Below are 72,089 nucleotides of genomic sequence, written 5' to 3'. Positions count from 1 at the left end.
TTTAATATACGGAAAACCATCAACGTGATCCATCATATAAACAAACTGAAAGAACAGAACCACATGATCATTTCATTAGATGCTGAGAAAGCATTTGACAAAATTCAACACCCCTTCATGATAAAAGTCCTGGAAAGAATAGGAATTCAAGGCCCATACCTAAACATAGTAAAAGCCATATACAGCAAACCAGTTGCTAACATTAAACTAAATGGAGAGAAACTTGAAGCAATCCCACTAAAATCAGGGACTAGACAAGGCTGCCCACTCTCTCCCTACTTATTCAATATAGTTCTTGAAGTTCTAGCCAGAGCAATCAGACAACAAAAGGAGATCAAAGGGATACAGATCGGAAAAGAAGAGGTCAAAATATCACTATTTGCAGATGACATGATAGTATATTTAAGTGATCCCAAAAGTTCCACCAGAGAACTACTAAAGCTGATAAACAACTTCAGCAAAGTGGCTGGGTATAAAATTAACTCAAATAAATCAGTTGCCTTCCTCTATACAAAAGAGAAACAAGCCGAGAAAGAAATTAGGGAAACGACACCCTTCATAATAGACCCAAATAATATAAAGTACCTCGGTGTGACTTTAACCAAGCAAGTAAAAGATCTGTACAATAAGAACTTCAAGACACTGAGGAAAGAAATTGAAGAAGACCTCAGAAGATGGAAAGATCTCCCATGCTCATGGATTGGCAGGATTAATATAGTAAAAATGGCCATTTTACCAAAAGCAATCTACAGATTCAATGCAATCCCCATGAAAATACCAATCCAATTCTTCAAAGAGTTAGACAGAACAATTTGCAAATTCATCTGGAATAACAAAAAACCCAGGATAGCTAAAGCTATCCTCAACAATAAAAGGACTTCAGGGGGAATCACTATCCCTGAACTCAAGCAGTATTACAGAGCAATAGTGATAAAAACTGCATGGTATTGGTACAGAGACAGACAGATAGACCAATGGAATAGAATTGAAGACCCAGAAATGAACCCACACACCTATGGTCACTTGATTTTTGACAAAGGAGCCAAAACCATCCAATGGAAAAAAGATAGCATTTTCAGCAAATGGTGCTGGTTCAACTGGAGGGCAACATGTAGAAGAATGCAGATCGATCCATGCTTATCACCCTGTACAAAGCTTAAGTCCAAGTGGATCAAGGACCTCCACATCAAACCAGACACACTCAAACTAATAGAAGAAAAACTAGGGAAGCATCTGGAACACATGGGCACTGGAAAAAATTTCCTGAACAAAACACCAATGGCTTATGCTCTAAGATCAAGAATCGACAAATGGGATCTCATAAAACTGCAAAGCTTCTGTAAGGCAAAGGACACTGTGGTTAGGACAAAACGGCAACCAACAGATTGGGAAAAGATCTTTACCAATCCTACAACAGATAGAGGCCTTATATCCAAAATATACAAAGAACTCAAGAAGTTAGATCACAGGGAAACAAATAACCCTATTAAAAAATGGGGTTCAGAGCTAAACAAAGAATTCACAGCTGAGGAATGCCGAATGGCTGAGAAACACCTAAAGAAATGTTCAACATCTTTAGTCATAAGGGAAATGCAAATCAAAACAACCCTGAGATTTCACCTCACACCAGTGCGATTGGCTAAGATCAAAAACTCAGGTGACAGCAGATGCTGGCGAGGATGTGGAGAAAGAGGAACACTCCTCCATTGTTGGTGGGATTGCAGACTGGTAAAACCATTCTGGAAATCAGTCTGGAGGTTCCTCAGAAAATTGGACATTGAACTGCCTGAGGATCCAGCTATACCTCTCTTGGGCATATACCCAAAAGATGCCTCAACATATAAAAGAGACACGTGCTCCACTATGTTCATCACAGCCTTATTTATAATAGCCAGAAAATGGAAAGAACCCAGATGCCCTTCAACAGAGGAATGGATACAGAAAATGTGGTACATCTACACAATGGAATATTACTCAGCTGTCAAAAACAACGAGTTTATGAAATTCGTAGGCAAATGGTTGGAACTGGAAAATATCATCCTGAGTGAGCTAACCCAATCACAGAAAGACATACATGGTATGCACTCATTGATAAGTGGCTATTAGCCCAAATGCTTGAATTTCCCTAGATCCCTAGAACAAACGAAACTCAAGACGGATGATCAAAATGTGAATGCTTCACTCCTTCTTTAAATGAGGAAAAAGAATACCCTTGGCAGGGAAGGGAGAGGCAAAGATTAAAACAGAGACTGAAGGAACACCCATTCAGAGCCTGCCCCACATGTGGCCCATACATATACAGCCACCCAATTAGACAAGATGGATGAAGCAAAGGAGTGCAGACTGACAGGAGCCGGATGTAGATCGCTCCTGAGAGACACAGCCAGAATACAGCAAATATAGAGGCGAATGCCAGCAGCAAACCACTGAACTGACAATAGGTCCCCTATTGAAGGAATCAGAGAAAGAACTGGAAGAGCTTGAAGGGGCTCGAGACCGCAAAAGTACAACAATGCCAAGCAACCAGAGCTTCCAGGGACTAAGCCACTACCTAAAGACTATACATGGACTGACCCTGGACTCTGACCTCATAGGTAGCAATGAATATCCTAGTAAGAGCACCAGTGGAAGGGGAAGCCCTGGGTCCTGCTAAGACTGAACCCCCAGTGAACTAGTCTATGTGGGGAGGGCGGCAATGGGGGGAGGGTTGGGAGGGGAACACCCATAAGGAAGGGGAGGGGGGAGGGGGATGTTTGCCCGGAAACCGGGAAAGGGAATAACACTCGAAATGTATATAAGAAATACTCAAGTTAATAAAAAAAAAAAAAAGAAAAAAAAAAAAAACCATGAGTTTGAAAGAAACACTGTACCTAGACTGAAAGGAGGCTTGTATTGGGTACTTTTCCACCACTGTGACACAATAGTTGAGAAAAACTGCTTATGAAGAAGAAAGGTTTATTTTGCATCATGGTACTCAGTCCATGTTCTGTTGGTTCTTTTTTTAGCTAGGATGGGGGCATAGCAAGGCCCATTAACAGGAAAGGAACGTGTGGGGAGGAAATTGCTGGAGACAAAGAGAGAGCAGCACCAGAGTCTTCATCCCTCATTATAAGGAATACCCAGCAACTTAACTTCTTTCCTCTAGGTCACCACTTTCCAAGAGCAGCAATGGCTGCCCAGTCACTAAGCTTTTAACACATAGAATTCTGTTGGGATGGTTGATCCAAGCACAACAACACAACTAAATTATCAAGAGCACTCCATGTACGCTTACATCCAATCTGCTGACAGCCCAACTATACAATTTAGCTATGATTCATTGAAAGTATAAATTCACATGCTTCAGTCGTGGCTCAAGAATCAAGGATTTGAGGATGGAGACTTATTTAATTATGTAGTAAGTACTGCAGGTTAATTTATAATCTAGTAGTTCAGGGAGATATTGTCTCTACGATTCTCTAGTTTTGTTGAGATTGTCTGGAGGGCTTTTAAAAATCAAAAGTGGTTCTGACCCCCCTTGTGGTCACCGCAGCTGAGACAGCACAGATTCACTTCCTCAGGTTTGTCTTTGCATTTGGCTTCACTTTAGTTCATGTAACCCAGAGGTAAAAGGGGTTTAGGGACTACTTTTCTATGCTGTTGGCTGTGGAATTCAAGAAAATATCATGAGGGAAATGCCATCCAAATTTTACATTAATAGATATTGAAAATCTGCCATACCACAAGTTTTTAAGTTTATCAAACCAATTATTATTTATATTTTATAGATGTAAGTTTTGAAATATAAGAAAGACACTCAGGCTCATAGGACTTGAAATGTGTACAAAGACTAAAAGTATATTTGAGCCAAGTGTATTAGTACACTCCTGTAATCTCAGTATTGGGTGATGGTGCCAGGAGGTTCAGAAGTGCATGGTTATCTTCAGTTACACAGAAAATTGAAGCCGGCCTGGGCTACACAAGACTTTGTCTTGAAAAGAAAAACATAAACAAGCAAGCAAACCAAAGCCTAGATTGCTTGATTGTGAAATCTGAGCCTTTGTTATTTTGGTGACTCACTTTGGACCTGTAGTATACCGGCAGAGACTATATTGTCACACACAGTATCACCTAAATGTGCAAAGGGAGCCAGTGACTCCAGCAAAATATGTTTACCTTCTTTTTTTCCAGAATAGAATGGAAAACAGAAAGGCAAGAGATAAAATCTGGGCTGTGAGGTAGACAGCACGAGCACACATATAATAGAGAAGACTGATTAGGGAGGCTTTGGAGTCTCAGCTTCATCATTGCTGAGGTGAAAGGGTTGAGCACACCAGGCCTGTTTTAGAATGGAAAGCCTTACATACAAGAAAACTACCTTGGACTGAAGAACCGGAGCTTAAATATTTACCTTCGCTTTGGAGGTTAAACTTTTTCCATTTTTCATTTTGCTAGTTTCTGTTAATATGTTACTCTAAATTATATAGGGCGTACTGAGGACAATGCCATAATTCCCAACGAGTCCTGAAACTGCTGAACAGTCATTGTGCTGGGACTTTAAAAGTACAGGGTAATGTTTGTTTTTCCCAGCAAGTGGAATTTCAGAGTTTCTAGCCTAGACAAACAGTGCAAACATTGATCCTCAGAGAGAATTCTTCAACAGACATTGTATCTAGAATCTTCATTCAGCAACACAAATTTAGCACTTTTTTGAACAACCAGAGAATATAGTTGGGTGATAGATGCCTAAAAATAGCTGATCTCTCTTATCATGTGAAGGAGTTATACTTATTATCATAGGTACTTCTAAAAGGAGTAACCATTAGAAAATAGAGAATAATTGAAAATAGAAAGAAGGGTGTAAGGAAAACTTTGAGTCTCAAAACATTGGTTGAGGTGAATTTCCTGAACACAAGTCTTAATATATAATTGCCACTTAGATCATGTTTTTATATAGCATATATTTTATCTTATCCACTATCACTAAACTGGGTCAAACACAAAGGAAGCTCTATAGAATTACTTTTGCAAAAGAGTGAATGAGGTACCCATAATAAAATCTCAATGTCTGTCAATATATTGTGAAGTTAAGAATTTCTTTGTCCTTTCAATTATTGTTTGAGCACCAAATGTGTCCAGTGTTTATAATGTTGCAGAAAGTGTATTGTGTGCTGATGATCCAGAACAATCAAGATAAATATTCCCTACACTCAACTGAATAACCCCACAAGCATGTAAATAATATGTGTTAACTGATATCTATTCCATTATATGATAAATACACCAGACCGTCCTCAGTCTTGAGGAGAAATATTTTAATCAAACAAATTTTTTTTTTTGGAGCTGGGGACCGAACCCAGGGTCTTGCGCTTGCTAGGCGAGCTCTCTACCACTGAGCTAAACCCCCAACTCCTCAAACAAATTTTTGTAGACTCAAAATGAAGACAAATAATTAAGAAAGTCTACTTAAATTCAAATCTATGTGAATCTATGTGGAGAAGTTCATTTGGAATAGTAGAATTGTAACCTAGCAAGAAAATAAATGCCAGCTTATATGGTAAATATGGTAGATATGAATGTCTATTAGAGTTTTGTAAAGTATTTGAAAACTATTGATGAACACACTCACATACACACTCACAAACATATATATTCTTGATTAGAATTTTACTGCTGTGAAGAGGCACCATGACCAAGAAACACTTTTTTTTTGTATTGGATATTTTATGTATTTACATTTCAAATGTTATCTACTTCCTCCCTCCTATCCCCCTACCCATTGTCTATGAAAATACTCCCACTCCCACTCACCCACTCCCACCTCATAGCCCTGGCATTCTCCAACACTGGGGAAACAAGCCTTCACAGGAACAAGGGCATCTCCTCCTATGGGTACCAGAAAATATCATTCTCTGCTACATACATGACTGGAGCCATAGGTCCCACCATGTATACTCTTTGTTTGGTGGTTTAGCCTCTGGGAGCTCTGGTGTGGTCTGGTTGGTTGATATTTCAGTTTTTCCTATGGGGTTGCAAATCCCTTCTGCTCCTTCAGTCCTTTCTCTAACTCCCCCATTAGGGTTCCTGTGCTCAGTTGGATGCTTACCTGCAAGCATCCTCATCTGTATCAATACAGTTCTGAAAGAGCCTTTCTGGAGGCATCCATGTCAGGCTCCTATCAGCAAGAACTTCTAGGCATTGGCAATAGTGATTGGGTTAGGTGGTTGCATGTGAGATGGATCCCTAGATAGGGCAGTCTCTGGATGGCCTTCCCTTCAGTCTCTGCTCCACTCTTTGTCCCTGTATTTCTGCCTGTGAGTATTTTGTTCCCCCTTCTAAGAAGGAATGAAGGATCCACGTTTAGGTCTTCTTCCTGAGCTTCATATGGTCTGTGATTTTATCTTGAGTATACTGAGCTTTGGGGCTAATATCCACTTATCAGTGAGTGCATACCATGTGTGTTCTTTTGGGACTGGGTTAACTCACTCAGGATATTTTCTAGATCCATCCATTTGCCTAAGAATTTCATAAAGTAATTCTTTTTAATAGCTGAGTAGTAATCCATTATGTAAATGTAACATATCTTCTATATCCATTCGTCTGTTGAAGGACATCTGGGTTCTCTCTAGGTTCTATTATAAATAAGGCTGCTATGAACATAGCAGAGCATGTGTCCTTGTTATATGTTTGAGCATCTTTTGGGTATATGTCCAGGAGAGGTATAGCTGGGTCCTCAGATAGTACTATGTCCAATTTTCTGAAGAATTGCCAGAGTGATTTCCACAGTGATTGTACCAGCTTGCATTTCCACCAACAATGGAGGAGTGTTTCTCTTTCTCCACATCCTTGCCAGCACCTGTTATCACCTGAGTTTTTGATCTTAGCCATTCTGACTGTGTGAGATAGAATCTCAGGGTTGTTTTGATTTACATTTCCCTGATGACTAAGGATGTTGAGCATTCCTTTAGGTGTTTCTCAACCATTCAATATTCTTTATTTGAGAATTCTTTGTTTAGCTCTGTACCCCATTTTTAATAGGGTTATTTGACTCTATGGAGTCTAACTTCTTGAGTTCTTTGTATATATTGGATATTAGCCCTTTATCAGATCTAGGATTGGTAAAGATCTTTTCCTAATCTGTTGGTTGCTGTTTTGTGCTAACGACAGTGTCCTTTGCCTTATAGAAGCTTTGCAATTTTATGAAGTCCCATTTGTTGATTATTGATCTTAGAGCATAAGCCATTGGTATTTTGTTCAGGAAAATTTCCGCTGTGCCCATGTGTTCGAGGTTCTTCCCCACCTTTTCTTCTATTAGTTTCAGTATATCTGGTTTGATGTGGAGGTCCTTAATCCACTTGGATTTGACCTTTGTACAGGGTGATAAGAATGGATTTTTTTGGATTCTTCTACATCCTGACTTCAGTTGAACCAGCACCATTTGTTGAAAATGCTATCTTTTTTCCGCTGGATGGATTTAGCTCCTTTGTCAAAGATCAAGTGACCATAGGTGTGTGGGTTTATTTCTTTGTCTTCAATTCTATTCCATTGGTCTACCTGCCTGTCTCTGTACCAATACCATATAGTTTCTATCACAATTGCTGTTACACAGCAAGGTCCGGAATGATGATTCCTCCAGAAGTACTTTTATTGTTGAGAATAGTTTTCGATATCCTGTATTTTTTGTAATTCCAAATGAATTTGCAAATTGCTCTTTCTAACTCTATGAAGAATTGAGTTAGAATTTAGATGGGGATTGCATTGAATCTGTAGATTGCTTTTGGCAAGATGGCCATTTTTAGTATGTTAATGTTGCCAATCCATGAGCATAGGAGATCTCTCTATCTTCTGAGATCTTCCTCTATTTCTTTCTTCAGAGACTTGACGTTCTTGTAATATAGGTCTTTCACTTGCTTGGCTAGAGTCACACCCACTAAGGTATTTTATATTATTTGGGTCTATTGTGAAGGGTATCATTTCCATCATTTCTTTCTCAAACTATCCTTTGAGTAGAGAAAGGCTACTGATTTGTTTGCGTTAATTTTATATCCAGCCACTTTGTTGAAATTGTTTATCAGGTTTAGAAATTCTCTGGTGAAGTTTTTGGGGTCAGTTAAGTATATCATATCACTTGCTAATAGTGATATTTTGACTTCTTCCTTTTCGATTTGTATGTCCTTGAGCTCCTTTTGTCTCATTACTCTGGCTAGGACTTTGAGTACTATATTGAATAGGTGGGGAGAAGGTATGCAGCCTTGTCTAGTCCCTGATATTAGTGTGATTGCTTCAATTTTCTCTCCATTTAGTTTGATGTTGGCTACTGGTTTGCTGTATATTGTTTTTACTATGTTTAGGTATGGGCCTTGAACTCCTGATCTTTCCAAGACTTTATCATGATAAATGTTGTATTTTGTCAAGTACTTAGTCCCAGAAACTCTTTTTTTTAACACACTAAAGATTTTATTTAAATATATTTAAGAAAAATAGCAATCGCTTGTGTGTCGATAGTAAAACTGAAAAATAAGTTATGGCAAATCTACTCTAATGATTACTATAAGAATTCACATTTTCAAATACTTAAACAGTAAATGTACAGAAATTATATGATTTGTTTCAAAACTAACATATACAAAGCTCAAAAATTACTGCTTAAATATAGATGATTTACATATTATAGTTTAGCATCAATTTTCAGAGATATAAATGTTAAAACATTTTTTGTATATTTTTTATTGGATTTTTTTTATTTACATTTCAAATGTTATTCCCTTTTCTGGTTTCCGGGACATAAGTCCCCTATCCCATGTCCCTCCCCTTCTTCTATAAGGGTGTTCCCCTCCCCATCCATTCCCCCTTCCCACCCCCTGACATTCCCTTACTCTGGGGGTCCATCCTTGGCAGGACGGAGGGCTTCTTCCATTGGTGCCCAACAGGGCCATCCTCTGCTACATATGCAGTTGGTGTCATGGGGCCCCAAGAAACTTTTCTTGGGGGGGGATACAGCGAGCTTTATTGATGGTATTCAAGAGAGAAGGGAGGGCTCCTTGGGCCCCTCCTGTTTTTATGGGGTTTGGGATGGAATCGTGAGGGTGATGCTCAGTGTTGGGGGCTGAGTTGGGATGGGGACTCCTCAGCAACTGAGGGCCTCTCTTTTGCTCTCAGTATCCTTGCAGGGCTGGGTGGTCCAGGGTTTCTTACTCCTTGGAGGCCATGTAGGCCATGAGGTCCACCACCCTGTTGCTGTAGCCGTATTCATTGTCATACCAGGAAATGAGCTTTACATAGTTGTCATTGAGAGCAATGCCAGCCCCAGCATCAAAGGTGGAAGAGTGGGAGTTGCTGTTGAAGTCGCAGGAGACAACCTGGTCCTCAGTGTAGCCCAGGATGCCCTTCGTGGGCCCTCGGTCACCTGCTTCACTAACTTCTTGATGTCATCATACTTGGCACGTTTCTCCAGGCGGCATGTCAGATCCACAATGGATACATTGGGGGTAGGAACATGGAAGGCCATGTCAGTGAGTTTTCCGTTCAGCTCTGGGATGACCTTGCCCACAGCCTCGGCAGCACCAGTGGATGCAGGAATGATGTTTTGGTTTGCCCCACGGCCATCATGCCACAGCTTTCCAGAGGAGCCATCCACAGTCTTCTGAGTGACAGCGATGGCATGGACTGTGGTCATGAGCCCTTCCACGATGCCAAAGTTGTCATGGATGACCTTGACCAGGGGGGCTAAGCAGTTGGTGGTACAGGATGCATTGTTGACAATCTTGAGGGAGTTGTCATATTTCTCGTAGTTCACACCCATCACAAACATGGGGACATCAGCTGAAGGGGCAGAGACGATGACCCTTTTGGCCCCACCCTTTAGGTGAGCCCCAGCCTTCTCCATGGTGGTGAAGACGCCAGTAGACTCCACGACATACTCAGCACCAGCGTCACCCATTTGATGTTAGTGGAATCTCGCTCCTGGAAGATGGTGATGGGCTTCCCGTTGACGACAAGCTTCCCATTCTCAGCCTTGACTGTGCCGTTGAACTTGCCATGAGTAGAGTCATACTGGAACATGTAGACCATGTAGTTGAGGTCAATGAAGGGGTCGTTGATGGCAACAATCTCCACTTTGCCAGATGCAGAGCAGAAGGCAACCCTGGTAATCAGGCACCCAATTTGGCCAAATCCATTCACATTGACCTTCACCATCTTGTCTATAAGGAGGCTGGCATTGTGCAAAAAGATGAGGGTGTCTCTGGAACAGGGAGGAGCAGAGAACCCAAGAAACTCTTATAACAGAAAACATTTACACCAGCATAGGTTTGGAGGCATCAATGTTCACTTCCAGACAACAGTGACCCATTTATAGTATCAAGGCTAGGGTTGGTCTGAATTAGACTCACAGGCCACACACATAAAGGACACAAGCCAGAATTGGGAAAGCATAGGATTCAAATTGCATAATTTGTCAAGCACACATTGAGAACCCATTCATTTTTGAGTAGACGATACTAACAGTAGTCTCTCTTGTATGTAAACAGAGGTAATAGAGAGACTGACTGGAAAGGTGTGAGTGAACCATCCTGGTGGTGTGTATGACCATCAGGTTAGGGTCTCTGGTGAGAAATCTGGAAGAAACTGAGAACAGAAAGGACCTGCATGTCTAAACCACAAATGGCAAAGTGATAGCAATAGAAAATGAGGAATAAGAGGGAATCATACACATGGGTTCCTGTCTAAGGGACCAAGGGAAGGTTTCTCATCAATTTTCAGAAGTCTGGAAGTTAAACATGGAGCTGCAATGTGAACAAACTATTACAGCTATCAGAAAGGAGGCAGAGGTGTAACTCTATGTTTACTCTGTTTAACATCTGAAGTATAAATGATCTGCATTTGGAAATTGAATATAAAATATTAGCACATTTAAGATTTGTGTGTGGAGTAAGACACACAAATACCTGGTTATTCTTTTATCTCAGTGTCTGGCAAAGGTTCAGTAGCTCAACAGAGAGCACAATAGAAATAATGATTCATCAACACTTCTGCCAATTTCTCCATTAAACTGTCAATTCAGTTGCCTAATAGAGAGACATATGCACAAAATTTATGACATTTTACAATGTTAAATATATACATTTGATAAATGACAGTGAGTTGGTTAATACTGAATACACTTGTTATTTTCAAATTGGAAATAGTTTATTCTAAGGACATATGCAGAATCATTTTTTTAAATGTCAATTAAAAATAAATGTATCTCTTTAACCTAATAAGTAAAAATAGTTGGTGTAATTATAATTGAAGACCTCCTTGGATAATACAGTATTTGTTTGCTATTCAGAGCCTGAGTAAATTCAACCTAGTGACCCACAGAACTACATTTATTTACTTAAGTTTCTACAAAGTTTTAGTAGAAAACTTTTTTTTTTCTGATCAGGATTTACTGTGGATTGCAAGGGAGTTTCCGCAAAACACTCTCCCACACAGATCTGTCAGGCAGGTCACTTAATGTCAAGTATCACATACTCAATAACTGAATCTTTATCCAGCGTGGAGATGAAACTGTGTCTTATCTAGTATTACCTCAGCAAAAGCAAGTCACAGGCCAGTAGGAGCAGTTAAATCAGATCGGCTACAGCAAGCCAATGTGTCTCTGTGTGTTTATGTTCACACAGAGCTTTATGACTCTGAAATCCAGTCGAAATCCCAGCAAGCTCTTATGAATAGCCTCCAGCTGAAGTTAATGGGCAGTGATATTGCTGCTTCAAGCGAGTTCTAGTATAATGTGATAGCGTAGTGCTTTGATATGATGTAATATAACAGTATATTTTCAAGTATTTTGTATGTCAAAAAGAACACTGAATTATTGAGTTGATCAAAATAGTTAAGCTGTAAAACAGTGGTTCTCTGGACTTAGGCTGTTGTGATATGTACATGAGGGTATCATCATTCTGTCTACCTGTTTTAAGATCATTTAACTCTAATGGATCTGTTATGAATTTTCCCATGATAAAATTCCTGTAACCTAATTAAGTACAAAAGCAAAAGGGATAGAATTTTGTTGACTTTTCATAGCAGGAGTTAGAAATGTTCCTTAGCATTCAGATCTGCAGGCAGGATTTATTCTCAAAAAATCTCACTACTACAGCTAGGTGTGGTGATGCAACCTTGTAATCCCTGCACTAGGGAGGCTGAATCAGGGAGACCCTGAGTTCTAGGCTAACTGGTTACTCAGTGAGTTCAAGGGCAGCCACTCTCTCCCTACTTATTCAATATAGTTCTCGAAGTTCTAGCCAGAACAATCAGACAACAAAAGGGGATCAAGGGGATCAAGATTGGAAAAGAAGAAGTCAAAATATCACTATTTGCTGATGATACAATAGTATATTTAAGCGATCCCAAAAGTTTCACCAGAGAACTACTAAACTTGATAAACACCTTCAGCAAAGTGGGTGGGTATAAAATTAACTCAAATAAATCACTAGCCTTCCTCTACACAAAAGAGAAACAAGCCGAGAAAGAAATTAGGGAAACAACACCCTTCATAATAGTCCCAAATAATATGAAATACCTCGGTGTGACTTTAACCAAGCAAGTAAAAGATCTGTATGATATGAACTTCAAGTCTCTGAAGAAAGAAATTGAAGAAGACCTCAGAAGATGGAAAGATTTCCCATGCGCATGGATTGGCAGGATTAACATAGTAAACATGGCCATTTTACCAAAAGTGATCTACAAATTCAATACAACCCTCATCCAAATACCAATCCAATTCTTCAGAGAGTTAGAAAGAACAATTTGCAAATTCATCTGGAGTAACAAAAAACCCAGGATAGCTAAAACTATCCTCAACAATAAAAGGACTTCTGGGGGAATCACTATCCCTGAACTCAAGCAGTATTACAGAGCAATAGTGATAAAAACTGCATGGTATTGGTACAGAGACAGACAAATAGACAAGTGAAATAGAAATGAAAACCCAGAAATGAACCCACACACCTATGGTCACTTGATTTTTGACAAAGGAGCCAAAACCATCCAATGGAAAAAAAGATAGCATTTTCAGCAAATGGTGCTGGTTCAACTGGAGGTCAGCATCTAGAAGAATGCAGATCGATCCATGTTTATCACCCTGTACAAAGCTTAAGTCCAAGTGGATCAAGGACCTCCACATCAAACCAGATACACTCAAACTAATAGAAGAAAAAGTGGGGAAGCATCTGGAACACATGGGCACTGGAAAAAATTTCCTGAGCAAAACACCAATGGTTTATGCTCTAAGATGAAGAATTGACAAATGGGATCTCAATACTGCAAAGCTTCTGTAAAGCAAAGGACACTGTGGTTAAGACAAAACGGCAACCAACAGATTGGGAAAAGATCTTTACCAATCCTACAACAGATAGAGGCCTTATATCCAAAATATATGAAGAACTTAAGAAGTTAGAGTGCAGGGAGACAAATAACCCTATTAAAAATGGGGTTCAGAGCTAAACAAAGAATTCACAGCTGAGGAATGCCGAATGGCTGAGAAACACCTAAAGAAATGTTCAACATCTTTAATAATAAGGGAAATGCAAATCAAAACAACCCTGAGATTTCACCTCACACCAGTCAGAATGGCTAAGACCAAAACCTCAGGTGACAGCAAATGCTGGCGAGGATGAGGAGAAAGAGGAACATTCCTCCATTGTTGGTGGGATTTCAGACTGGTACAACCATTCTGGAAATCAGTCTGGAGGTTCCTCAGAAAATTGGACATTGAACTACCTGAGGACCCAGCTATACCTCTCTTGGGCATATACCCAAAAGATGCCCCAACATATAACAAAGACATATGCTCCACTATGTTCATAGCAGCCTTATTTATAATAGCCAGAAGCTAGAAAGGACCCAGATGCCCTTCAACAGAGGAATGGATACAGAAAATATGGTACTTCTATACAATGGAATATTACTCAGCTATCAAAAACAATGACTTTATGAAATTCATAGACAAATGGTTGGAACTGGAAAATATCATCCTGAATGAGGTAACCGAATCACAGAAAAACACACATGGTATGCACTCATTGATAAGTGGCTATTAGCCCAAATGCTTGAATTACCCTAGATGCATAGAACACATGAATCTCAAGACGGATGATCAAAATGTGAATGCTTCACTCCTTCTTTAAAAGGGGAACAAGAATACCCTTGGCAGGGAATAGGGAGGCAAAGTTTAGGACAGAGGCAGAAGGAACACCCATTCAGAGCCTGCCCCACATGTGGCCCATACATATACAGCCACCCAATTAGACAAGATGGATGAAGCAAAGAAGTGCAGGCCGACAGGAGCCAGATGTAGATCTCTCCTGAGTGACACAGCCAGAATACTGCAAATACAGAGGCGAATGCCAGCAGCAAACCACTGAACTGAGAATAGGACCCCCGTTGAAGGAATCAGAGAAAGAACTGGAAGAGCTTGAAGGGGCTCGAGACCCCAAAAGTACAACAATGTCAAGCAACCAGAGCTTCCAGGGACTAAGCCACTACCTAAAGACTATACATGGACTGACCCTGGACTCTGACCTCATAGGTAGCAATGAATAGCCTAGTAAGAGCACCAGTGGAAGGGGAAGCCCTGGGTCCTGCCAAGACTGAACCCCCAGTGAATGTGATTGTTGGGGGGAGGGTGGTAATGGGGGGAGGATGGGGAGTGGAAGCCCATATATAAGGGGGCAGGGAGGAGTTAGGAGGATGTTGGCCCGGAAACTGGGAAGAGGAATCGCAATCGAAATGTAAATAAGAAATACTCAAGTTAATAAAGAAAAACAAAAACAAAAACAAAAAGACAAACTCCAAAAAAACCCCAAACTAACAAAAAACAAACAAACAAACAAGAACAACAACAACCACAACCACAACCACAACAACAACAACAACAACAACAACAACAAAACACTCAGTGAAACCTCCTGCCAGAAAACTGTCAACGTTCAAAGAAAACCAAAATCTCAGAGCCAGACTGTAGGAGCTGAGAGTGGACTTGAGTGGAAAGCAGACAGTTGAATAATCCAGGTGCTCAGAAGCTCTGAGGGACCTAGATTTTCTGGTGGTGTTGCTTGCATTTCAGAGAAGCCAAGCATCCTGCTAGTGGTCCTGACCTGATCATATTCCTATTTCCATAGTAATGCGCCTCAGCTGTTCCTTAGCTTGCCATTCATAGTTTTAAAAAGTTGCTAGGAGAGACTCTGAGGCCTGTGAAACCTCAGGAAACCCTACTAGGATTCAAAGTCCGTGTGTGAAATGAGTCAAAACTCTAGCGTTTTGCCTTGTCCTCACCTTGGGAAGCCTATGCTACAAATGAGTTTCCATTCTGGAACCCCAGGCTGTGGCAGCTGTGCTGGAAGTGTTAGCAACTGTGTTTCCCTCTCCTAGCAGTTAATTAGCAACATAGACACATTTTACTACTCATATCGTGCTTAGCGTACAGACACATAAATCACTGACATGCTTGTTCGGCTTTTCAACGTGAGATAGACAAAGCTTTCTCCATGGCTTTCCTGGATATCATTTCTATTCTGAGAATGAACTAGCCAGGAACCAGAATGAAATTTAAAAGCAAGCAGGGATGCAGAACAAGAGAATTTTATAGCGATGTACCTCCTAGACTAGGGATATTTTATTTGGTTGTGTATTTTATCTTACTTTTGTTTTGATTTATTGTGTGTGCTAGATGTTTTATTTGATTGTGTGTTTGCTGGGTCTCTTACCATTTGAGGATGTACAGTGAAGAGCAGGAGCCCAATCCCATCAGACCTAGTTTGACTGGTCCCCAACAGATGCCTGCTACTTTTAACCCCACCACTCTGCTTTCTTTGGTAAAAGTTGTATATAATTTTAAAAAGTGTGTGTGTGTGTGTGTGTGTGTGTGTGTGTGTGTGTGTGTGTTATAGGGGTGTTATGAAAGGCCTAGGTATGCCTATTGTAAAATGTTGCCAAGTAATAAATTAAGACCCTGCTAAATGTATTTGTATGAAAGTTCAAGATTATTTCAAGGCTACAAGCTCTAGGTTGGACTGTATTCACAAAATTTGATAATTTTTTTTACTTCTATTACTAATAGTCATGAACAAATTTACCCATCTATTTCATTCCCACACATCTCCTGATTGCTAACAGTTGACTACATTTTGGCAAAAGTCATATGCCTTGTGTAGAAATATATATGCATGTCCAGTTAATTCACAAGCACACAGTAAGTGCCCACCCGGAGCTATATATAAAGGGTCAGAGAAAGGGAAAGAAAACACACAGGAGTTCCTGCTGGACAGGCCCATTGTACAGATGGCACTGTAGCAGTATGCAGAAGGTTACCAACTTAGGCTGATGTGGAGAATGACGCACATTCTGGAGCAGAGGCCTGGAGGTCGGAGGAAAGCAAGTGCTGCTCGCTGTCACTGCTTGGTTAGCTGTAGTTGCTTGGCTGAATCAAAGTTTCAGGCTAGTGGATGCTTTTGAGGTGGTGACTATGAATGTAGCAGAAAGAAGAGAGTGTTGGGCAGCCTACTCCTCTCACTGGTTGGCACTCTGCTGTATGAATTTTTCAGGGTGGGGTGTGTGGGGCACTGCCAACTCAAGACATTTTCTAGTTATCTGTAAGGCTGTAGGCTCAGCTACTTCAGACACTGATTTGGGGTCATGATTAAAGACTACACATTTTAACAGTCATGTAAAAAACAAGAAAAGAAAAGGAGAGGACTAGGAGATAGATAAGAAATAGTGAATTATTGTCCTCTTACTCTTGATATTCTCTGAAGCAGGGAATTTGTTCACGTTTCTCTTTATTAGTCTTGGGAAGCAATGTTTCCGAGATAGATTGAGTCTCAGTACATAATTAATGTAGTCCTAGCCTAGTTAAAACACTAATATTGTGTAATACCCTTGCAAGCCACACTGAATTATGAATCCTACTGAGGTATCTTGTGTCCTGTAGCACTTCACCATCTCTTAAAACACACCCTTCCTTCACATGTTGCCTCACTCACAAAGCAGAGGAAAGAGTCAAACAGCATCTTGTATTTCTCATTGAAATCCAGAAAGGGTTGCTTTCTGATGAATTTTCATCATGTGAATCCAGGCCCATCTGGACCAGAAGAGAAAGCTTTCCTTGAATCATATAAAGGACATGCATGGGTTCCAGCCCAGAAACATTACTAAAAAGGCTTCTAACGATTTGTTGATGTTCAGTGTCATCCAAAAGGTGTCACTACCCTCTGCCTCCTGAGGGAATTCACTTACAACCTGAGAACTTCAATGAGCTGGTGTTAAATTAGCACCTTTGTTTGCTTTTCTTCTTAGACTTGTCAAAAGGAAGATTAATGTGCAGGCTTTCTGCACTCAATTATAGCTTTTCTTAGAGGAATGTAGTGTCTACATCAAAAATCCCATTTAGATGCAGAAAAACTCACGGGCGAGCAAAGATGATCCTTTCACCTTTCCACTAGTTTCTCAGTCTTATTTTTTCCTAGCAAGCAAACATTTACTCCTGTTTAGGTCTCCTTCAGCCACCTTCCCAACCCTCTGATGTCATGTATTATTGTCTGAGTCTTACTGCGTAAGGTGGGAAAAATGAGAGTTCAGCAAAGGTGGAAACAATGAGAGAAACACCTGTGGGGTCATTGTACAAATGGAATCGCTAAATAGCAGTTCTTCTCGATAGGTAATAGCATAAAACCTTTAAATCACAGAGATTGGAGACAGGAGACCTGGCAGGTCACCTTATCCACCTCCTATGGCGGCTTTATGCATCCCTGTGAAATGACATGAGTACTGGAGCATTTCCAACAGCCCTGGGGGACTTGCTCCTAGGTAATACAGCTCCCTGTTAAGAAAATTTCCACAGGAACTGGCATGCTTTTCTTTTATTTAATATCACATTGTTCTGCATCTTTTCAGCCCTTGAAAATGCAGCCATATTATTCTGGTTCCTCCATCTTTAATGCAAACAATCTTGTGACATTATGGCATTATTCTTGACTCCTTGTCTAATTATTTGAGCCAATTGATAGCAATTTGTGACCTATAATACTGCCCTTACGAATTAGAACCTATTGCTGAACCTAAAGTCATGCCAAAGAATTATCCACTGTATTTCCATTCATTCTGAACAGGAGATGTGGCCCCATTCTTCATTTGTCTGCATATTCATTTCTATGAAAATGAAGGTGGTATTAAAGCAAGTGGCTGGACACCACGATCTCCATAATATGAAGATCATTCCTGAAGCTATGATTTATTTTTCTAGTGACACAATCCACTGAGACACCCTTAGGTTCACTCTCTCATGGACCTAAATGCTTGCTGGCGTGCCTGACTATGTGAGGTAGCACTGACTGAGTGTTTCAAAGCCTGTGCAGAGGCTGGCAATGTGGCTGTCCCTTATGAATATGTTGTTTTATTTTTAGCTATTCCAAGTGCCACAAATTACAGCATCTTCAGAATATAAGCCCCACATTTTGGAATTAAACACACATTTCCTCTGGATTAGAGATGAATGTGGAAGGGGTTGGGGATTTAGCTCAGTGGTACAGCGCTTGCCTAGGAAGTGCAAGGCCCTGGGTTTGGTCCCCAGCTCCGAAAAAAAAAAAAAAAGAAAAAAAGAAAAAAAAAAGAAATGAATGTGGAATCTACACTTAGGGCAAAAGTCAGATAATATGCTCTGACTTGTTGGATGGAAATACTTTTGCAATCAGCACCATCATATGGCCTCTGGTGATACCCTCTTCACTACTTAACTTAGTGGGAATCACTAAGCATTGGTGCAAAGTTTTCCCCATAATACATCAGGGCTAAGTTACAACATTTAGAAAATAGTGTAATGAAGGCTTTGGGGCGACCAAAAGGCCATGTAATGTATACAGAGAGATTATCATGTAAATTTTAGTTTGAATTCTTAGAATTCTAAAACTCACCCAAAAAATTTTGGTATGTGTGTGTGTGTGTGTGTGTGTGTGTGTGTGTGTGTGTGTGTGTGTGTGTCTATGTGTATGTTTTTATGTGTGCAGTTGAATGAGTATATGGAGGTGTACATGTTGAGGCTGGAGGACAGCCTTGAGTGTTACCCTAAAGTGCTATCTACCAGTATTGAGAGTAGATCCTGAATCTTCCACTCATTGGGAGCACATGAATTACCTTAAACTGACTAGCCAATGAGAGCCAGGGATACATCTGTCTCTGTTCCCCAGCTTCGGGATTTCAAAAGCAAAACACCACAGTGGGCTTCTTATGTTTATGCTGGGTCCTCAGGTCCTAAGGGTTGCAAAACTATTAGTTTATAGCCAAGCTAAACTACATGTCCACCCCTATTAAATTGTCCCATCTCTTCACTCATCCAATAGCCCAAAATATAGGCATTATGGTGTCCCAGAGTAAAAACTCTTCCAGCTCTATGAAAATGCCGAGGGCAAACAGTCATTTGTCCTAACTTCTGAAGAGTTTACTGAAGATAGGAGATACTCATGATCCTGTTAACTAAACAATGCAAGAAATTTTAATGATACTTTTATAAAATCAGAATACTTTGGGGTAAAACCAAATATTCCCTCATCCAACGAAAACGATCTTGTCTCAAGCTTTACTGCTATAGAAAGAAGACTAGGGAGGCAGTTAAAGGAGTTCCTGTCAGAGACAGAAACTGGGGGGAAGTAGATGGTAGTGGACAGAGAGGCACTCACCAGGTTTCACACATATTATCTCATCTACTTATCACCTAAACGATCCCGCAGCTCACAGGCTTCCATCCACGAGCACTGCTCTATTTTCTAAAGACATGTGGATTAATGAGTCAATAATGTTGGTAAAGTGTTCTAATTTCCTCTGAGAAAACAAGCTATAAAACTTTATTGTTATTGTTGCTCCTTTTATCTAAGCTCAATGGATGCTGCAGTGGTGCTGCTGATGTAACTAATATTACTCCCATTCATTTCATTTAGGGAAATAAAGTCTAAAAATACAAAGGAGCAGATTTATTAGGTTTTGGATTTAGCAACTTTGCACATGGGGATCTCGACATGGAACTTTGCAACTAAGATCTTGAGGCCAATAGTAAGACCCTTAAACATGTATGTGCTTTTTAATGTTTGGCGATCTGAGGGGTGAGCAACGAGAAAAGACTTGGTACCTCAGTCTTCTCCAGTCTCTCATAGAATGTAGCAACCATTCTCTCATTTCTTGTTGAAATAATAGTAGATAAAATACAAAATATTTATTTCTCTGCGAGAACAGGAACTTTCCCCCTGCATGTGTCAAAGGCAGGAAAAACTACAAAAAGAACATAGAGTCAGGAATAAACCCGTACACAAACAAGAACCCTGGCACTAAGGGTTCCGGTTCTATCATTTGGAGAGCTATATGTATGCTCATCTAATAACTCTTAAATGATGGAAGAGCAGAAGAATACAACCTAGAATTTTATGTGGCAATTGCATGCTTAATTATCACTTGATTGAGCTTGGGTTTTGTTGTGTTTTGATTCCTTTCACTATGTTCTAACTTGTTTGCAATGGGAAGAGTTATGCACTTTGTTCAGTCAGGATCTATGTTTGAAGAAGAGAGGAACATCTATATGACATTGTTAGGAAAACCTTTGATGCCTATGAAAATGCACGTTTTATGTTGAGCCAATAGTTTGTTGCACTTGGCGCTTGGTCTAAGACAGAGTGCGCTAAAACATTATTCCATGCTATTTACTGCAAGTTTTCATAGATAAATATTTCTGACAATTGATTTTTACCTTGAATTTCTCCACCTTTTGTTGGAAAAAAGCAATCCATAATTCTTTCAGGATGGGCGAAGTAAAAACACCATGAGACTTTGGGGATTTATTTTTTTAATTATTCCCATGAATGTGGTGCTAGTGTGTGATATTAAAACTAAGTAAGGAGCACAAATGTCTGGGACAAAATTTTCATTGACCAATATGAAATAGGCTAGAATAAATTATTCTTTCACCAGAGTCTGGAAAGCATTCCCCAACCCAAAATACAAAGCAGTTTTCCCCACCACAGCCCTGCTTTCCTGATGCCTGCACATCACCCAGAGTTCACCAGAAAGCAGAAGTAAACACAGACAGTGACCAGGAAGCAGGGCACGCAGACAAGTACTTCTGGAAACTGAATATTTCAGCTTAGAAATAGCTTCTCAGCCTCATATCCTCCGCTTCGAACTCTTCCAGGTTTCCTGTTGAACAGCCTCATCATCGTCTCTTGTGCACACTCTGAGTCAGCTCTCCAGGCCTCTTGTTTGCTTTAACCAAACTATTTTCATAATTAAAAGAAGAGGAAAATATACTTTTGTAATGCAGCATCCTATGTTTATTTTAAACAGGTGAACGTTTATTTCTGTGAAAGTCTAGCTCAATACTTAACAGATATTACGTGTTGAGTGTATTGGTAAAGTGGATTCATTGAATTAAACAGGCTTAACATCCTTTCCTGGGTAGCTGTAGGTAGTTAGTGTTTGAGGGAGCAGAAAACAGGCCCTGTAACAAAATAACTCACAGTAGTGTAGCGGAAGGGAAAATGGGTTAATGCCACAGCAGTACATGCCAACAATGTTATTTAGAGACAGAACAGCACTGTGGAATCATTAATCGGGAAGAAGCAAATCACAAGGGAAGGGCGAGAAAAACTTACAGCACTGTCGTGAGAGCTGGCTCTTGAAGGATAAATGAAACCATTCCATGTTTGTCAAAGATAGTTGACAAAGATAGTTTTCATGTTCATGTGAAGACAGTGGTTAGGGGAACCCAGCAGAGAGGCTGGACATTTCAAGTCTAGTTTGTCAAAACTGAAAAGGAATCGCATAAATTGGGTCTTGAATCTGGAAACTCTAATGTATAATCTTAGGATAGTGGACAAGGTGCTATTCTCTGAGTATCAGGAAACCAATGGGGTTTGTCCTTGAAACTTTTTTTGTTTGCTTTTTGTTAAAGGAAAGAAACTATAATCTTATCACAGACACTAGTGTCTATTATCCCAAGGTAGGTATCATGTTGGGCCTGCTAACTGGTGAACCATAGACTGAATGGCTTATGAGAAACAAAAGAGTGTTTTTCACACATTGGCAGACTGAAAACCTGGAATTGGGGAGCTGTAAGGTAGGATGTCATGGAGGCTCCCCAGGTTACATGTCTTCTGCTCATGGGCTGGGCAGAACAAAGTAGCTCTTTGACCTGGAATCACAGGAGGCCTAAGCTAGTGGCCCACAGCAGCCTCACCCTCATCACCTGCTCTCACCTAGCATCCACACCTTAACCTTGAGCATAGAATTTCACAGGAATTTGGGGATCTTGGTTTCTATGCCACTGCAGACATAAGGAGGCTTCTCAGTGGCAGTGAGGACAAGGAGCAAAGATTCTTAAAATAGACACAATTTTAATTTCTGTTGGGGTGGAGGGGGTTGACATAGAATTGAGACTCTTAAAATGTTTTATCGTTAAAATTAAAATGAAAGCACAGGAGTCAGGAAAGACTTTCAGTTGTCTAAAACACCTTTCCTCAAGTGTCAAGAATTCACTTAATATATCAAGAATTATAGGGTGTATGAGGGGTGGAAGTCTTACAGACGACTGGAATTCGTTTCCCTGCACTACCATGTTGACACTGCAACTCCAGTAACAAAGGACCCAATACTTCCTTCTGGCTTTGGGTCATCAAGCACACAGGTTGTACACACACACACACATGCACACACACACACACACACACACACACACACGCACACACACACACACACACTGTAAACAAGTACATCTTGAAATCAACATGTGCAGCTCTGCGGGATACAATAATTGATAAATATATCTACCTTTATATTGGCGCTATGCAATGGCACAGTATATTTTCCTAATGGACGATAAAATCTTTTTTGACTTAAGGCTGAGAACTGAAGGGGAGATATAAACATGGATGAAGTCAGCATATAATTAAGAGTGTATGCATATTAGAACAAGATTGTTTGATCCAAAATGATTAGGCTGTTCTAACTCCAGCCCTGACCTATGAAGGACCTGCAGGGAAAGAGTGGGCATAGCCACAGGCATCCAGACAATAGAGCATGGGACACAAACTATGAGGTGAGGGTAGAGCATCTGGAAAGAGGGAAACATGGGGGAGCATGGCATGTGCTCTATACGATTCAGATAGGACTAAAATAAATGATTATATTCAGCACTGCAAGACTACTGCTGGTTTTGATGAGAAAAAAGTATTTACTGATGTGTTGAGACTAGTTCTGTCATATCCACCCTCAGCCACTGCTACCTCCCCACCAAAGAGAACGAAAATAAACATAAAATAAACAATAACCAATGTAAACAACCAACCAAATAGAAAAAAGACAACTCCTCACACCCCAAAAAAATCTTGCCAGGGAAACCATAATGTGTCGCACAGTGTACCCTTATCCCAAACAGCTTTACTTGCAAATGTTCATTGAAGTGAGTCTTTGTCTGATTCAAGGCCTCTGGTTTCTGCTGCACTGTATGACTGAGTATTGCTTCATGTTTTATATTGTTAATCTAGATAGTGTAACAAGTAGCCAATTTTTTTTTCATGCAGTAAAAAATTCTTTGCTTGGCTCATGTGATGTAACTACCTTTGAAACAAATTTACTGCCTTCTAATGAGAAATGGCATAGGTTGTAATGAAATGGCTCTATATACATTCTACAGTAATCATTTTTAGGGCAGTCACTTGAAAAAAACTTGGAAAATGTTATGAGTTGCAAATAGAATGAGTGGGAATTAGGAGGGGACTGGAGAAGAAGAAAGAGAAAGGGGAGAACAGGAAAGAGTGGAGGAAGGACAGAGTAAGACCCCTTTGTTACAGCTGACCTCAGGGTCACATGTTTGCATAAATAAGGCATAATTTGGCTATTCTACTATGACTTATAGCATATGAAGTGTTAGTCAGCTACAGAGTAAAATCCAAGACACCAAACATGATGGACTTTTCTTTCCTAGTGACATTTTTTTTGTTCCTTACAGACAGCGTAAATAGCTCACTGGTTGCTTTAGGACAGTCAAAACAAAACTTCAGAAAATTCTTACCAAACTGCAGGCATATATATGGTTGTATACTAAGAGGTTTCACTGATAAACATGGCAAAGAAGGAAAAACATCTTGTTTTATTTACTTTTGAATATAGATGAACTTGGACCTTGTCAAGCACATCCCTGAGCTGTATTTGCAGATGGAAAGGATGACGTAAATGTTATATGGAAACCACCGGAGTCTTCTTGTGGAGTCTGACCTGTATCCACCCGACCTGGAGCAGGCAGGACTAACCCTGACCTTAACCCACAAGCTGGCCTGATGGGCTTACTGGTGACTAAGGTGGGCCCCCTGATAGCCAGTTTATACTGCACAAATGATGTAGAAGGGAACAAAAGTGCCTACTGATGCCCCTAAAGAGGGCTTTCTGTCAGGCGCAAGAGGAAGACCTTGCATGAACCTAGAAATTACTTTCTTGAAGTAGAGGACTGTAAGCAGCAGAGTTGTTGGAAGTTGGCAGGCAGCCAGGGTTAGACACTCCGAGCCTTAGAGAGGTAAAGTCTTCAGAGCTCTCAACCAAAAACATTTAGAGCCGAGAAATCCATGAGAGCTAGCGAGCAGACTAAAAGCCTGCTGGCTCTTAGAACATTCTCTGCCCACAACTGCTCTGTGCCACCTCAATTTTCTCATTCTGATAGGGTCAGAAAGGAGGGCAAGCAGAAGGAAAGAGAGAAGCAACACCTCCCACCTAGCTTAGGAGGAAAAATGATTTGAATTAGCAGAAAATTGAGTTTTTCTGCTGGACTTTGATGGTTACATGTCTTATTGCACAGCCAGTGTTAACAAGAAAAGACAAATTTAATGACTATTATAAGATATAAGTCAGTAGTCACTTATCTCAGTAGGTTGTTTTAAAAAGTGGTACAATGGGAACATCTATCAAACATTCGCAAGGTATAGAAAAACTGAGCTATGAACATTGGATCTTTTGTAGTTCTCAGAATTTTCTCAACTTCAAACACTTACGTTTTCTAATGAACTACATTTCTTCATTGTATTTAGTTTCTACATGCAACTATTAACTATTTCTTTTAGTTCTCTTTCTCCCCTTTAAAAATGTGTATGGGTGTGTACAGGCGTGTGTGTGTGTGTGTGTGTGTGTGTGTGTGTCTGTGTGTGCGTGCGCATGTGGAGACTGACACATTAGGTATCTTTTTCAATTACCATCCATATCATTATTGAGACATGGTTTCTCATTGAATCTGGAGCTCATAACTCAGCTGGACTTGTAGGTCAACAGGCTGTATCATCCTACCTGTCTTCCACTGCTATAATTACAAAGTAACAATACATCCAGAATTTAGATCAGTCCTGTAGTAATGAACCCAGGTTCGGGTGCTTGTATTCCAAGTACCTTATAAATTGCACCATTTTCTTGCCCCAAGTTCTTAATTTTTAACTATAGAAAGTTCCCCATTAACCAGAGACTTTCCCAATGAGGACAATAGGATCTATTATATATCTTTCTGTCAATCTATTATCTATATGGTACTATCTCTATTAAAGCATAATAACATTTAAATCACTCTCATCTGTCTATTCATCCCTACCCACCTTTCTCTTTCTCCATCTCTGACATCTCTGCTTTCTCTATCCTTTCTCTTTCTGTCATTGAAGACTCTTAAGCACTTCAGTATACAATATCACTCCCACAAACAAAAACAAGACACCATTTTGAAAGGCGCCATTTTGGGGGATGTGCTTTCCTCCACCTGTTCTTTGTCTACTCCTCTCACTGAATTTTTTCCTTTTATCTTTCAATGATTTGTAACATGCCTTCCTACTCTTCTCTCAGTGTTACTTCCCTTACTACCCACGTTATTTTGTAATCCTTGTGTCCATTCTCTAGACTGTCACTGAAATTTCTATACTGCATATCCAATCCTATCACTCCTGACATAAAACCTTCAAGTTATTCTACAGTGTAGAGAAAAATCATTTCCAGCTTTGAACACAGAGTGGCTGTGAATAAGGTGGCTATGTTTTGCCTTTCCCACTACATCCTCCATTTTCCATATTCTGTTCAGAATGTTTGGTTCTGTTTACTTTGTTCTCAATAAAAAGTTGTATAGCTTTAAATCTCTACCTTGAACTGAACTGTTCCTTCTGCTTCAGTGGCCATTTCCTTTCTTCCCATATTCCTCTCCTTATCTCTTTCTCAGCTATCAAATACCAAATCCCATCGCTATACAGCTTTCTATTGAACAATGAACAAAATTAAGTATGCACATTTCACATTCATCTACTTCCTTTATTCTATTTTTTTCTTTGCATTACAATTTCTGAACTTCCTCAGTAATAACTGACCTTCTTCATTCTGCTGTTCATGTGTGTATAAAATGAACTCTATGCATTAGTTACTAAAATAGCTAGTGGACTTTTAGGAGTAAACTAATTCAGTGCTTGCATATACCCCACATTTATATATCCTTACCTAACTTAACCCCAACAACATTAAAGTGAGAGTTATGTTTCAGAAGAAAGACTCAATTTGATCATTATAGTTTCCTATGACTAAGCCAGAGACCTGGAAAAATGGAAGAAGTCTGGGTTGCAGAATGGAATGAATTAATGAATGGCAAATATTTCATGAAAAGTGACCTATCATAATTGCCATAGGAAAAAAAGATGGCAAAGAAGTAGTGACTTGATTATTATACATAAAACACATAATAGTTGAAATAAAATGAGCTAACATATTACTCAGTTCCTTCTACATTTTTTTTCTTCCATCTTTATTAACTTGGTTATTTCTTATTTACATTTCAATTGTTATGCACTTTCCCGGTTTCCAGGCCAACATCCCACTAACCCCTCCCCCTCCCCTTCTATATGGGTGTTCCGCTTCCCATTCTCGCCACATTACCGCCCTCCCCCCAACAATCTCTTTCACTGGGGGTTCGGTCTTGGCAGGACCAAGGTCTCACCTTTCCACTGGTGCTCTTACTACGCCATTCATTACTACCTATGCAGTTGGAGCCCAGGGTCAGTCCATGTATAGTCTTTGGGTAGTGGCTTAGTCCCTGGAAGCTCTGGTTGCTTGGCATTGTTGTTCATATGAGGTCTCGAGCCCCTTCAAGCTCTTTCAGTTCTTTCTCTGATTCCTTCAACGGGGGTCACATTCTCAGTTCGTTGGATTGCTGCTGGCATTCGCCTCTGTATTTGCAGTATTCTGGCTGTGTCTCTCAGGAGAGATCTACCTCCGGATCCTGTCAGCCTGCACTTCTTTGCTTCATCATCTTATCTAGTTTGATGGCTGTATATGTATGGGCCACATGTGGAGCAGGCTCTGAATGGGTGTTCCTTCTGCCTCTGTTCTAAACTTTGTCTCTCTATTCCCTCCCAAAGGTTTTCTTGTTCCCCTTTTAAAGAAGAAGTGAAGCATTTTGGTCATCCTTCTTAAGTTCCATGTGTTCTGTGCATCTAGGGTAATTCAAGCATTTGGGCTAATATCCACTTATCAATGAGTGCATACCATGTGTGTTTTTCTGTGATTGGCTTACCTCACTCAGGATGATATTTTCCAGTTCCATCCATTTGCGTATGAATTCCTTAAAGTCATTGTTTTTGATAGTTGTAGAGTATTCCATTGTGTAGATGTACTACATTTTCTGAATCCATTCCTCTGTTGAAGGGGATCTGGTTTTTTTCCACTATGTGGCTATTATAAATAAGGCTGCTATGAACATAGTGGAGCATGTGTTTTTGTTATATGTTGGGGCATCTTTTGGGTATATTCCCAAGAGAGGTATAGCTGGGTCCTCAGGTAGTTCAATGTCCAATTTTCTGAGGAACCTCCAGACTGATTTCCAGAATGGTTTTACCAGTCTGCAATCCCACCAACAATGGAGGAGTGTTCCTCTTTCTCCACATCTTCCCTAGCATTTGCTGTCATCTGAGTTTTTGATCTTAGCCATTCTGACTGGTGTGAGGTGAAATCTCAGGGTTGTTTTGATTTGCATTTCCCTTATGACTAAAGATGTTGAACATTTCTTTAGGTGTTTCTCAGCCATTTGGCATTCCTCAGCTGTGAATTCTTTGTTTAGCTCTGAACCCCACTTTTTAACAGGGTTATTTGCCTCCCTGGAGTCTAAATTTGTGAGTTCTTTGTAAATTTTGGACATAGGTCCTCTATCAGTTGTAGGATTGGTAAAGGTCTTTTTCCACTCTGTTCATGGCCATTTGGCCTAACAACAGTGTACTTTGCCTTACAGAAGCTTTGCAGGTTTATGAGATCCCATTTGTTGATTCTTGATCTTAGAGCATAAATCACTGGTTCAGGAAATTTTTTCCAGTGCCCATGTGTTCGAAATGCTGCCCTAGTTTTTCTTCTATTAGTTTGAGTGTATCTGATTTGATGTGGAGGTTCTTGATCCACTTGGACTTAAGCTTTGTACAGGGTGATAAGCATGGATCGATTTGCATTCTTCTACATGCTGACCTTCAGTTGAACCAGCACCATTTGCTGGAAATGCTCTCTTTTTTTCCATTGGATGGTTTGGCTCCTTTGTCAAAAATCAAGTGCCCATAGGTGTGTGGGTTCATTTCTGGGTCTTCAATTCTATTCCATTGGTTTATCTGTCTTTCTACCAATACCATGCAGTTTTTATCACTATTGCTTTGTAATACTGCTTGAGTTCAGGGATAGTGATTCCCTCTGAAGTCCTTTTATTGTTGAGGATAGTTTTAACTATCCTGGGTTTTTTGTTATTCCAGATGAATTTGCAAATTTTTCTGTCTAACTCTATGAAGAATTGGGTTGGAATTTTGATGGGGATTGCATTGCATTTGTAGATTGCTTTTGGTAAAATGGCCATTTTTACTATATTATTCCTGCCAATCCATGAGCATGGGAGATCTTTCCATCTTCTGAGATCCTCTTCAATTTCTTCTTCAGAGGCTTGAAATTCTTATCATACAGATCTTTCACTTGCTTGGTTAATGTCACTCCAAGGTATTTTATATTATTTTGGAATATTATAAAGTGTGTCGTTTTCCTAATTTCTTTCTCGGCTTGTTTCTTTTTTGTTTAGAGGAAGGGTACTGATTTATTTGAGTTAATTTTATACCCAGCCACTTTGCTGAAGGTATTTATCAGGTTCAGTAGTTTGCTGGTGGAACTTTTGGGATCACTTAAGTATACAATCGTATCGTCTGCAAATAGTGATATTTTGACTTCTTCCTTTCCAATCTGTATCCCCTTGATTTCCTTTTGTTGTCTGATTGCTCTGCCTATGACTTTGAGAGCTATATTGAATAAGTAGGGAGAGAGTGGGCAGCCTTGTCTAGTCCCTGATTTTAGTGTGATTGCTTAAAGTTTCTCTCCATTTAGTTTAATACTAGCTACTGGTTTGCTGTTTATGGTTTTACTACACTTAGGTATGGGCCTTGAATTCCTGTTCTTTCCAGGACTTTTATCATGAAGGGGTATTGAATTTTGTCAAATGCTTTCTCAGCATGTATTGAAATGATCATTTGGGTTTTATCTCTCAGTTTGTTTGTATAGTGGATTACGTTGATCATTTTCCGTATATTAATCCATCCCTGCAACCCTGGAATGAAGCCTACCTGATCCTGATGGATGATTGTTTTGATGTGCTCTTGGATTCGGTTTGCAAGAATTTTATTGAGTATTTTTGCTTCGATATTCATAAGGGAAATTGGTCTGAAGTTCTCTTTCTTTGTTGGGTCTTCGTGTGGTTTAGGTGTAAGAGTAATTGTGGCTTCATAGAAGGAATTCGGTAGTGATCCATCTGTTTCAATTTTGTGGAAAAGTTTGTATAGTATTGGTATGAGGTCTTCTATGAAGGTCTGATAGAATTCTGCAAAGAACCCGTCTGGACCTGGGCTCTTTTTGGTTGGGAGACCTTTAATGACTGCTTCTATTTCCTTAGGAGTTATGGGGTTGTTTAACTGGTTTATCTGTTCCTGATTTAACTTCGGTACCTGGTATCTTTCTAGGAAATTGTCCATTTCCTGCAGATTTTCCTGTTTTGTTGAATATAGGCTTTTGTAGTAGGATCTGATGATTTTTTTGAATTTCCTCTGATTCTGTAGTTATGTTTCCCTTTTCATTTCTGATTTTGTTAATTTGGACACACACTCTGTGTCCTCTGGCTATTCTGGGTAAGGGTTTATCTATTTTGTTGATTTTCCCAAAGAACCAGCTTTTGGTTCTGTTTATTCTTTGTATAGTCCTTTTTGATTCTAATTAGTTGATTTCAGCTCTGAGTTTGATTATTTCCTGTCTTCTACTCCTCCTGGGTTTATTTGCTTCTTTTTGTTCTAGAGCTTTTAGGTGAGCTGTCAAGCTGCTGATATATGCTCTCTCCTGTTTCTTTCTGCAGGTACTCAGAACTATGAGTTTTCCTATTAGCACAGCTTTCATTGTGTCCCATAAGTTTGGGTATGTTGTACCTTAATTTTCATTAAATTCTAAGAAGTCTTAGAATTTCTTTATTTCTTCCTTGACCAGGTTATCATTGAGCAGAGTGTTAGTCGACTTCCATGTATATTTGGGCATTTTTCCTTACTGTTACTGAAGACCAGCTTTAGCCTGTGGTGGTCTAATTGGACGCATGGGATTATTTCTATCTTTCTGTATCTTTTGAGGCCTGTTTTATGACTGATTATATGGTCAATTTTGGAGAAAGTACCTTGAACTGGTGAGAAGAAGGTATATCCTTTTGTTTTAGGATAGAATGTTCTATAAATTAAATTCATTTGGTTCATGACTTCTCTTAGTCTGTCTACATCTCTTTCATTTCTGTTTCCATGATCTGTCCATTGATGAGAGTGGGGTGTTGAAATCTTCTACTATTATTGTGTGAGGTGCAATGTGTTCTTTGAGCTTTAGTAAGGTTTCTTTTATGTATGTAGGTGCCCTTGTATTTGGAGCTTAGATATTTAGGATTGAGTTCATCTTGGTGGATTTTTCCTTTGATGAATATGAAGTGTCCTTCCTTATCTTTTTTGATGACTTTTAGTTGAAAATCGATTTTATTCGATATTAGAGTGGCTACTCCAGCTTGCTTCTTCTGACCATTTGCTTGGAAATATGTTTTCTAGCCTTTTACTCTAAGATAATGTCTGTCATTGTCTCTGGGGTGTGTTTTCTGTAGGCAGCAAAATGCTGGATCCTCATTACATATCCAGTTTGCTAATCTGTTTCTTTTTATTGGGGAACTGAGTCCATTGATGTTGAGAGATATTAGGGTATAGTGATTGTTGCTTCATGTTATATTCATGTTTGGATGTGAGATTATGTTTGTGCTTGTCTTCTCTTTGTTTTGTTGCAAAACGATTAGTTTTTGCTTTTTTGGGGTGTATCTTGCCTCCTTGTGTTGGGCTTTATCTTTTATTATCCTTTGTAGTGCTGGATTTGTAGTAAGATATTGTGTAAATTTGGTTTTTTCATGGAATATCTTGGTTTCTCCATCTATGTTAATTGAGAGTTTTGCTGCATAGAATAACCTGGGCTGGCATTTGTGTTCTCTTAGGGTCTGTATGACATCAGTCCAGGATTTTCTGGCTCTCATAGTCTCTGGTGAGAATTCTGGTGTAATTCTGATAGGTCTGCCTCTATAGGTTACTTGACCTTTTCCCCTTCCTGCTTTTAATATTCTTTATTTGTTTTGTGCATTTGGTGTTTTGACTATTATGTGACAGCAGGAGTTTCTTTTCTGGTCCAATCTCTTTGTAGTTCTGTAGGCTTCTTGAATATTTATGGGCATCTCTTTCTTTAGGTAAGGGAAGTTTTCTTCTATGATTTTGTTGAAGATATTTACTTTCCTTTGAGTTGGGAGTCTTCACTCTCTTCTATGCCTATTATCCTTAGTTTTCATCTTCTCATTGTGTCCTGGATTTCCTGCATGTTTTGGGCCAGTAGCTTTTTCCATTTTACATTAACTTTGACAGTTGTGTTGGTGATTTCTATGGAATCTTCTGTTCCTGAGATTCTCCCTTCTATCTCTTGCATTCTGCTGGTGATGCTTGTATCTACAGTTCCTTGGCTCTTCCTTTGTTTTTCTATATCCAGGGTCGTCTCACTTTGTGCTTTCCTCCTTGCTTCTATTTCCATTTTTAATTCCTTCACCTATTTGATTGTGTTTTCCTGTAATTCTTTCAGGGATTTTGCATTTCCCCTCTATAGGCTTCTTCTTGTTTATTTATGTTTTCCTATATTTCTCTAAGCGAGTTCTTTATGTCTTTTTTGAAGTCCTTCATCCTCATGATCAAATGTGATTTTCAATCTAGATCTTGCTTTTCTGGTGTGTTTGGATATTCAGTGTTTGCTTTGGTGGGAAAATTGGGCTGTGATGATGCCATGTAGTCTTAGTTTCTGTTGCTTGTGTTCCTGTGCTTGCCTCTTGCCATCAGGTTGACTCTGGTGTTACCTTGTTCTGGTATTACAGACAGTGGTTAGACCATCCTATAGGCCTGTTTGTCAGGAGTGCTGTAGACCTGTTTTCCTGTCCTCTTTCAGCCAGTTATGTGAACAGAGTGTTCTGATTTCACGCGTGTAGTCTTTCCTGTCTACTGGTCTTCAAGGTGTTCTTGTGGGCATGTGTCCTGAGTGTACCCGGCAGGTCACTTGGAGCAGAAAAGTTGGTCTTACCTCTGGTCTCAAGCCTGGAGTTGCTTCTCAGAGCTGGGTGTCAGCCCTCCTAGAGGGCAGCAACCAGAAGGGCCAGCCCCACCTTTGCTCGGGTCCCTGTGCACAGGGGGCCCCTCCTTCTACATTTTAATGAGATACTGCTCCATCCAGTAAGGCTTGGAAATGACTGTCATTGTGGAAACAGTCTTCAAGATCTGGCAGCCAAGGAACGAGTCTCTACAAAAAACACAACAGGCAAACATCCATGAGAACAATAAGTAAAACATCCAGCAAGAACTTTGTGGTTGAAAATAAAATGTATGTGCTCTAAGGAATTTCAAATGCATTTAATTAATACACCTATATATGATGATGTCATACAGGTAAAGGCAGGTACAAGATAGAGTGAGGCCTGTCATTGGACGAGAAGGAAGGATGGGCAGCAGAAAAGTTTGAGAGAGGAGGAGACTGGAATGGGAGAGGGAGAGAAGGAGCATGGCAGAGAACATGGAGGCTGATGTTAAGATTCCTCTGTGCACATTTACAGGTTGTTATGAATATTCTTGTTTTTTATTAACTTGAGTATTTCTTATATACATTTCGAGTGTTATTCCCTTTCCCGGTTTCCGGGCAAACATCCCCCTCCCCCCTCCCCTTCCTTATGGGTGTTCCCCTCCCAACCCTCCCCCCATTGCCGCCCTCCCCCCACCAGTCTAGTTCACTGGGGGTTCAGTCTTAGCAGGACCCAGGGCTTCCCCTTCCACTGGTGCTCTTACTAGGATATTCATTGCTACCTATGAGGTCAGAGTCCAGGGTCAGTCCATGTATAGTCTTTAGGTAGTGGCTTAGTCCCTGGAAGCTCTGGTTGCTTGACATTGTTGTACATGTGGGGTCTCGAGCCCCTTCAAGCTCTTCCAGTTCTTTCTCTGATTCCTTCAACGGGAGTTCTATTCTCAGTTCAGTGGTTTGCTGCTGGCATTCGCCTCTGTATTTGCTGTATTCTGGCTGTGTCTCTCAGGAGCGATCTACATCCGGCTCCTGTCGGTCTGCACTTCTTTGCTTCATCCATCTTGTCTAATTGGGTGGCTGTATATGTATGGGCCACATGTGGGGCAGGCTCTGAATGGGTGTTCCTTCAGTCTCTGTTTTAATCTTTGCCTCTCCCTTCCCTGCCAAGGGTATTCTTTTTCCTCATTTAAAGAAGGAGTGAAGCATTCACATTTTGATCATCCGCCTTGAGTTTCGTTTGTTCTAGGGATCTAGGGTAATTCAAGCATTTGGGCTAATAGCCACTTATCAATGAGTGCATACCATGTATGTCTTTCTGTGATTGGGTTAGCTCACTCAGGATGATATTTTCCAGTTCCAACCATTTGCCTACGAATTTCATAAACTCGTTGTTTTTGATAGCTGAGTAATATTCCATTGTGTAGATGTTCCACATGAATATTCTTAAAGGATGGATGTGTACAGCGCTTTGGATGTCTAGTTGGGAAATTATATATTATCCATTGGATCAGAGTTTATTCTGTTGTGTGTTCTTTCATGTGGCGATTTAAGTTTAAGAGAGCAGTAGTGGCTAGAGACACTAGGCTGCCATGGAATTGGGATGTATATTTCTGGCATGGTGGCAGCCTGACTTGGGAACTAGATGGGTAGAGAGATTGTTGTCAGGCTTAGAGAGAATTCATTGGCAGTGTGATATGGGATAGAAAAAAGGAGGTGAGAGGCTTTGCTGACTGAAATGAAGGTATCTACCAGATATCTTGGGTCATTACAATTCTGGACCTATAGTGGAGTAAAGACATCATTTTTTATAATTTTATAACAACACCCCTAGAGAGTAAATTTTAGGCACTAAAGAAATAGCTGAGCATTGAAAAGCAATGGCTCCTTTTCCAGAGGATTTGGGTTTATTACCCAGCACCCACATGGTAGCCCACAACCATCTGTAACTCCAGTTTAAGGGGACCTGATGCCCTCTTTTGGCCTCCACAAATATGCAAAGGACGGGCAGACTAAATGTAGAGAAAACACCCATACACATAGAATGAAATACATGAAAATTCATTTAATAAAAAGAAAATGAAATTTTCAACAGTGAGTGCAATTTCACAGAGGATGGTACTCAGAATTCTGAGCACTTGACAGTCTTTGTCTGGTGAGGGCTGGACTGCATCATGGAAGCAATTATCATTCTCTTCCTATGACTTTAAATATTTTACTGTGTTATATTTGTCACAGAATATGATGGCCACAGACAGAAAAACTGACTAAAAGGTTATATATTTTATATAAAAGTAAAAAGTAGAATCTCTAATGATTATTAGGGAACTTTAAAGTCTCACAGCAGAAGGCTATTATATTTACTTTATGTTTATAAAGAAAAATGCTATTAAAATTTAGGTTGGTTGTCAGGGAACTACTCTCTGTATAAAGTTCTAGAAAATTATCCTTAGGTATTGGACCTGTTGAATATTTTGAGAAGGACCCATTTTCTTGGTCTCTAACTCTTCTACAGTCTTGATGCAGTAGAAGCATGATGAAATACACAGCTCCATGAAGTTGGTCAGGGAGGCCCTAGAGATTCCTAAAGCATCACAGCCTATTTCCACTGCCTTACTGTGACCAGCACAATATGGGAAGGAAGACCTACTTCTGTAGGCCCCACATATTTGGAGTCATGAATCTGAAAAAAAACAAGCTGACATTTCTTCTTTCATTCATAGTACCAGAAGATGCTATGAAGATTGCTAGTGGGAGGCAAAGTCATTACTGATCTTACCCAGTTAGAAACCCTGTGTAAACACTACAGACCTATCTGTCAAGATACACCTATTGGAACAGTAATGTCCAGACTGTTTGGGGGCTAACAATTGCCTTCAAATGTGCCTCAGGACTGCTCTATCATATACACAATACTGATACTGTGCTTAAGAGTGTATTGCTGGGGATGTCACAGACCCTAGGAGGACGTAGCACTAATGCTGAGCTAAGTGCGCATGAACTCATATTTTGAAATTTAGTATTTATTCTCATAGACTGGTGCTGCTCCTGGTCTGGATAAGAGAGACTGCGTTTTGTAGTGGGCATCAGTGAATGCAGAGATACCTAGTGCTGAAAAGAGTGACTGATGAGTGCTCAGCCCCCAAAGAAACATCTATATCACTCCATCTGGGGCCCAGAGAATGCTGCAAAGGAGAAATAGAAAGAACATAAGAAACAAGGATGAGGAAAAGCCTGGGGAATGCTGTTTTTTTGCTTATGACATGGCCTCTGTCCTCAGGACCACATAGCTCTGTAAGTAATTATATGTGCAAGACCTGCACATACACACACAGACACACACATACACACACACATACACACACACAACACACACACACACACACACACACAAAATCAATGAAGCAGGAAGAAGATTAGTAGGGAACAAAGGGTAAGAAAGAATGGAAAGTGGTTAAGATAGGAATTGATGGTAACCGTGATCACACTGCATTGGACATGTGCATAAAATTGTCAAAAATAACAGTAACAGGACAGCCCCAGGCGAATATTGTTTTGGTTCACACTTTGGCTTTGCTGCTTAATAGCTGTGTCTCACATGAGCAGCTGAATGCCCCATGTCTCAGTTTGCTCAGTTGTGTAGCAATATGAATAGGATCTCATGATGCTGTGATGAAGTAATATGTCTGATTGCAAAGGCCTGTCACAAGAAATCAGTTAATAAGGTTAGTTTTTACTGTTTGTAAAGCCTGTGGAGTCAAGCCAGCATAAAACATAAATGGGACTTTTGAGGCTGTCCAAATTTTAATGTCTGGTTTCACTGATCGAGAATTGTTTAAATATTAATAAGTGAGATAATTGTACAAGCGAAGTAAGATGGGAAGCAAGGACCATGCAGAAATGAACAAAGAATTGTCGTGTTCTTCAAGCGACAAGCTATATAGACAAGCCACACCTGTGATACATGAGCGCTCACAGCAACTGGATTTGCAATTGTTCATAAAAGCCACATGAAATTCTATCTGCTGACATGAAAATAGCAGTCCATTAATTCTGATAAATGTGAAATGTGCTCTCCCATGCAGAGCAGACAGCTGGAGGGAGAAAAAAAAACGCTCTTACCTCTGCTACAAGCATCACTCCTTATTTAATTCCCAGTGATAGCAAGAAGGGCACTTGTCCAACACTCTGGATAACAACTTTGAAAGTGCTTATGAAATGGACTTACACCAAAATGAGAACTATTCTCATGTCAGCAATCTTCCAGCAAACCAGGGAGGTGAGCACCATGCATGTTCTTCCCAGTGCTCACCAGAAAGCCCAGCGTGTGCCACTGGGAAGTTCTGCAGTCAGCTGTTCAGTGTGAGAAAATTCCAGTCTGGTAGACACACCACTCCTATGACTGCCACCCTACAAAACGAGACTAGCTTTCTGAAGTGGCATTGTCTGTCCAAGGATGAGCACAGTTTACTTGACAACAGAGAATGAGAATTTGCATTTTTAGGTGCAGACTACATGGTGTGTCTGTGATTGGCTAAGTAGAGAGGTTTGGTTTGATCATGGTCTGAACTTGATCAGATCTTATGTTGCCCCATGATTGTCTTTAAAAATTACGCTGTCTACATGTTTCACATAATTAAGGTCTGGGTGTTTGGAAGTGTACTTGACTAGATGTTTGTTTCAGCTCACTCATTCACTAGCCTGACAACTGTTCCTGAATTTAGTGAGTGGTGTATAGTACCAGAGCTAGGTAGCTTGGCTCTTTGCTTAGTAGGAAGCATTGATGCTAAATATACTAAGAAGATCTAACTTTTTCTTCAGAATCAAAATGAATATAATCATCATTTCTCCATGACCCTTCATTCAGCTGAAAGGACAAAGTCTCATATTTCACATTTAGCCACCACTGAGAAAACACTAAAAGCTTTTTCTCAGACAGCTATTCCCACAAATGTCAGGCTTGCAGACATGACATGCTCCAGAAACTCACTTTAATTTGGGTAACAACTAAGTACTTGTCACATGCCAAGTCACCGGAACTATTTACAGCTCAATTCTGCCATAAGGAAACCTCTTTAATTTGCTTCTTAACCTCCCCCACAGGAGGACACACCATTTCCTGTCACAAAGAACTCTTAGTATGTTTTAGGTTTCCTCTGCTGTGCTATGCATCTCTTTATTCAAGGTGTGAGAGGCTTTTGTTGCTGTCATGTTCAGCTTCTTATTAAAAATATAATTCTGTGCCTCTCTGCTAAGAACGTATGAAATTATTGTATTAAGATTTGTTCTGCAAAGAAAATAAGATATCAAGACGCCATGCTGAGCATCATGTGTGGATCATGTGCAGCAGTTCATGTGAGTGTCCCAAACTTCTGGAATCGTCTCTGATTTCTTATGAAGAAACTTGGGGAGATATTCTGAAGAGCAGGTGTTTGTGTTTCTTCTTTGTCTTTGAGATGAGAACTAAATTTTAAAAAAGTGCCTTGAATTTGTGTGGTTGAAAATTGAGTACGGTCAGTGTTATAACACATCTATGCCAGAGATGTATGTATTCAATATTTGTGGTTTGATTAGGAGCTTGTGTCTAGAAATATATCTTGGCTCTAAATCTCCACTATGGCTAAAATACCTCAACTATAGTCCATGAATGACTGGCCAAGGAGCTTCTGCTACTCCAGTCAATACTGGATCTTTGGGAAATGCAAGTAACATAGATGGGCATAGATTGATAACAGTGCACATTCAGAAAGGAAATTGAGTAAGGTTCTGGACTTGGGAAACTGGATATTCTAACCTAGCAACATGAATCTGGAATGGATGAAGTAAAGAATATGAAGAGGAAAGACATCATTCCATGAAGACTGGGAGTGTCCACAGAATCTTGGTTCAATGGCAGCAGTGCCCATAGATTCTTCAAGGTGTACTGCCTAGTTTGTGCTGAGAGAGGCAGCACTGGTCACATTAGTAGTAATCCATATTGGGGTAGCGTTTAGCATCTTAAGTGTGCTTTACTTCTTCAGTGGAAATTTCATCCATCCCTTGAATTCTGACAGCCAGTGTATGCTTGTAACCCATTCAACTTCTGTTAAGGCAATATTATACCATATTCAAGCACATATCTGCAGACCAAGGTAGTTCTTAAACTCTAAGTCTCTTTAGGCTATATTCTGACCAAAATGGTCAGAATAAAGATAAAATAAAATAAAATAAAATAAAGAACAAAATAAGAACAAATTAAAACATATACAAAATGTAAATTCTATTTTATTCTTAGATTAATTGATTAACTTTTAATTGAAAACAGATTCTTCTCTCACATAATCCATGCTGGCCAGGAAGTTGTCCTTGGCAATGATCCTTGTTATCAGTGTCTAGAAAACTGACCTTCTGTCCTTGCAACAGCCTGGAATTCCCTAGGCCAAAAATTCAATCAAATGCAACCTAGTTCCAGAACTGAAGACTTTTCTTCCTACAAAAGATGGCCAGTTCAGACTCCATTATGAGGGGTCTTCTCTGGGGTCGCTTTCACAAATTCCAAGGAGTTTTCACTGCACTAGGTTTCCACACCACTCTCTAAATGCTCCCGACTCTAGCTGTCTCTCCCCACACTTTCTTCCTTCATTCTTCCCCTCAATCTGATTCCTCCAGATCTGGTCCCTATATTTCCTGAAGTCTTCTTGCAAAATCTTTTCTATTTCCCCTTCCTGAGGAGATCCATGCCTCCACTCTGGAGCTCTTCTCTTTACCTAACCATTCTGGGCCTGTAGGTTGTAGCTTGATCACCATTCACTTAACAGCTAATACTTACAAATGAATGCACACCATATTTGTCTTTTTGGTCCTGGGTTCCTCAGTTGGGGTGAGATTTTCCTACTTGCATCTTTTTGCCTGTAAATTTCATGATGTTCCTTTGCTCCACATCCATGCCAGCATGAGCAGTCACTTTTATTACTGATTTTAGTCATTCTGACAGATGAACCTGAAAATAGTTTTATTTACATTTTCCTAATAGCTAAGGATTTTGAGCATTTATTTAAGTGTTTCTCAGCCATTTGAGAATCTTCTATTGAGGATTCTGTGTTAGATCTGTACCTCACTTTTAATTTAATTTAATTTTTTATATCACATTTGTTGGGTTCTTTATATATTTTAGAAATTCGTCCTCCATTAGGTATGGAGCTGGTAAAATATTTTCTCACCCGGTTGGCTGCTGCCTTATTTGATTGGTGGTACCCTTTACCTTGCAGAAGCTTTTCAGGTTCATGAGATTATATTTATTAATTGTTGATCTTAGAGACTATGCTATTATAGTTTTGTTCAGAAAATTGTCCCCTTTGTCAAGGCATTTAAGGATGTTCTGCACTTTCTCTTTTATTAGATTCAATTCAGTTTTATGTTGACGTCTTGAATCCACTTGCACTTGAGTTTTGTGCAAGGTGATAAATATTGATCTATTTGCATTCTTCTACAAAAAGACATCTTGTTTGACTGGCACCATTTGTTGAAGATACTTTCTTTTTTCCAGTGTGTGTTTCTGGCTTCTTTATAAAATATCCGATGTCCACAGTGTTTTATTTCTGGGTTTTCAGTTTGATTCCACTGATGCACCTTTCTATTTTGACACCAATACCATGAGTTTCTTATTTCTTTATTTCTTTAATTTACTACTCTGTAGTACTGCTTCAGATCAGGGATGATGGTACCTCTGGGTGTTTATTTATTGTATATGATCCTTTTAGCTATCCTTGGCTTTTTGTTTTCCCATATGAAATTGAGAAGTTAATTTTAAAATGTATACCCTGTGGTAACATTCAGCATCTATAATGAAGTCTATATGCTTGCATTTATGCAGTGTTGTGAGGTGGACTGACTGTGACTGTGTGCTGGTTTGTCTCTCTCTGCTGCTCTGAGATTCTGGCAAGCAAAATATCACTAAAGTCATGTGAGGACCTCTGCAATTAACTGAACCATCTCTCTGTGATTTTAAATATTGGCATCCAACTGCCTTTGTTTTTGTTTTGTTCATCAGAGATGTAGGTCAAGAGGAGAAGAACAAACTGACCAAGGAAGTAAATGTGAAACTCAAATGTGAAGGTAACGTACTGGCAGTGCACAACACTGAAACTGAGACTTGGTGAAAATTATAGTATTGCATCTTTCTCCATACCTTACTACTACAGCAAGCCTCATCATGATTGTACCTGGATTAAAACTGAATGGGCTGTAAGATGCTCTCTGCAAGCACAATGACGTGGAATCCTACAGTTAAGAGGCATGGTTTCTAAGGTACATGGTCAGTTTACTTGAAAAAACAAAGTCAATCAAAGGTATTCTTATAAGAACAAAACAAACTAGCATAACCCATGACATACATGTAAAAGTCTGAAATAAAATATCTTCTGATTAAAGTTGTTGGTAAATGAAAATTTACTGGCTCTTTTAAAGTGAGAGTTATCTCAGGTATTCAAAGGTGTTTGGAAACTAAAGTGTATAGTCCACAACTATGCAACATCGGAAATGTTTCAGGGTATGAGAGCATAGCTTAGGGATATATAGCTACCGGAGCATACATAAGGCCCCGTGGATTATTTCCAGCAACAGACCCTCTACATACACACACACACACACATGTAACACACACACACACAAACACACACCACAAACACACATGCACGCAACGACACAGCAGAGTGGGAAGGGACTACACCTATGTCATGTCATCCTTAACAAAGAATAACTGGATATTTTGGATATTTTCTCTTAAAATGAGGAACAATATAACAATATTTTCTATCACCAGTCCTCTTTAGTGGTACACCTAAAATGTTAGCCAAAATATACAGCAAGAATTAGTGAGTGGACTACAACCATATTAGAAAGGCAGTGATAAAGTTATTTCTGTTCATTGATGGATTTCAAAAATAAAGTTCTAACACAAGACATAGCAATATTGCAGCATATAAAGCAAACATACAAAGGTCAATTATTATGTTCAACAACAAACAACTAGAATTGAAATTAGTATGAATATTTACAATGGTGCCAAAAATTGAAGCCAACCCTCTCAGAAACATGTCTTTCTTTAACAGATTGAAATGAACATAGAAACCCATAACTGTTCAAGGTTCAGAGAATAAGGGACTGCTTGATGTTTGGCCATAAACAGGACATCTGTATCACAGACATGTCCCCCTCACTCAAGGCACAGGGATCATGCAGAAGGGATCAGGAAGACGGTAAGACTCACAGGTGGTCACTAACTGCAAGGAAGCGTGTTTTCAGATCCAGCAGAGCAGCTGCACAAAAGAATTCTTGTAAACAAAAGTTGGGACAGCATGCATAGGACAAGAACAGACCCTCACCAATACAAAATATCTAGTCTGGAAAGGGGAAATATACTCAGAGTTCTGTCCCTAGATAAGGAGCTATTGGCGGTTGATGAGTACTGGGAGAGGGAGAGAGTCAGGGTTGTGCTGGTTTTTTGTCTGAGCGCTGGTGGTCAAACCACCTTCTAGTGAAGGCAACACATCCAAGCATATGTGAGTGTATGGGCAGCAAAATGTGTACTTGATCTATTTAAAACAAAGGGAAGACAAAAAGATAAGTGAGTGGGGATGCAGGGAGAGAGTCTTGAATGATGGAGGTGCATGATCAAATGTATCATATGAAGTTTTAAAGAGCTACAAACATGAAGTAGAAAAAGAATCAAAAGAAAGCAACCTTGACTCAGATTTACACATTACAAAACTTAATTCACAGTTGAAGGGCATCAACTTAAATGAAAATTTAAATTGTGAAAAATTCAGATCAGTGATTCTCAACCTGTTAACCATGACCCCTTTGGGGGTTGCATTTCAGATATCCTGCATATCAGATATTTCTATTATGATTCATAACAGGAAAATTACAGTTCCAAAGTACCATTGAACATGCTTTTATGGTTGGGGGTATCACAACATGAGGAACTGTATTAGAGGGGTGCAACATTAAGAAAGTTGAGATCCACTGACTTAGAAGAAATATATAATGTGGTGATTGGTAATGAGTTTTTAGATACAACAAAATCACAAATGATGAATGACAGTGAGATAAGATAGATTCCAAAATTGAAATGGAGACTCATTCTTAAGATGTGAAAAAATATGCTGGAGACAGAGAATATATTTTTGAGACACATTCTTTAGAAAGGTATTCAATACAGAAAAACACCCAGACTCCATCAAGAAGAGAAAGCCTAATTTTTAAAAATAGGTTCAAAGAGCTTAACAGACATCTCATCAGTTGTTTAAAAAGCTCATGCCACACACACACACACACACACACACACACACACACACACACACACATATATATCTACATATATATATATATATATATATATATATGTACAGCCACCAAACTCAGACTGTATTGTTGATGCCAAGAAGTGCATACTGACAGGAGCCTCATATAACTGTCTCCTGAGAGGCTCAGCTAGAGTGTGACAAACACAGAGGCGATTGGAGGAGTTAGAGAAAGGATTGAAGAAGGTGAAGGGGTTTGCAACCCCATAAGAACAACAATACCAACCAACCAGAGTTCCCAGGGACTAAACCATCATCCAAAGAGTAAACATGGACAGACCCATGGCTCCAGCTGCACATGTAGCAGAGGATGGCCTTGTTAGGCACCAATGGGAAGAGAAGCCCTTGGTTCTGTCAAGTCTCAATGCCCCAGTGTAGGGAAATGTCAGGACAGGGAGGTGGGAAGGGGTGGGTGGTTGGGTAGGAGAACACCCTCACAGAAGAAGGGGGAAGGTGGATGGGCTAAAGGGGTTTATGGATGGGAAACCGAGAAAGGGGATAACATTTGAAATGTAAATAAAAATTACAATAAAAAAGGAAGGCAAAAATAAAAAAGCTTGTGCAAAGATGCTGATGCCAAATAAAATTAGAGAACCAGAATGTGAAATCATAACAAAATGCCCCTGTATTTCTACCAGGAAAACTAAAACCCAAAAGTAGCTGACACCACAAGTTGCTGGCAGGGGTAAGAAGAATTGGGAACTGGCCTTTTGACAGCAAAATGATTCAAACAATATAAAAGACATATTGGTAGTCTTGTTCTTCATGAATGATTAGCTATCATGACCACATTCTTAAGTATATATCAAGTGATTGGAAAATTTGTAGCCATCCAGAACTATGCCTAACCATGTCTATAGAAGCTTTATTCAAAATGACCCCATACTGGATTTAATGGCATGTCTTATACTATAAAAATGGTTAAACTACATGTTATGTGTGTAAAACTCAATGTTACTCATTTATAAAAAAAATGAACTGCAAACCATGCCTAAAAAACAGATTAGTATTAAATGAATAATATCTTAAAGAAGTCCATCTGATAAGACTACGCAAAGGTATAATTTTATTTATACTAACTTATAGAGTACCCAAAAGAACAGACCTAAATAAAATTCAGCATAAGATCATACTTTATAAATCTGTAATGTAAGTTACATATCCCTGTATGTTTTCTGAAAACCACAGGTCATTACAGCAAAGGGTAACACTCATGAATGAAAACTAAAAACATTTCAAGAGATGGAGGCTCCTAGGATATCATCAGTGACTTCCACTACAGGATGAACTCACTGTACATTGTCAGTGAATTGTTAAAATGTTTCAACTGAAAAGAAACTGGATAAACTCAAAGGGGAAAAGAAACTACAGTGAGCATCGGGAAAGGCCACTTTCAAAGACAGCACAACAGAACGGTCCTGAAAATATGTCCTTTATACTGAATGTCAACACTTTTAAGTGGATGGTGAATAGTTGGGTATATCTCTGAAGGAAAAAAATTACAGACAGCAGGAGGGAAAGTGAGACAGCCCAAGAGGGAATGGATTATAACCACAGAAACAGTAGGGACTCAATTATATGAAAATAGACAGAGGCTGTTAGTGTCTTAGTTTATCTATAAACTGCATAGTGGAGAAATATATTGCTTACAATTCTGCAGACTAGGAAATAAAAACACAAGGCGGGGTTGGGGATTTAGCTCAGTGGTAGAGCGCTTGCCTAGGAAGCGCAAGGCCCTGGGTTCGGTCCCCAGCTCCGAAAAAAAGAACCAAGAAAAAAAAAAACACATGGCACTGGCAGTTGTGGTTTCTGGTGATGCCCATTTTCTGGTGTCTTGTTGAATTCTCAGGTGGCAGATGGAATGGTGGAATCTCCTGGGTCCCTTTAAACAAGGTCACTAATCCTATCTAACTGGCCTCTGACCATGTCGTATAGTCAACTTCCAAGTTTCTATCTCCTGGTATTAGCACACTGGTTCTAACTTACAACACATCAGAATATGCACCTCTACACATTCTAGAATCATATACAGAAGTATTCATAGATACCTGTAAGCAATGAATAACTGAATGTGTACATCTAATGCATATAATCCCTATTCTTCAACTTGTGTGGGTCTGGAGAAATAACTCTGATACATTGAACATCCCTGGGGTCTGCCTGCGGTTTTACATTGCCCTTCAACAAAAAAGTACCGTGGCACATTACAGATGTGACTAATCTTCAGAAAGGGTGGGACCTGTGAGGGCTGAGTCAATTAGCACAATCTCAATAACCACAGTTGAAAGTGTTGTAATATAATATAAGTAACATTAGAATACTACCTATAATAAAAATAAAATTTTATTATACCATAGATAATTGAAGAAATTAGTAAGTGGGACAGAATAGGCAAAGCTCCCTGCAGAACGACTCCAGATAATTTATGGAGAGCTTCGACCTCCTTTGGGTGGAATATCCTTTCCTTCTCTATAGGTGGGAATGGCGCCAGTGGTTGTGTTCTTTGTGTAATGTGGAGAGGCATGCACAGGTGTACAATGCCATGACAAGCATGATTCCAGACATGGGAGCAAGGCGGCCGCAACAGAGATTTACAGTGTAAAGGATGAGCTCACAGCCTAAGGTATGTTGGCAGCAGATTACATGATATGCGCATGTGCATGTGTGCCTGTGTGTGTGTGTGTGTGTGTGTGTGTGTGTGTGTGTGTGTGTACACATGCATGCGTATTATGCTCTCACACGTCTCTGTGTGATTTCTGGCATGTATGTGTCTGTCATGCCATGTATGTGGAAGTCAGAGGACACCCTTGGACATATGACTTTGCCTTTCATATCATCTGAGACAAGTTTGGATTTTGGAGATCCAAACTTAGGCCCTCTTATTCTCTTGGCAAATATTTTTGCACTCAGCCATGTCCCAGTGCCCTATATTTTGATATAGTTTCACTCTGTAGCCCAGGATGACCCTGCACTCATAATTTTCCATCTTCTGTACATAGATACTGGAACTTTATCCTCCTTTACTGTGCCGCCATTTATGTATTTTAATTTAGAGATTATCATCCGCTCAACATGTTTTTATTCCAAATTCATATATACATATGAACATAGCATGTCAAACCTTCTTCATCATGACTTAACCTGTGAAAATCATCATTTCCAGTATTAGATTGCTTTCATGATATTCTTACTGCAAGTCTTTCTGGCATGTAACAGTCGAAAAAGCAGGTTTTCAAGCATTCACACTTGGCCATACACTCGTAGAAGTTTCCTTGGCACAAGTAGCAGACATTAGAAAACACTGAAAAGAGAAAGGGAGAGCCGGTTTAGGATATTTCCCATTTATTTATTTAGAAAGTACTACCTTTCTAAATTGCAAAATAAGTGGAATCCTGGAGCCCAGTTGTCTTCAAATATTTCATTAAGTAATTGTGGATTGTTAGATTCTGCAGTTTTATGAGAATTTCATGAAAGAAAATTTATGTATCCAAAATATATAAAGAACTCAAGAAGCTTACCACCAAAAAACCAAACAACCCAATCAAAAAATGGGGTATAGAAGTAAGCTGAGAAATCATAAGAGAAGAATATCGAATGACTGAGAAGCACCTAAAGCAATGTTCAAAATCCTTAGTGATCATTGAAATGCAAATCAAAACGACCCTGAGATTCCACCTCACACCAGTCAGAATGGCTAAGATCAAAACCTCAGGTAACAACACATGTTGGCAAGGATGTGGAGACAAAGGAACACTCCTCTATTGCTGGTGGGATTGCAAACTGGTACAACCACTCTGGAAATCAATCTGGAGGTTCCTTAGAAAACTGGAAATAGACCTACCTAAAAGACCCAGAAATACCACTCTTGGGAATGTATGCCAAAGATGCCCCATGATGCCACAGGGGCACATGTTCCACTATGTTCATAGCTGCCTTACTTGTGATAACCAGAAGCTGGAAACAACCCAGATGTCCGACTCCAGAAGAATGGATACAGAAAATGTGGTTCATTTACACAATGGAAATACTACTCAGCTATTAAGAACGAGGACATTCTGAGTTTTGCAGGCAAATGGATGGAACTAGAAAATGTCACCCTGAGTGAGGTAAATCAGACCCAAAAGGACATGCACAGCATGTTCTCACTAATAAGTGGATATTAGTCAAAAAATGTTCAGAATACTCAAGATAGAGTCCACAGAACTCAAAAAGGTCAACAAGCAGAATAGCCCAAGTGAGGACAATCAGTTCCACTTGGGAGGGAGAAGAAAGCAACTAAAATGGGGAGAGAGGGAGGGAGGAAGGGAGGGAGGGAGGGAGGGAGGGACAGGGGAGGGTGGGAGGGAGAGGGGAACATGATCTGGTATTGTGTTGGGGGGAAAAGGACTGAAGCCCTGAGGACCAGCTGAAAGAATGGAAATAGGTGACCTTTGGAGGAAGGAGGTTGTGAAGACCCTCCAGAATGTATCAGAGACCTGAGAAGTGAAAGACTGTCAGGACTCAAAGTGGGGAGGACCCGATGAAAGGCCCTACCGTGGGGAGAGGGAACTTATTGAATCCACCTCCAGTGGAAAGACTGGGCATCAAGTAAGGGGTGGATTTGCTATCCCACAGCCAAAGCTCTGACCCATAATTCTTCCTGTCTGAAAAAACTGCAGGGATAAAAATGGAGAAGAGCCTGAGGAAAAGGAGGTCCAGTGACAGGTCCAAAGTGGGATCAAGCTCAAGGGGAGACCCTAAGCCCCGCACTATTACTGAGGCTATGGAGCACTCACAAAAACGGACCTATCATGACTGCCCTCCGAAAGACCCAACAAGCAGCTGAAAGAGTCAGATGGCAGATATGTGCAAACAAGGAACAGAAGCTGCTGATCCCTCTCTCGTTGAATTAGGGAAAAGTTGGAGGAAGCTAAGGAGGAGGGCAACCTTGTAGGAGGACGAACAGTCTTAATTAACCTGGACCCCTGAGATCTCTCAGACATTGCATCACCATCCAGGCAGCATACACCAGCTGAGATGAGGCCTCCAACACATATACAGCAGACGAACCCCGGGTCTGGGTTCAGTCAGATGCACCTAATCCTTAAGAGACTGAAGGCTCCAGGAATTTTAGAGGTCTGGTGGTGTGGGTGGGGTGGGGACATCCTTGTGGAGATGGGGGGTGGGGAGTGCAGTGGGTCGGGGAGCATGTATGGGATGTGGAATCCTCGGGGGTTGGACGGGGTTGGGTGGGGGAGGAATAAAGTCTGGAGTGTAAAATCAACCAACCAAACACATTTAAAAATAGAAAACTTACATATCAGATAACCAGGATATGGCTAACTATAAATAGCCTATTTATAAGGATTAACAGTTATATTTCTTGTTATTCTATGAATCAAACATTTTTCCTGTACATAGTCAGAACTGCAGGAGATTATAACTATTTGGTTATAATTGAAAGAATTATACTATAACAAATTAAGAGTGGTGGTCTTTTGTTTGTTTTTTGTTTTGTTTTGTTTTCTGAGATGACTCATGTCCCCCATGTATGTGTTATGTAGTCACGAGAGATATTGTCTTGCAATTAAAGCATTTAACTGCTCAGGGTATTGATCGGGCACGTGTCACATTACATTTGATTTTACTGAATTGAACTAAAGGATGTCCTGGCTCTCTGGCTTAAACTGTCCTATGTCACAAGCAGACAGCATACATTGACCTGTGACCTATTATGAATGTCCCTAGCATCATGGTTTATTTTTAAAATGATGTAATTGTTCACTTACAACTTTACTCCCCACCCTCCCCACCAGACTCACAGTGCACTAAAAGGGGAATGTATTCTTTTCTCAAGCATTACCTAGGTTTAGGGTTGGTGCAAGTGACACTGACTTTATTTTCATTTAGAGAAGGTAACAGCCAGGACATCTGCACTGTGTTCACTTGGAACAACCCACCTCAGACGCTTCCTTCTTCCTGTTTATAAGCCCTAGCGTTCACAGTGCCTTGGGCTCTGGTTCCCTTTCCAGGACTGGCCTGCTGAGGGCACATATTTTCCACATGTTTTAACTGAGATTGACTGTCCTGTCCCTGTCATTCTTCCTGCCTCACAAACAAAATTCCATTGTGATTTCTTTCTTCATTTGTGTTCTTTTCATTCCGTTATTTCCATTGGACTTTTGCTGCCTTCCTCTTGTCAGTACGTACCTGATGTCCAGGATACTTTAATTCGAGAACAAGGCAGTACTGCTTCTGAAAGCAGCCCTTGCTGGTTTCTTTATTATCTTCAAAGGTATATGTTGGCAGTGACCTTTTATAAGAGGGCTTAAGGAGAGAATATACATTTGCCTTTTGTAAGCCTCTATTCCCCATGCCCTTGAAAACTGTAAAACATAAACCTGGAATGGCTAAGGGCCACAGTGACAGTGAACTGGTGAAAATAGATTGTATGGACCTGTGTGAAACAGGCACAGTAGCTTGTAGCTAGCGCCATCTTGGGTAACTGGATATGGGAGCAGGGGAATGGGTAAGCAGATGATTTAATGTCATCTCAGTGACTTCAGGTCTCAGATTATTCTATGTGCCTTTCCGACCACCTTTCTGGACAACTGAGAGCCTGGGACTCTGCCCAGAAGGCCAAAGATTAAAGAGTAAGTGAACAAAGGAGACAAGCACACCACAGGAGGACCTGAGGCACAGAGGGGTGAAGTCAGGAGGGATGGTGCTGAGGAGAGCAGAAGAAATCCACAGATGTTTGCACTTCCATTCCTAACACCTCACTCTGCTATTCCTCCTGAAATCACCTCTCCTGAAGGAATCCTTCTCACACTCAAAACAGCTTCAGTTGACAACACAAAGAAAAGACCCATTTCTTGTAGATTATTTCTTTCAAAGGGTGAAACTAATTTACTCATTTCTAAACAGAAAGAATTATTTACTTTTCTCCTTTTTTCTTTTTTCTTTTTAAAGGCAAGATCCTGCTACCTAGCCTGGCTGGCCTAGAACTCAGTGTAGACTAAACTGGCTTGAAAGTTCTGAGTGGTTTTCCTGCTCCAGCCTCTCAGGTGCTAGGACTGCAGCATGTGAATTCATGCTCTCCTGGCATGACAAATTTCAGCAGGTTGATACTGTACCAATAAGTAAACTTGTGTTTAGACTTCAACACTGAATTCTCATCCTCTCATGTTGGCTACATTTAGGGCTCCTTGAATGACTGAGTGAAGCTTCCATTTAGGTACAAAGATTTGGGCTCTTTCTGTCCTTCTCAGCTTATTTCTCTCCTGCAGACAAGATCACATGTGAGGAAGGAGTTGGGAAAGGTGTGATGGCTCATGCCTTTAATCTCATCTCTTGAGAGGCTGGGGCAGGAAGATTGCTTTTAGTTCATAGCCAGCTTGGCTGGCATAACCATTTTATGCAAACTTAAACTCCAATGTGAATCTCAAAAAATCAACCAGCCAAAGGAACAAACATGGTGAAAGAAATATTATCCCTGATGCATGATTAATTTAAAAAAATGTCTGGTTGTCTAGATTCATGTTAAGGTATAATAATAGTCATTAGTCTTTAATTTTCCAACAAATTCCTATAATATATTAATTAGTTTTTGTTTTCAAAAACATCTCCTGTCAAAGTTCTAGACTTAAAAAGCTACACTTTGGACTACATGACTAACTAGAGAGGATGATTTAAAATTCTGATGTGTGAGCACAATCCCAAACAGTCAACATGGCGGCGGCTGAAAGGTACCTCTGTAGAGTCTTGATACATCACAAAGGCATAGTCTCTGCAAGATGGCTCACCAGACAGCTCTTTACCGTTGTTCTGTAAACAGTCTCTTGGCCAACAGATATTTTGCTGCTGCTGCAGCAAAGTTTGCAAGAAAAACTAAAAAAGGTGCCATGGAAAGACATCAGATGAAAAGCCAGTCGATGATTTAGAGAAAATAAACCCGAATACCTACATGGAAAGTGAGCCTGAAGAGGATGTTTACTTAAAACAATTATACCCACGGCGGATCTATGAAGTAGAGAAAGCTGTTTACAGGGAATCCTTCAGAAATTAAACTAGCAGAAGAAAATGGAGCTGCGTTTGTAGGAGGAACAGATCTAGTTAAGAAGATCTTGGATGAAGAGGTTGTTGTGGACTTTTACGTAGCTATTCCAGAAATAATGGGTGAACTTAACCCTTTAAGGAAGAAACTGGAAAAAAGATTTCCAAAGGCTACTAGAAATTCTATTGGCTATGACATCCCCAAAATGCTTGAATTATTTAAAACTGCACATGAAATTATGGTAGATGAAGAAAGGCAGAACTTCCTCAGCACCAAAATAGCAACATTGGATATGCCAAGTAACCAGTTAGCTGCCAATCTTCAAGCTGTTATAAATGAGGTCTGTAGGCACAGACCATGGTCCATTTGTGGTCCATGCCTTCCTTCGTAGTTCAACCAGTGAAGGTTTGCTACTGAAGATTGACTCACTGTTACCCAAAGAGGCTAAAACTTCAGAAGCTGAAACCACAGAAGCTGCCTAGAAGTGTTATATTGTGAAATTATTGGCGGTGTGTGTATATGTGTCAAGAAACAACAAAGACGTCTATAAAACTCTATAATTTCTAAAAAAAATTCTGATGTGTTACTATAAAGGAAAATTGGCTTAGTGGCAAGAGAAGTTGAAGCCAGAAAGTTAGGAGCATGGTGATGGTTCAGCAGGTAGCAAGTACTACAAGACACACATCTTAGCCGTTGGGTTATTTTTCTTCATGTCAGATCCAAGAAGGTCATATTTCCTTTGGGATAGAAGTTCCAGGGGGCTCTTAAAAGGTTCTCCAGTTTGTCATGAGCACTGATTTGTACTATGCAAAACTGTAGGGGAATTTCTTAGAGGCTCTGAACTTTAAAGTAGGATTCAAAATGGCACGTAAAAGAGACAGACAGACAGACAGATAGGTAGACATGGGGGAAGGCTTTTCAGGAGACTGTGGAAGGCAACAGTCTCACCCACTCTGCTGCCACCTATTGTTCCACCAAAACAAGGACTCACAGGTCAAATCCTCATTGTGACTCACCTGTAAAAAGCATCATTTCTGTATTAGAGTGATTTCATATTATTTATATTATATTATATTTATTATATGTATTATTATTATTATTATTATTATTATTATTTAATCTTATTTTTACAGTCCAGTTTTATCCCCCTTCTGGTCTGCCCTCCAACAGTTCCTCATCCCATTCCTCCTCCCCATCTCCAGGAGGATGTCCCCACCCTTCACCCCTACTCTACCACACTTCTCTCCCCACTCCCTGGAGCCTCGAGTCTCTTGAGGGTTCTGTGCATCTTCTCTCACTGAGGCCAGACCAGACAGCCCTCTGTTGTATATATGTCAGGGGCCTCATATCAGCTAGTCTATGCTTCATTGTTGGTGATTCAGTGTCTGAGAGGTCTCGGGGGTCTAGGTTAGTTGAGACTGCTGGTCTTCCTATGGAGTTGCCCTCCTCCTCAGCTTCTTCCAGCTTTTCCCTAATTCAACCACAGGGTTCACCAGCTTCTGTCCATCTGCATATAGCTATTTCAGTTGCTTGTTGGGCCTTTTAGAGGGCAGTCATGATAGGCTCCTGTCTGTAAGCACACCATAGCATCAGTAATAGTGTCAGGCCTTGGAGCCTCCCTTGAGCTGGATCCCAAGTTGGCCATTTCACTGGACTTCCTTTCCCTCAGGCTCTTCTCTATTTTTGTCCCTGCAGTTCTTTCAGAAAGGGACAATTCTGGGTCAGAGCTTATGACTGTGGGATGGCAATCCCATTTCTCCACTTTATGCCCTGTCTTTCTACTGGAGGTGGATTCTAGGAGATCCTCTCCCCACTGTTGGGCATTTTATTAAGGCCCTCTGAGTCCTGTGATTCATCTGTCAGGTATACCTTCTAGAGGATCTCTCTCCACCTCCTACCTCTCAAGGTTACCCATTTCCATTCTTTCTTCTGGCCCTCAGGGCTTCACTCCTGCCCTGCCCCAATACCTGATCATAGTCCCTCTTCCTTCTCTCTGTTTCCTCTCCCACCTAGGTCTCTCACTCCCTTTGCTCCCCAGGATTGCTTTCTTCTCCCTCCCAAGTTTGACTAAGGCATCCTCACTTGGGCCCTTTGGCTTGTTAGCCTTCTTGCATTTTGTGGATTGTATCCTGGGTATTCTGTACTTTTTTTGGTGAAAATCCACTTAATAGTGAGTACATACCATGTATGACTTTTGGGATTGGGTCTGATTTACCCAAATTGATGATATATTCTATTGCCATTCCTTTTCCTGTAAAACTTGTGTCCTCATTCTTAATAGCTGAGTAGTATTCCATCTCATAAATGAATCACATTTTTCATATCCATTCTTCCATTTTGGGACATCTGGTTTTGTTCCAGCTTCGGTCCATCACAAATAAGGCCACTATGAACATAGTGGAGCACGTGTGGTGGGGCATCTTTTGGGTATATGCTCAAGAGTGGAGATATTCTTACATACAGGAGTCTTTTCCATTTGTAGCCATTGAAGAAACAGGTTTTCAGACATGCACTCATGTCCATATACTCTTAGAATTCTGCCTTGGCACATGCAGTGCACATTATTGAAGATTGAAAAGACACAGGGAAAGACAGGTTAGGATTTTTTCACCATTCATTCATTCATTCACATCCAGATCTTAGTGGCCCCTTTCCTCCCATTTCCTCCCTCACAAGACCCCTTCTCCCATACCTCCCTCCCATTCATCTCTGAGAAGAGTGTGGTCCAAACCCTACCCTGAGTACCAATTCACCCTGACACCTCAAGTCACTGCAGGACAAGGTATATCATCTCCTACTGAGGCCAGCCCAGTTAGGGGTAAAGAATTTACTGGAAGGCAACAGAGTCAGGGTAAGTCTTTGCTTCAGTTGTTGGAGGACCTACATGAAGATCAAGCAGCACATCTGCTGCATATGTGCAGGGTGGGGATAAGGCTAACTCAAGATATGGCTTAGCAATTCAGATGGCTTAACACTGGTTACAGTTCCAGAAGTACCAAGTTCAATTCCCAACACCCACATGTTGGTTCACGGTCATCTATAAAAGAATGTGATGTCCTCTTCTGGCGGGCAGGTGTAAAGGCAACAGTTTAACATTTCTCAACAAGCTCACAAAAGCCAGCAGAACTCCTTTAGTCCTCAAACTGTGGGTTACAACTCCTTTAGCAAACCCTTACTTCCAAAAATATTTGCATTCCAATTCATAAGAGTATCAAGTTACAGTCAATTAGCAGCAACAAAAATAATTTTATGGTTCACGGTCATCACATGAGGAACTGTATTAAAGGGTTGCAGCTTTTAGGAAAGTTGGGAACTGATAATAACATTGCGTGAGGCAAAAGCCCAGAAGTTCGTGACTGCAGTCCTGAAAGTAACATTTCAACCCTAGTTCAACCAGAAGTCCTTAGGTCCTGACCCTAACCCAATGGCTTCGTACAGAATTGCGTCACTACTAAACACTGTAAAGGTGAGCACAGTCAGTTCGTGTCTTTTAGCCAATCAGAGTTTGTCTGTTTAGCAGTATTTCATATACCCAGCAATCTGTGCTGCTACTGCAGCTATCTGAAATATAAGCAGCTAACAGACAAACTACAATCAATAAGCAAACAGCAGCCAGATGGCAAATTGCTGACTCATCCAAAAATAACTACTACTAAAACAGGCCCCTGTATGCTGTCTATTTTAGGTTATTTTTGTCTCCTGTTTTATTAATTTTTCTGACAGAAACAATTTAATTTCAGTTGAGTTTGTTATGGCTCAGAATATTAGGATAAGGAACATTTCTAATTTTCTTATTTGCCCTTATTAATTGCAAAGTTTGTTTCTTTTTCAAAATGATTTTCTAGGCTTTAATAGATGCTATTAAACATATTAAACAATACTGCCTGAAACATCTTGACAGTTTCAAGACTATTATACCAGGAATCACAGTGTATTTACCTTGCCTACAAAGTTTTGTTCTTCTTACAGATAACGACTTAATTATGTCTTATGGTATAATGACTTAATTATGAAAACAAAGAAGTTCCTGCCACCATTCTTCATTATGAAAGAACAAATTGATAAGTTTTTATTGTATTTGGTATTGCATTTGGTAGGGCATTTCGTCTTAAAAATTACTTGCTGGGGCTGGAGAGATAGATCATCAGTTATGAGCACACGTTGTTCTTGCAGAGGACTGTTATTTAGCTTCTAGCCAATCAGATGGTGGCTCAGCTATCAGTAACTCCAGTTCCAGTGGAACACAATAATTATATTATATCTGTGTATATGTATGTACATGCATGCACATGCTATTGAGCATGTATAATAGTTGGTAGTCAGAGGATGACTCATGGGAATTGGTTCTTGCTTCCACCGTCTGGGTTTTGGAAAGTGGTTTTATCTTCTGAGCCATGTTGTCAGGCATTTCCAAAAGGCATTGCCTTAATGATATTAGGACAATAAAATGAACTAAATACACTTCTGCTATTTTTTTCAAAATACATGTTTGCCAAACAGTGTCTTTAACGTTGCTAAATACAAACTAAAAATATTTGAAAATGTATAGAGGATCAAATCTATCCTTCAGTATCCTACATGCACCCAACATTTATTTTTATGTAAAAATGCACAGGCACATTCATCTCACAGGTATTCAACTATGTTCATTGTTAATAAACACTACAGCCTGATAAATACCAAATATATATGTTAAAAGCAATTCATTAAGGTTCATTGTCAATTGTCAATAAATGTCTTACTTATCTACTTACATTATGAACCCAAAGTCATGCAAATGAAAAATCTCTGCCCTATGGGACGATCTGTCTGTCTGCCTGTCTGTCTATCTATTAGTTTCTTTGTGATATACATGAACAAATTTTTGAGCATCTGTGTCAGTCAGAGAACAACTTGTAAGAACAGGTTCTTGCTTCCACCATGTAGTTTTGGGAAATACCTCAGTTCTTTTGATCTGAAGGCTACATTTATGATAGATTAACATATCTATCAATCCATCCTACCTCTGTGCTACAGCCTCTCCTTTGGACTTCCCAACAAAGGCTCACCAGATCTGATGCACTTGTCCTGTCTTTCCACTCTTAAATTACAGCTGTCAGGACATGGTAAGTTGTATGACATGAGTTTCTGTCCTAAACTTTGAAAATCTAAACAACATAATTACTGAAACCATTCATTACTTTCCTTTTAAGCATAACATGGTGAAAAATTGTCTCAATTTTACGAAGTCTTGTTGCAAAATTCTACCTCCAGAATGTTCTGCCTGGAGCTTTTGCATGTCTCCTCTGCACTTCTGATTCAATGAAAGTTCTCTCTCTCTCTCTCTCTCTCTCTCTCTCTCTCTCTCTCTCTCTTTCTCTCTCTCTCTGTTGCACACACACACATATAAACACTCACACACACACTCACACACCACAGCTTTATTGGAGATATTCTTAGCTACAATTAACAAAGCAAAACTGAATGGTCATTGAAGGTCCTTATGAGGCACAGACTGCAACCTCTGCATTGTGGTTTCTGCATAAATGAATGCAGTTAAAAAAAGTTATGGTTAGACTATTGATGTGTCTCAGTAGATAAGGCCCTTGACAAGCAAACATGAAGGACAGAGTTCAGATTTCTAGCACCCACACAAAGACAAGCAAGTGTGGTAGCCACCTATAATCTCAGCACTAAAAAGGAAGAGACGGGATCTGGGGCTATAGGCTAGGCGAGTGAGCAAGGTCCTCAATAAATGGGAGACCATGATTGGGCAAATAAAAATGAAGTGCTGAAGGGGTTGGGGATTTAGCTCAGTGGTAGAGCGCTTGCCTAGCATGCGCAAGGCCCTGGGTTCGGTCCCCAGCTCCGAAAAAAAAAAAATGAAGTGCTGAGAAAAAAATGTGATAGATACCTCTGGCCTCCACATGAGTACATGTGAACAGGCATGGGCTTACACACTTGTGAGCATGCACACACAGTTGCATTCCCACCACACACAAATGTAGCAATAGCACTTGATAGAAGACTTTTTTATTGGATATTTTAAATTTGCACTTTAAATGCTATTCCCTTTCCTGGTTTCCTGTCCATAAACCCCCTATCCCATTCTCCCTTCCCTTCTTCTATGAGGGTGTTCCCCCACCCAACCAACTTAACTAGATTTGTTCTTTGATAATTTCATGAAAGCATACAATGCATTCTGATTATTAATACCTCACATTTCAGTATGTTCTTCCCATCCTTGCTAATCCCTCTGCCCTCTACAATCCTGTTCCCATGTTCACTAATATTTGTTTTGTATTGTGACACACAGTGTTTAATGAGGAATATCTGTTTAAAACCTTCTTTTAGCCTTACTTCATTTAAGCTGTGTTTATTTATAGTAGCAAAGACATATATCTTCTCTTCTTGTTCATCTGTGAACTTTTCAATGTATTCTGCTACTACAAAGCCCGACCACATTAATAAAATTGTAACTATGTTGTTTTATGTAAACAAAAAATGAACAGGAAAATTAATAGATAAAAATTAGAGTACAAAAGCCACAACTACTTGGATACAAAGAAATTAACCATAGAGCAAAGTCACAAATCCTGAGGGCCTCCTCCGTAGACAAGCAAAGAGCCAAGGCCAAGAAAGCCAGTACAGATGCAGCGAAATAAAGATGCCAAGGTTTTCTATGACATATCTGAGTAAGACAGAAATTCTAAATCAAGAGGACCTTAAGAGGGACTCCAGTGCTCACAATTTAGTAGACTAACAGGGCTCTGGGATGCTAACCATGCCCCATTATATTTATAGCTTGTGTTTCCTGGTAAGGCTACAAATCTGGCATAGATATTAACACAGAGTAAAGCAGCCTGCAAAACAGGTGCCTAAAATAGAGAAGGGTGTGTGTGTGTGTGTGTGTGTGTGTGTGTGTGTGTGTGTGTGTGTGTGTGTATGAATGAGTGAAAGGTTAAATTTATTCAAAATCCTGGCAGACATTTTTAAAAAGTCTACATTTATTGTTAGTGACTTTCATGGTCAAATATATTGATTCTTCAAAAGTAATTTAGTCTATGATAAATAAATTCTAACACAGAACTTTGTTCTTTGTAGTTCTAGCCACATTATATAATTTTCTGTTCAGAAATAATATCAAGAAATACATCTCTCCATTTCTCAATCTTTTTCATAAATGCTGTGAAGTACCCAGAGAAAATGAAACTTGGCCTTTGACCTCTGCAGTGATCAAGAATTGGTTTTCTCGTCTTCACATAACAACCTTCTGCAAGAAAGGTGACTGTTCTGGTCAAAGAGAATATTTCAAAAAATCAATTGTGTTAATACATTTGCATTATTGTATTCTTCATCAACAGTCAAGCTCCTGCCTCCCATCCTTCAGGGTAGAAACACTTCTGATATTTTTCTATCCTATCACACATCTGCCTATGTGCCTTCTGATTGGTGAGAAATGGGGTCTTTGTCTATTGCCTGACAGCTCATTATCGTCTTGAAAGGAGATCAAGCAATTGGATCAAGATATTGCTTACGGGGATTGTGTTTATGCATCTGAGCATTGCACACTCACTGCCAGCTTTTCCAAGCTGCTGGTCCATCTTGTGGGAAACAATGAGATGGTGGCATTTAATAGAATAGTCCTTTGTTATTTTCTTCGGCAAGTCACTAATTTCCTTACCATAAGTTTATACCTATCAAAGGTTAATTAGGAACAAGTTTTCCTTCTTAATACCCCAAGGCACATGGCAAATATATACTGGTGAATACAGAAGCACAGATTGCACTTTGACCATAGTGTATAGCAGTGTCCAGGGTGTCAGTGTTCTGCTTTATAATCTATATTTCCCTCTGGCATGTCAGTACAGCCTCATGACAAAGAGCTGAGAAATAAACATTTGTTGTTTTCTTTTTTAAATTACTGTTTCTATGGGCCTTAAATATTCACTTGTCTACTTGTTTTGTTATAGTGCAAGTCTGTTTTATCATGAATTTAATCTGGAGCAGTGGCAGGGAGTACTGACACTAACTCTCAGAAGAGAAAACAGATCTGTACTGTACACTTGGCTTGTTAACAATGGCTGAAGGAAAAGACAATGGCATATTTATGAAACAAGAAGATGTAACTGTCTTCCTTACTGAAGAAATGGCTTAAGGTAGGTGGCACTGCAAATGTCCCTGCCCTGCAGTTTAGGACTCAGTTCCTCTGGAGCATAGATCAAGGTATTAATTATGAAATTTCCATACAGTAATTAAGATTGTGTGATACAGGGGTTGGGGATTTAGCTCAGTGGTAGAGCGCTTGCCTAGCAAGCGCAAGTCCCTGAGTTCGGTCCTCAGCTCCAGAAAAAAAAAGATTGTGTGATTCAGTGCTAGTGGAGGTGAATTTCCCCTTTCTGTCATGCCTACAGAATACCTAGTCTGGGAAATGTCATCGTGTGGAGAAATCATTCTTGCCTAGCTTGTACCTGAGGTGGGTAAAAAGAAAACACTACTTTACTTTGTCTCCAATGTCTTCTGTGATTAGAGACACAGTTTTACAAGCCAGCTTTTGTGGAACCCAATCTCAGGCTAACAAGAGTTGGATTTTCTGCTTATCCAGAAATATTAATAACCAAAAACTGGCAGAAATATCAGAGGATGTGAATTATTTAGTCAAGATCTCCACAGATGTCTACCAGTATCTGGGCCCAGATGATTCTGAGGGCAGAGAAATGGAGTGGGTGGTTTCTCACTGAGGTTTATAAGTTTCCCTAATAAAGCTTTTACTTACCTCACCCCACATGGCATAGCTGGACCATTTTCATGTCCAGCAGTAGATTTCCTCGATGCATACCTGAATTCTCCCTTCCCTAGTCTATCTGTTTGTTTATCCATTGGATAATGGGCAATGTTTATAACCTGGAAAAGAAAAAAGTTATCTTGGTTTTGGAAGTGATGAGGCAAGCAGAAACTTTTCCAGATTTCCAGGCTGGTCCCTTTCTGTCTTGCTACAGATGTCAAAGCCATTTAGTTTTTATTTGTGTTCCAATTACCAACCTGACTTTTTGTTATGAGTTTTCATATGAGCAAATGAGGTGTTAGATGTTAGATGATGATAGAACAATGAAGAAAATAATAAAAAACGTTGTAAAGAAGGATACAGCAGCTATACGTTCCAAAAACTACAGTGGATGTCATTTTAAAATCTGAAATATGTATTTCAGAATTGTTCTGTGTCTTCATGTAGGACAATAGGAACATTATGGAAGACTGTCAACGAAAACTAACCCAAATGGTAAGTGCCCATATGTGAAGAACGGGATGGTAGTATATTTCCTTGATGTGTTTTTGCTACAAATCCCTTGATGTGAGTGCTGAACCCAATAGAAACAGATAAAAGTAAAAAAAAAGAAAGAATAGCCTGTTCTTTCTTTTTTTCAGTGACCCAAGCAAGAGCACGATAATAGCAAGTAGGCCTTAAAAATGTTATTCCAATTGAATACTCCATAACAATTTATAACCTCTGGAGCCACCTCAGCACAGGTATAGTGGATGTGACGGACTCCTATAGTCATCTTCAAGGTAAGGCATGTCTTTCCCTTGATTGTGTCAGAAGTGAGTTATCTGCTCTAGCCATACAACATATAATGAGCTGTGCTTATCCATTTTGCCTCTAGAGAAGACAGACAACCTGACCTTCTCTCTATACTCAGGCAGCAAAAACAGACCATTCATTTCCCTGCTAGACTGAATGGAAGGTGGCTTCATGCAGAGTTATGATTTTCACTGAAGCCTAGCAGCAAGGAAACCACAGCGAATAGTCAGAGATGGCCACATAGTGAGGAGCACAACAACAAAGAAGCCTGACCCTTCCCAGCTTGATAAAAGTATCAAGATGTCTATAGGGGTGTCTCATAACCTAGTCTCAATTTTGTTTGCTACTGGAGAAACGCAATTTGAGCAATCAAGCCCCGTGAAGTAGTTTTCAATGCACATGGATACAATGTTTAAAGAATTATAAGTATTATCAGGGTCTATATACCATAAGAGGAAAGGAAGAAATAAAGTAGAAAAATATTCTAAGTCGATGCAGGCTATGCTGGTCCATGTCAGCGTAAATATACTATGAAGCAAAGTTGGCAATGACAAGAAGAAACTCATTTATTTCTGGATGGAATGTAAAAGTGGTGCAGATTCTATGGAAAATAACTTGACAGCTTCTTATCAGTCTGCATAACAATCTCATTTTTCAATACAACCCAAATAAGTTAAAAACATCTCCCTGAGAACCTGAAAACCTGGACATTAGGCCCCTTTCAACTGTTACACTTACAGCGTGGGAACAGCCTGGCTCATAGACAGGGAAATGGCTAAGAGCTGCAGAATTTTAAAGCACTTTAATATGACACATTATTAAGTGAGGATTATTTGTTACAACTTTCATGTCTCTCATGAAGCATATAGGTCACATCTGACATTATTCTATTTATATAACATCACAAAATGATCAAATTTTAGAGATAGTGTCCGTTAGAAACAGGGTAAAGATGGGAGTGACTACAGACAGGCAAAACAAGAGAAATGTTTATGGCAAATATTGTAGTGAACTGTGGTTAGCACGGGCTCAGTGTTGAATGCTCAGCACTGGTTTGAGGAGTATTAGAAGCCAGGAGGTGGGACCTTTATGGAGGAAGTGTATCACTTGGGGAGTATTCTGAAGAGCAATTGTCAGTCAGCTCCTTTGCTATTTTTCTTGTCTGCTGTGGAGTGAAGCAGCTCCTCCAGATGCTTTGTCTGCCAGAATGTCCTAGTCAGGCATGTGGGCGTAGACAACCGAAGATGACCCTGTGACAATGAACAAAACCATCCCTTTCTCCTTTTAAATAGTTTCTTTAATGGAATGGGTAACAGCAATATGGAAGTCACAGATAGTATCTGAATAGCTGTGTAGCTTGAATGAAGTCAGGCAGGCTAAGGAAGGAAGATAACTTGTTATTTTATTTTGAACAGAAGAATGTACACATTTACCTATTTTAAAAATCAATCGTTGTATCCTGTACCAATGCATTCAAGACCATTTCCCGCTTTCTCTTCTACAAGGGTCAGTGTATTTGATTTTGTGTTGAGGTCCTTGATCCATTTTTTCCAAGGTGATGAAAATAGATTTATTTGCATTCTTCATGCAAATATCCAGTTACACTGCTGTCCTTTTCCCATTGTATGGTTTTGCCCTTTTTGTCAAAATCAAGTGTCTATCAGTGTTTGGGTTTATTCCCGGGTCTTTAATTTGGTTCTATTGATCAATATGTGTTTCTGCTCTGATACCTTGCAGTTCTGTTTTGTTTTTTTTAAATCACTATTGCTCTGTAGCACAGCTTGAGGTCAGGAATGGTGATTTCCCCAGACATTCTTTATTGTACAGAATTGATTTAGTTATACTGGGTTTTTGTTTTTTCATATGAAATTGAGAATCTCTCTTTCAAGATTCATAAAAATTGTGTTAGGATTTTGATGGGATTGCATTGAATCTGTAGGTTGCTTCTGGTTAGATGTCCATTTTTACTACATTAATCCTACCTGTCTATGATCACGGGAGATCTTTCTATCTTCTGAGATAACTTTTCCAATTTCTTCTTTCAGGGACTTGGGTTAGAGTTACACCAAGGTATTTTATATTGTTTATGAAATATTTTATATTGTTTCCCTAATTTCTTTTTCTGTTTATCATCTATATAAAGGAAGTCTACTGATTTCTTTGAGTTAATTTTATACCCAGACACTTTGCTGAATTTGTTTATCAACTGGAATAGTTCTCTGGTAGAATTTTGGAGTCACTTAGGTATACTATGATATCATGCTCAAATAGTGATAATTTGATTTCTTCCTTTCCAATTTGTATGTCCTTGTTCTCCTTTTGTTGTCTTATTGCTCTAGCTAGCACTTCAAGTGTTATATTGAATGGATAGGGAGAGAGTGGCAGCCTTGTCTTGTCCTTGATTTTATTGGGATTTCTTCAAGTTTCTCTGTATTTAATCTGATATTGGCTTTTGGCTTGCTGTATATTGCTTTTATTACATTTAAGTATGTGCTCTGAATCCATGATCTTCCTAATAACTTTAACAGAAAATGGTATTGGATGGCTAAGACCAAAAACTCAAGTGATAGTACATGCTGGTAAGGGTGTGGAGAAAGAAGAATACTTCTCCTTTGATGGTGGGATTACAAACTTTGGAAATCAGTCTGGAAGTTTTCTTAGAAAATCGAGACTAGGTCAACTTGAAGACCTAGCTATACCACTACTGAGCATGCACCCAAAAGATCCTCAGCCATACCACAAGGACACATATTCGACTATGTTAAGAGCAGCTTCATTTGTAATAGTCAGAAACTGGAAACAACCCAGATGTCCCTCAAGTGAAGAACAGATACATAAAATGTGGCTCATTACACAATGGAATAATATTCAGCTATTAAAAACAGGACATCATGAATTTTGCAGGTGGATGGATTGAACTAGAAAGTAGGTATGTACTCACTGATAAGTGGATATTAGCCATAAAGTACAGAACACCCATGATGCACCCCACAGATTCAAAGAAGTTATAAACAAGAAGATAGGCACAAGCAAGGATGCTTGAATCTCCGTTAGAAGGGGAAACTAAATAGTCATGGGAAGCAAAGGGAGGGAGGGAACTGGTTGGAATGAGGGGATGTGGGGGCAGGATTAGGTGTGCACAGAGACAGACAAAAGACCTAGAGGGCCAGGGAATGAAATGAAATGAATGAAAATCTGCAGCTGCTGGGGCAGGGCCATGGGGGCAGTGGGAGGTAATCATTAAGAAGTCCCAGAGACCTGAGATGGGGGACGCTCTTGCAAGCAAATGTGAGTAACCTTAGCCAAGATGCTTAATAGTAGGGGCATGGAACCTGAAGAGACCACCTCCAGTAGCCAGATAGGACTGGCTACTCAGTGGAGGGATAAGGTCACCATCCCACCCATCAAACTTTCAAACCAAAATGTATTCTGTCTAAAAGAAATCCATGAACAAAGTTGGAGCACAAACAAAAGGAATGGCCGACCAATAAATGGCCCAACTTGAAACCTATCCCATGGGCAAACACCAATCTCTGGCGTTATTAAAGACACTCTGTTATGTTTGAAGATAGGAGGCTAGCATAGCTGTCCTCTGAGAGGATCTCCCCAACATCTGTCTGCAATTGATGTATATACCCACTGCCAAACATTGGATGGATGTTGGGGAGTCTCATAGAAGAGTTGGGGGGAGGACTGAAGGCCGTGAAGGGGATAGGAAGCCCACAAGAAGACCAACAGGATCAATTAACCCAGACAGTGGGAGCTCTCATAGATTGAGTCACCAACCAAAGAACACACATTAACTAGAACAAGGCCCCTGGGAAGGGGTAGGGTTTGATATAAATTAATTAATTAATTAAAACATAAATCATTAGGATGCCAACAATTATGAAACAACAAATAAAGCTTGAGTGTGGGAATTCTACAGTTATACAGAACTTAGCTCAATAGCCATGTGATCTATACTCAATTAATTCCCTGTTCTTTGTTCAACTAAAATCTGAAATAACAATAGTGTAACACCTAAAATCTATGTACTGATTGAATGAGATAATCTCTTATTGGCTTATCAGAACGTGTTGCACATTGTGAATCTTCACCACTTTATTCTGCTTATGTGTTGAGTTTAATTGAAAAAAATTCCAACCTTTTAAATATGTACAATTTAATGCATTCAGACCTGAAAATGTCCATGAAGCTGTCATTTTAATTATAGTAATAGTTACATCTGTTACCTTCAAAGGGTCTTCATGTTCCCGTGCCTTTTATTTTGTTGACTCATTTAATTTTGTCCTGAGAACAGTTAATGCACGATGCACCCTCTATACACAATCTAGAACTTCTACACCTGTCCTTTGTCATTCCAATATTAAATGAGTTGGCATCAGGATATTGGAGAAATTGTATACTCTCACATTTACTGCTGGATTATTCATGAGATAGAGACTAGTTCTACCAATTACTTACAAATAAGTGAAAAAATAAATAACACTTACAATATAGTAGAATATTACCTGACAGTTGAGATGATAGAAATGAACCTAAAGGCATTGTACTATGTATATTTAGTACAGTATTTATGTACTATAATAGCCAGAACATAAAGAGAAATAGTATTTGGCCTACCTGTATGAGGTCTCTATAAATTCAAATTAATCGAAGCAGAGAATACAATGGTATATAGTAGGATCTGGTAGAAGATTTTCATAAAGAAAAGTTTTAGTTAATCATGATGAATATATTTTAAGGATATTTCTCTACAGCACAATGCCAATAGTTGATAATACTCTATCCTGCTTACTATAATTGAAAAAAAAAAAACCACAGAAACGTTCCTTGTGATCCTCTTTAAAATGGAAACCACAGTCAAACTAACAACACAAATATCTTTTTCAATAGGATCAAGAATAATGGGAGCTAGTTCTAAAAGTCTTTGGAAGATTATTTCTAAATGTGAAAACCTCAGCGACTTTAATGAAATCCTAATAAAACGCAAGCAGTAGACTTTGGTTGCTTTTTATAATTGATGAAATGATTTCTGAACTTTGTCAGGTATGAAATGAAACTAAGTCCTGTTTTATCATTGATGTTCTAAATTATCTGAAAAAAAAAACCAGAATCATAATCCCTCTTTAATAACAGACACATTCAATAATTAATAAGGACTTATCTTTGAAATATAATTTGTCAAATTTCCCACTGGTGAAGTTTTGAGAGAAATGTTTTTTAACTGGATATTTTATTTATTTACATTTCAGATATTATCTCCTTTCCCAGTTTCCACTCTGCAAACCCCCTATCCCATCCCCCTTACCCTGCTTCTGTGAGGGTGCTCCCCCATCTACCCACCAACTCCTGCCTCACTGCCATAGCATTCCTCTACACTGGGGCATCAAGCCTTCACAGGATCAAGGGCCTCTCTTCCCATTGATGCCAGGTAAGGCCCCTTCAGCTCCTTCAGTCCTTCACCTAACTGCTCCATTGGCATCCCCATGCTCAGTCTGATGGTTGGCTACTAGCACCAGCACCTGTATTGGTAAGGCTCTGGGAGAGCCTCTCACAAGCTATATGATGTTCCTGTCAGCAAGTACATCTTGGCATCAGCAACAGTGCTTGGGTTTGGTGATGGATCCCCAGGTGGGGCAGTCTCTCTGGGTGGCCTTTCCTTCAGTCTCTGCTCTACTTTTCGTCCCTGTATTTCCTTTAGATAGGGGCAATTCTGGGTTAAAAATTTTGAAATGGGTGGGTGACCCCATCCCACAACCTGGGCCATGCATAACCTCTGGATATGGTCTTGACAGGTTCTCCCTCCCCTTTGTGGGGTATTTTATCTAATGTTATCCCCGTGGCTGGGTGGCTCTTGCTTTCCTGGCATCTGGGACTTTAAGGTTGCTACCCCCAGTTCCCCATCTCCCATTGCTACACAACCCTGTTCAATTTCTTGACCCTCTGTACATCTCCTCCATCTCCTCCCATACCTCATTCTGCCCCCTCTTTCCACCTTTCCCTCCTTTCTTCTTCCCAAATCCCTTCTACTCTCTACTTCCCTTGATTATTTGGTCCTACCTTCTAAGTAGGAATGAAGCATCCACTCTCAGTTCTTTCCTATTGAGCTTCATGTGGTCCCTGAGTGGTATTGTGGGTATTCCAAGCTCTTTACCTAATATCCACTTACTCAGTAGGTACACACCATATGTGTTCTCTGTTACTGAGTTACCAAACTAAAGATGAAATTTTCTAGATCGATCTATGTCAAATTTTCTGAGGAACCACCAGATTGATTTCCAGAGTGGATGTACCAGCTTACAATCCCACCAGCAAAGGAGGAGTTCCTCTTTTCCCACATCCTAGAGAGCATCTGCTGTCAGTTAATTTTTCATCTTAGCTATTCTGACTGGTGAGAGGTGGAATCTTGGTTGTTTTGATTTGTATTTCCCTGATGACTAAGGATGTTAAACATTTCTTCAAGTGTTTCTCAGCCATTTGATATTCCTCAGTTGCGAATTCTCTGTTTAGCTCTGTTCCACATTTTTGATAGGGTTATTTGGCTCTATGGAGCCTAATTTCTTGAGTTCTTTGTATATACTGGATATTAGCTATTGGATGTAGGTTTGGTAAAAATACTTTCCCAATCTGTTGATTGCCATTTTGTCCTATTGGCAGTGTACTTTGTCAGAAGCATTGCAATTTTGTCAGGTCAATCTTTGATCTTAGAGCATAAGCAATTGGTGTTTTATGGAGGAAACTATCACCTGTGCCTATGTGTTTGAAGATCTTTCCCAATTTCTCTTCTCTTAGTTTCATTGTATCTGGTTTCACGTGAAAGTCCTTGATCCATTTTGACTTGAGCTTTGTACAGGGAGATAAGAATGGATCGATTTGCATTTTTCTATGCTGACCACTAGTTGAAACATCAAGATTTATAGAAAATGCTGTCTTTTTTCCACTGAATGGTTTTAACTTCCTTGTCAAATATCCAGTGACATAGTTGTATGGTTAATTTCTGGGTCTTCAAATCTATTCCATTGATCTACCTGTCTATCTCTGAACCAATGCCATGTAGTGTTTGTCACTATTGCTCTGTAGTACAGCTTGAGGTCAGGAATGGTGAATTTCCCCACAAATTCTTTTATTGTTGAGAACAGTTTCCACCATCCTGAATTTTGTGTTATTCCAAATAAATTTGAGCACTGCTATTTCTAATTCTATGAGGAATTGAGTTAGAATTTTGATGGGGATTGCATTGAATCTGTAGATTGGTTTCAGTAAGATGGCCATCTTTACTATATTAACCATGCCAATCCATGAGCATGGGAGATCTTTCCATCTTCTGAGCTATTCTTCAATTTCTTTCTTCAGAGACTTGAAGTCTTGTCATACATATCTTTCACTTGTTTGGTTAAAATCACCCCAAGATATTTTACATTATTTGTGATTATTGTGAAGGGTGTCATTTCCATAATTTCTTTCTCAGCCCCCTTTTCCTTGGAGTAGAAGAAGGCTACTTATTAGTTTGAGTTAATTTTATATTCAGCAAGTTTGCTGAAGTAGTTTATCAGGTTAGGAGTTCTCTGGTGGAATTTGGGGGGTAACTTAAGTATACTATCATATCATCTGCAAATAGTGATATATTGATTTCTTCCTTTCCAGTTTGTATCCCTTTGATCTCCTTTTGTTTTCTAATTACTCGAGCTAGAAATTCAGGTACTATATTGAATGGGTAGGGAGAGAGTGGACAGCTTTGTCTATTCCCCGATTTTAGTGGGATTGCTTCAAGTTTGTCTCTATTTAGTTAGATGTTGGCTACTGGTTTGCTGTAAAATGCTTTTACTATATTTAGGTATGGGCCTTGAATTCCTGATCTTTCCAAGACTTTTATCATGAAGGGGTACTGAATTTTGCCAAATACATTTTCAGAATCTAATGAAATGATCATGTGGATTTTTCTTTGAGTTTGTTTATGTGATGTATTACATTGATGGATTTCTGTATATTCAACCAATCCTGCATCCCTGGGATGAAACTTACTTGATTATGGTAGATGATTGTTTTGATGTGTTCCTGGATTGGGTTTGCAAACATTATATTGAGTATGTTTGCATCAATATTCATAAAAGAAATTGGTCTGAAGTTCTCTTTTTACGTTGGGTCTTGGGTGCTTTTGGGATCAGTGTAGCTGTGGCTTCATAGAATGATTCTGTTTGTGTTCTTTATGCTTCTATTTTGTGAAATAGTTTGTAGAGTAATGGTATTAGGTCTTTGAAAGTCTGATAGAATTCTGCACTAAACCCTTCTGGTACTGGGATCTTTTTGGTTTTAAGACTTTTAATGACTGCTTCTATTTCTTTAAGGGTTATGAGGCTGTTTAGATGGTTTATCTGATCCGATTTAACTTTTGTACCTGGTATCTCTCTAGAAAATTGTCCATTTCCACCAGATTCACTTATCAATTCTATTGAATATAGGCTTTTTTTATAGTAGGATCTGATAGGTTTTTGAGTTTCCTCAGTTTCTGTTGTTATGTCTCCTTTTTCATTTCTGATTTTGTTAATTTGGATAGTGTCTTTGTGTCCTCTGGTTAGTCTGGCTAAGGGTTTATCTATCTTGTTGATTTTCTCAAAGAACCAGCCCCTGGTTTCATTGATTTTTTTTTGTATCAGTCGTTTTGTTAATAAGTGGTTGATTTCAGATCTGAGTTTCATTATTTCCTACTGTCTACTCCTACAAGAAATAAGCTTGAGTATCTACTCTAATATCCAATAAAATCAACTTTCAATCAAAAGTTATCAAAAAGATAAGGAAGGATACTTCATATGTTTGTTTATTTTTGTTCTACAGACTTCAGAGGTACTGTCAAGCTGTATTCTCTCTTTGGTTTCTTTTTGGAGGCACTCAGAGCTATGAGTTTTCCTCTTAGCCCTGGTTTCATTGTGTCCCATAAATTTGGGTATGCTTTGCTTTTTTAAATTCTAAAAAGTCTTTAATTTCTTTCTTTATTTCTTCCTTGATCAAGTTATTATTAATTAGAACGTTTTTCAACTTACATGTGTATGTGGACTTTTTGTTGTTTTTGTTGTTATTGAAGACCAGTCTCAGTCCTAGGTGATCTGATAGGATGAATGACATAATTTCAATCTTCTTTTATGTGTTGAGATCTGTTTTGTGTTACATGTTCAGTTTTTAGAAGGTACCATGAGGTGCTGACAAGGTATATTCCTTTGTTTTAGAATGAAATATTTGGTAAAACCATTCAGTTCATAACTTCTGTGAGTTTCACTATGTCTCTGTTTAGTTTCTGTTTCCACGATCTGTCCATTGATGAGAGAGGGGTGTCAAAAACTCATTACTATTAATGTGTGAGGTGCAATGTGTGCTTTGAGTTTTAGAAAGATTTCATTTATTATTGTAGATGCCCTTGCACTTGGAGCATACATATTCAGGATTAAGAGTTCCTCTTGGTGGATTTTTTCCTTTGATGTATATGAAGTGTCCTTCCTTATCTTTTTTGATAACTTTTGTTTGAAAGTCGATTTTATTGGATATTACAGTGGCTACTCAAGCTTGTTTCTTAGACAAAATTGTTACTATATTCTACCTATGTCCTTAAAATCGTATGAGGTAGAACTAAAAGATTAATGGTCTACTTTGTTTGGCAGAAGAAAGTTCAAGTTTTCGCAGCAGTTACACTGTGGCCTGGTTATTGCTCACTGCCTTGAACCAGATTTGCAGTGAGACCAAAAGTGAAGCAGAATGATGTGCAAACTACGTAGTTTGTCAAGACATGTGTGACAGCTGAAGTTGTGAAGAAGGATTCTTAGAGTCACGAAGAATGTAGGAGTTCTGGAGTTCTGAGAGATTACTTCAAAGTTCTAAAAGAGTTGTTGATGAGTATAAGTTAATATATAGCATGGTTAGATTCCCTTAAAGTAGTTCCTGAGAGACAGAGTGGTGAAGTAAAACCAAAACCCACATTTCAACAGAGCCCTAGGCTGTTGAAGATGCTCGGAACACAGGATGCCTGATAAAAGTTATTAAACATACAAAACTAGCCTCAGAGAGACAAATGATGCTTCAACCAGTAGGGTATGTTGGTAGGGCCACTTATGTTTGTTGAAGCCTTAATGATGTTACTTTGAGTCCTGGATTTGGAGATGTAAGAGTTAATGTTTGCCCCATTGAGTTTCAGTCTTGATTTCTTCTCTTCTTTCCTTACAATGCCAATTTTTCAATCTTTTTGAAACTGGAATGTTTAACTCTGTCTACTACATATTGTAAATATGTAATTTGATTTTTCATATGTTTCACAGCTAAGCAATTGGTTGGATCCTTAGAAGAGACATTGGGCAGTAAGAATTGGAACTGCTATGATTATGGAAACTTTTGAATTTGATGTGAAATACTATCTACAGGCTCAAGTGTTTTAATACATGCTACCTGACTGGTGGCTCACTGTATGGAGGCTTAGTGAGAGAAAGTTGGTCACTGGGTGCAGCATTTACAGTTGTAGCCTTATGCTGCACCTTAGTGCAGCCTTAGTCTGATTTATGATTCATGATGAGTGGCAATAAGAGGAGTCTCACTGTCAGCTACTAACACTAGAACCTTTTTGCCTTTATGTATGTACATTATCAAACTGTGAGACAAAAGGACAAATTTCTTTTCCTATAGATAACATCCATTGGGTATTTGGTCACAGAGATGAGAAAATAAACTAATATATTCATTTAATATACACAAGTGTATTTGAATAAAACAAAGAATCAATTCTTATAATTATTACAGTCCTGATTTTTCAAGTGGTCACATTGCTAGAACTTCTATTTTTTTTCTGGTTTTTATTTTCATTTGTATATGTAAATCAGCCTGGGCTACATGAAAGTCCTCCCAAACACACACACAGACACACAGACACACACACACACACACACACACACAGAGAGAGAGAGAGAGAGAGAGAGAGAGAGAGAATGAGAGAGAGAGAGAGCAAACACTCAGAATTTCTATCAGTCAGAATATGAATCAGAATAGTGTGTTCCAAAAAACAAAATGCCTCTCCCAAACTGTAAGGTTTGTACTCATTTTTCCTGCTGGGATAGTCAGCTACAATCTCTGATTCTCTACCTTAGGCCTGCTGCTCATTACTAAAACCCTAGAATGTCAGCTGTAATGGAAGGTTTCTCAGTTGCTCTGGGATGTTTTTCCTAACCTTTAAAACACAAAGGGAGGGAGAGAGGGAGAGAGGGAGAGAGAAATGGAGGGAAAGAGCAAAAGCAACCTTTCTCCTCTTATCTATATCAAACTTATATCATCACTGTGACAGAGCAACATGATATTCACCATCACTGTGCCTATCATATAAGTCTAAAGAACCTACGTTTTAATTCACAAGACAGTGATAAAGTATTACTTGATTTTTCAATTGAAAACAATAAAAACAACTTTTTCTCTATGTCTTTATTAAGATATATAGTAATAGAAGAATGAT

At 39.5% G+C, this 72,089-nt stretch overlaps 1 long non-coding RNA gene and 2 pseudogenes across 1 annotated transcript; 2 read left to right on the top strand and 1 right to left on the bottom strand.

Annotated features, from left to right (window-relative positions):
* Positions 1 to 9,053: 9,053 nt before the first annotated feature.
* On the bottom strand, positions 9,054 to 10,176 carry LOC108350233 (glyceraldehyde-3-phosphate dehydrogenase pseudogene; annotated as a pseudogene).
* A 16,740-nt stretch (positions 10,177 to 26,916) lies between these two features.
* On the top strand, positions 26,917 to 45,220 carry LOC108350232 (uncharacterized). Its single transcript, XR_001837001.3, has 4 exons — positions 26,917 to 27,050; positions 40,697 to 40,953; positions 41,757 to 41,903; positions 44,199 to 45,220. It is a non-coding gene; the product is annotated as an uncharacterized LOC108350232 (long non-coding RNA).
* Positions 45,221 to 50,720: 5,500 nt separating this feature from the next.
* On the top strand, positions 50,721 to 51,527 carry Mrpl1-ps2 (mitochondrial ribosomal protein L1, pseudogene 2; annotated as a pseudogene).
* Positions 51,528 to 72,089: the final 20,562 nt, after the last annotated feature.

The sequence above is a fragment of the Rattus norvegicus genome, chromosome 2 (genome assembly GCF_036323735.1).
Source record: "Rattus norvegicus strain BN/NHsdMcwi chromosome 2, GRCr8, whole genome shotgun sequence".
Lineage (NCBI taxonomy): Eukaryota > Metazoa > Chordata > Mammalia > Rodentia > Muridae > Rattus > Rattus norvegicus.
Note: the sequence above shows the minus strand (reverse complement) of the source record. Positions and strands in the feature narration are given on the sequence as shown.